At 41.3% G+C, this 72,089-nt stretch overlaps 1 protein-coding gene across 1 annotated transcript; it reads right to left on the bottom strand.

Annotated features, from left to right (window-relative positions):
- Positions 1-39,295: 39,295 nt before the first annotated feature.
- On the bottom strand, positions 39,296-71,795 carry PLEK (pleckstrin). Its single transcript, XM_012475606.3, has 9 exons — positions 71,575-71,795; positions 56,435-56,590; positions 56,014-56,195; positions 53,869-53,960; positions 50,041-50,225; positions 48,272-48,376; positions 43,541-43,624; positions 42,600-42,669; positions 39,296-41,137 (listed from the first exon to the last, which is right to left on the bottom strand). The coding sequence occupies exons 1-9, from the start codon at positions 71,614-71,616 to the stop codon at positions 41,001-41,003; spliced, it is 1,053 nt and encodes a 350-aa protein (XP_012331029.1). The 5' UTR covers positions 71,617-71,795; the 3' UTR covers positions 39,296-41,000.
- Positions 71,796-72,089: the final 294 nt, after the last annotated feature.

Below are 72,089 nucleotides of genomic sequence, written 5' to 3'. Positions count from 1 at the left end.
AGAAATTACACTAATTAACGAGACTCACCCATCTCACTTCCAACTGCCCACTACACTTGTGGGCTTTTTTTTTTTTTTTTTTAACATTATCCTGTCTTTCGCAGCCTCTATGTTTAGTCTCAGGATGGAAACATCCAATCTACCCTTTCCATAAGTTGGAAGAAAGAAGCCCTTTCCTCTTTGCTGATGAAACTGTTCCCTGCCATGCAAAGAAAATGGATCTTAGGTAAGAGAATATGGAGCCACCAAGAGAGAGAACAGTTGCAGGGAAAGAGGCCTCATTATATTCCAGACCCTGGTTCCAGCCATTCCTCATCTGCTTACCTAAACTAATTCAAACTGAGTTTTGGCATCATACTGAGAGCCCTACCTGATATGATTTCTTTGCCTATTTTTAAAATGTAGTATTTGTGGCTTACATTAGTATCTTAGATTTTACTCTGACTTCCTCACCAGTCATTCATTTATCAACCTGCTGTCGTATGGCCATCACTCCACATGGTTGAAACTGTTGTTATCCAAATTACAAGTAACTTAATGGCTAAATCCATTGGATGCATTTTAGTCATTAATATATTTGACACACATAAACACTCACATTGACACACATAAGTACTGGTTTGGGACTACAGTCTCTTGGACTTTTCTTTCCCTTCTCTAACCAGACTTTGCAGTTTCCTCCAAAGGCTCACTTTTGTTCATCTACTCATTACACGTTAGTGTTCCCCAAGGTTCTGACTGTTGTCCTCTCGTCTCTATATTCTAACATCTTTGGTGATCCCATCTACTACTCCTTTGTCAGCTACCATTGTTGGTGCTGATGATGTCCATGTTCGTGTCCCAACATCAGATCTCCTGGAGATGCTCCAGAAATACATATGCTACTATCTTTTGGATTTTTAGCAAAGTTATAAATACCTGAATCAAAACTTGTCATCTTATAAAAGTAGTTCTTCCTCCAGTTCCTATCTCAGTGAATGATAGGTCCTGTTAAAAAAACAACATATTTTACTTTTCTCCATCATTCTCCATGTCCAGTCAAGTCAATTCTTACTGATTTTATCATCTAAATATCTAAGTAATTCACCCCTTCTCCATCTTTGTCTCTGCCTCATTACTTAATTCTTGTCATTATTCGAAATTGGGATTTCCAAAATAACCTCTTAACTGGTGTTCCTGCCTCCAGCTCCTTCCTTTTACTGTTAGCAGTATAATCTTTGTTAAACCCCAAATTAGCATGTCACCCCTAACACCTGACTACATTCAGGTAGACATCAAAATTCTGTAGTAAAGCCTGTGGGGCCTTTAATGATGTGGTCTGACTTACCTCTCAAGCCTCTTCTCTTACAACTCTCCCACCCTATATCTTTCAGTTCAGTCTTACAAAACTATTTCATAAAAAATTATCACTTCTCTGCCTTTGCACAGGCTGTTTTACCTACCTAGAGTAATCCCCATTGTTGATTCTTTTCTTCACAAGATCTATTGTAAAACTTATCATCTTGGCTTGGAAATGATCTATAACTACTACTGTTCTGGATTAAGTGACTTATTAAATGTTCCTGTGGTTCTTTGTATAGACCTCTCTCAAAGCTGTCATATTACATTAAATTGTCTATTTTATTTGTGTGTCTGCCCCTTTACACTGTGACTTTCTTAATGGCAGGGACCATTTTTTATTTATTTTTGTGTCTTAAAAACCTGGCACACAGTAGGTGTTTTATAAACATTTGTTAAATTATTTCTATTGTTATTTATTTTAATCCTACCCAGAATGTATAAAAATAATTTACTGTATTGTTAGTGAACAAGATAGTATCAAAATACAGTGTACAATCCTTAAGGTATATGGGATTCTTGATAGTAATACAAATATATGAATAATTGTTCCAGTCTTCTCCAAACTTGTAAGAGGGAAATAGGAAAATGAAAATGTTTTGTTTTATTTTTTTGAACACTTGAAAATAAACTTAACCTCAAAAATATTACTTATTATTTTGAATTATTGAATCACTCCCATCAGTTTTAAGTATTACATTTGCAAGTTGTATGAATGAGCATTAGCTTTGATTTTTAAGTACTATTGAACTAAAATAATTCTTTATTTAATAAATTATGTGCTATGATCACAGTCTACGCTGAAAGGAAACCTTTGGAACTTACTGATAAATTTTATGGTATAGGCTTAGAATGAACCATGCCTTTATCAGGCCAAGCCATTAGCATCTGAAGACATGAGTGGATAGAGCAGCATGGAAGGAAGGAGGGTCCTTACTCACAGATAAAATAACATGTTAAATGTGCACCCTGTGTACAAGAAGCAAGATTCCTGGGGAAGAGTCTTAAGGAACTTCCAGTGTTTTTAATCAGTTTAAGATCTAGTATTTAGAAAAATAAATTTAGAAATCTTTTTTTAGTTTCTTATATTTTATAACCCAATCTTAGACCAGAACATAATCATCAATAAAATCTCTGTGAATATATACTTTTGACCTAAGGATACTTGCATATATACAAACCTAATTTTAAAAATATGGCTGGGAGCAATAGCTTATACCTGAAATCCCAACATTTTGGGAGGCTGAGACAGATGAATTGCTTGAGCTCAGAAGTTGAAGACCAACCTGGGCAACATAGTGAGACCTTGTCTGCACTAAAAATTTAAAAAATCAGCCAGGTTTGGTGGTGCATGCCTGTAGTCCAAGCTACTGGGGAGGCTAAGGTGGGAGGATTGCTTGAACTCAGGAGACTGAGGCTGCGATGAGTTGTGATCACACCACTGCACTCTAGCCTGGGTGACGGAGTGAGACCCTGTCTCAAGAGAAACAAAAAGAAAAATGTAACATACCCCTGATCACTTTAACTTCACCTTTGCTTTGACTTCATATCATGTATTCTCTCCAAGACTTCAAATGCCCTAATAATATTAACAAAAGTAAGATGAGTAGTAACTTCAGGAAATGGATTGGGAAGAATACATAAGATGGAAGATCATACATTTTTATTTAGTTTAAGACCGAAAACATCGAATTAATGAAATCAGATCAACAATGGACAAAGTTGATTAATTATAACAGTGAACATTCATTGAACGCCTTCTTGTGCTTATACGGTGTATTCTTACTCTGTATCTATTTCATGGATAAGGGAAACTGAAAGAGAATGATCTATTTCATCACCACTTCCCAGCACCTACAAAAAATAGTCATCCATAGTAGGTATTCAATAAATGTTTATTGTATGAATTCACAAACTTAGAATAACTTAGGTGGAACAGCCAAGAATGTTCCTCCAAGTTTTTCATTGGAAAAATTTCAACCCACAGAAAAGTAAAAACATTTGACAAACCACTATTTTGTACACCTTCTACCCAGAAATACAAGTTGTTAACATGTTTGTATGGTTTGTTTTATTTGTTATTTATTTTTGCTGAAACACTGAAAACAAGTTGCAGACATGATGATACTTCCTCCCTAAATACTTCAGCATGTATCTCCTAAGAATAGACTCCCATATGCCATATCGTTATCACATCTAAAATTTCTTATATTAATGCAATAATATCATGTAATTTAAAATCCGTATTTAAATTCCCCAGCGGGCCCCAGATATCTTGTATGTATTCTTTTTTTGAATACAGGCTGCAAAAAAAAGATTTATACATGCATCTGAGTTTTTCTCGTCTCTTTAATTTCTTTTATCCAGACATGTCCCCTGGCTTTGGTTTTATTTTTTAGGATATTGACTATATTTTTAAGGATTGAGACTGGTTATCTTATAGAATATTCTATAGTTGATTTATCTGATTCTGTCCTCATAATTTGATTCAGAGGGCAAGGCACACTGGCTCACACTGGTAATCCCAATACTTTAGGAGGTCAGTGTGGGATCACTTGAGCTCACGAGTTTAAGACCAGCCCAGGCAATGTAGCAAGATCCCGTTTCTATGAAAAATTTTTTAAAATAAATTGGCTGGGCATGGTGGTGGGTGCCTGTAGTACCAGCTACCTAGGAGGCTGAGGTGGGAGGATTGCTTGAGCCCAGGAGGTCAAGGCTACAGTGAGCTGTGATCACAACACTGCATTCCAGCCTGCATGACAGAGTGAGACCATCTCAAAAAAAAAAAAAAAAAAAGATTCAGGTAAAATATATTTAGCAATTATACTACATAGCATTTATACTGCAAGTGATGAAATACACTTCTCATTGCATCACATAAGAAGCACATAATGTCCGATTGTTCTACTGTACAAGATGGTTAAGTCTGACCTTTTGGTTGAGGTGGTAATCACCAAATCTCTTCACTGAGAGAGACATTTTTCAATATAGCCAATGTTTGTTTCTTTCAACAACCCATTTCTGGCATACTCCCCTATTGCCAACACTATGCTAAGTGCTTTACAGACATTATCTGACATATGGCTGGTTTTCTCCTCAAGACATTTACCAAATTCTGAAGCTCTGAGGGATTGGTGGGTAAGAGCTAAGCCAGAGCCTCTTAGAAGCAAAGGAGTTTTTGCCCAGTCTCAAACTACTGAGGACACACTGATTACAGTTGATGATCCAGCAGAGGGAAGGAACTTGGTAAACAACTCAGGCTCTCAGTTGAAACCTTTGGTGGGCTCCATATGAAGGGCTCCAGCCTCAATTCTGGCAAATCCCCAATTTGATTAAGGTGATCAAACCCCACTGCCTAACAGAGGATAAAGTGAATTCACTCTAGAGGAAGATGACATCATCTGGAGCCTCTACAGTTTTTCATATACAATGTCTGCACTCAAAACATTATCAGGTATCCTCAAGGACAGAACCAAATGACTGGAATTCACAGGTTGGGTGGCTTCCCACACTATCGGAAGTCACAGTGCTGGGGGCCAAAGATTTCAGAACAGAGGGGCCGTGCCAGACCATTGCCCTCCTCTCCCAGCAGCCTGACCTCCTTGACACTTCTGGGTCATCTGGCACAGGGCATGCTCTTGTTAATAGTCTGCTTTGAAAGTCTTGGTTTTAGGAAAAGTTCAGGTTGGCCTCGTTGGTATCTTCACTTAGGATAGGGTTGGCAAAATGGCCTGTGTCTGAGTCCTGTCCACTGCCTGATATATGACCTGTGAATGATTTTTACATTTAAAAGTGGTTGAAAACAAATTAAAAATATATTTCGTGACATGAAAATCATGAAATTCAAATTTCAATGTCTATGAATAAACTTTTATTGAGATAGTCAAAAAAAGAAATAAATCAAAAAATGAATAAAAAACCACACACACTTTTGTTGAGCTGTTGTATTTGTAAGTAGGTTTGTGGACTTCATGACATTTTGCCCCTAAATATCATAGCATGTATTTCTTAAGGACATGTATACATGCCTGCATAACCATAGTCACACCCAAGAAATTTAACTTTCATACAATAATGAAATCATCTAATACCCAGTTCAGATTGCAATTTCCCTCAGCTGATCACAGAAAAATGTGTTTTCAAGCTTCAGAATGTGTACCAACCTGAAAATGAGAAATATATTAATTTTTTTCTCAGTTATTTATTATGAGCTTTTCCAGACATACACTAAAGTTGAAAACAACTTCCTCATTGTAAATTTAATTTGAATTTCTCTGCCATAAACATGAAGTTCATATGTTTAAGGGCACCTGTGGGTTTTGGTGTGTCTGAATCTGTTTCTCAATTTTTGAGTGTTTTGTAAATTGGGGAGTTTAGTTCTTTATGACATGTGTTGCAATTATATTTCTCCCAATTTGTCACCTGTCTTTTGACTTTGCTTGTAATGCATATATATATGTTCCTTATATTTTATTTTATTTATATTTTTAGAGCTGGGGTCTTGTTCTGTTGCCCATGCTGAAGTGCAGTGGTACAATCATGGCTCCCTGCAGCTTTGACCCCCCTAGGCTCAAGTGATCCTCCCACCTCAGCTTCCCAAGTAGCTGGGACTACGGACAGTGCACCACCATACCCAAATAATAATTTTGTGTGTGTGTGTGTGTGTAGAGACAGTCTCCCCATGTTGCCCAGACTGGTCTCAAACTTCTGGGCTCAAGCAATCCTCCTGTCAGCCTCCCAACGTGCTGGGACCACATTCGATAACATAACAATAGTTTCTTAAATTGATACAATATATGTATATTTTCTCATCTCCAGAGAACCAATAACATTGAATATCATATTTTAGAACCATGAAAAAACTTGATAAACAGGCTGGCTTTCTTCTCCAAAACTGTCTAATAATAGTATCTTTCAATGATTAAGTACCTTTCACATAGCCATTTATGTACTCATCAAAGGGTCTTGAAAGGTAATTTCTAACATTAATATTTTTAAGACACAAAAATGCAGACTTATAGAAGTAATATTACTTCAGCAAGGCAAAACAGCTTGCATATGGAGGAGAACTTGACTCCAGGACTGGCTCTAAAATGCTTTGTCACATCGCCCTTGAGAGCTGGTCAATGCTAATCCTCTGCCAGCAGAGGGCGCAATATTTCTAGCAAAACCCAGTCAAAGCGCTTGAGTGGGAGCAGCTAGTTCCTCTTTGCAGCCCTGTTTGCCGATTGCAAAACCTCAAAAGTCAGAATTTGTCTGAACCCTTTCGGCTGCAAATGAAAGAACTGAAACTTGTCCTGCCCAAAACAAATGGGAGGGTTGGACTGAAAGTGGAGTAGGGTGTTTCCCCAAAGAGAACATAGAGTATAGCCCCAAAATGACAAAAAGCCTCTGCAGCTAGAAATACAAGGTATCAGGGAACATAATACTCCAGTGAATAGACTTCTCACCCCACTCCACCCTTTAGACCTGGCCTGGCCAACAGGCAACCCCACAGGTTTCTATCTCAACCTCTAAAGGCCCAATTAAGAACATTTAAATTCCGCTTTTGCATATTTTATCCACAAAGATCCAAGTCATTATTCTGTGTGAATGTTTTGCCACAGGGATATTATTTCATATGGATTTGTTTTCCAAAGCTTCCCTGGCATTTCCACTGACTCTGTAGCTCTGTGAAGCCAGGCTGCAGGTGTGAGCATATTCTGCTGACATAGCAGATATGAGCTCTGAGTTTGGGTTCCCCTTTTACTAATATTGTGAATAAATTCTAGTCTCTTATATGAAAAGACTAGAAAAGGAGTTGTTCACCTGGGGATGAAACATTTCTAAGATTATGTTTTTATTCTTTCCCTCTGAAAACTCACATAGGCAGAAAGAATAAGCCAGAGGCCTTGGGGAGTTAAGCAAAGTAATCAAAATTCACATCCAAGATTCGATTTCATTTAAAAATAAACCTATCACATGGAAATTTTGAAATTCATCTCCTGGATTATGTGCTTTAGTACACAAAGACACACACACACACAAAAAAAAATCCACACCTCAAAATGGAAAGTAAAATGTATCTAAATATGGTGTATAATTTTATCTCAATATGACTTACTCTTGGATTCTACTTTCCTGACCCTGCCCAAAGTACGGTGTATTGTTGATTCAAAAGTCAACACTCAAGATTAATATCCATAGATAACAATAATAGTTGAGTGCTTACTGCACAGAAGCTATCTTGCCAACAACCCTTGGAGGAATTCCTTTCCTGCCAACTGCACCTTATTATCTGTGCCTCGGACTTTTACCTTTAAAATGAAGATTATGAAAGTATCCACCTTATGGAACTCGTAGGAAGGTTAGCAGTCACATCCCATGTGCATATCCCCTAACTCAGCGGTCCTCAATCCCTGGGCTGTGGACTGGTACTGGTTGGTGGCCTGTTAGGAACCAGACCACACAGCAGGAGGTTAGCGGCAGGGAAGCAAGCATTTCTACCTGAGCTCCACCTGCTGTCAGATCAGTGGTGGCATTAGATTCTCATAGGAGTGCGACCCCTATTGTGAACTGTGTGTGTGAGAGATCTGAGTTGTGCACTCCTGTGAGAATTTGATGCCTGATGATCTGAAGTGGAACAGCTTCATCCTGAAACCACCCCCACCCTGCCCCTCACTCCTGCAGTCTGTGGAAAAATTATCTTCCACAAAACTGGTCCCTGGTCCAAAATGTTTGGGGACCACTACCCTACCTTGCCGCCACCTCAGCCACTACTAACCTACTTCCTGTCTATAGATTTGCTCAGCCTGGACATTTCATTTTGGGTTAATTTTTACACATAGTATGAGAAAGAGAGCTTCATTTTCTTATCCATGGCTCTCCAGTTGTCTCAGCCCCCTTTGTTGAAAAACTATTCTTCCCCCACTGAATGGTGGTGTTGACCATCAATTGGCCTAGATGAATGGGTTCATTTTGGGGCTCTCAATTCTATTCCAAGTCTTCAACTTGGTTCTTTTTAATGATTGTTTTAACTATTCTGAGTCCCAGGAAGAAAGTCTTTATAATTTTACCTTAGCTAGAGGAATGTTTCATAAGGAGGAGAGAGAAAAACTGCCCCAGAAGAAGAGACTTCTGAGTGATTGGGCTGTCTTCCCTGCCAATCTCAGCCTAGAATATTCTTCTTTTGTCATTAAAGTTGCAGAAGGAATGTACAGTACATTCACACTCAAGGACTATTGTCACTCTGGCATTTTCTGTATTGCACAGTTTTGTGCAGTAACAAACAGGAACAGAGATACAGCAGAAACACTGTTGGCTTGAGCTAGCAGCAATGTCCCAGGCTGAGTACCTGCTGTTGGCATTAAAGAGGCACTTGAGGGTCACACACTGATATGCTTGGGCTCTGTATCCCCACCCAAATCTCATCTTGTAGCTTCTATAATTCCCACATCTTGTCGGAGGGACCCAGTAAGAGATGACTGAATTATAGGGGCAGATCTTTCCCGTGCTGTTCTCTTGATAGTGAATGGGTCTCATGAGAGCTAATGGTTTTAAAAATGGGAGTTGACCTGCAGAAGCTCTCTTTTTACCTGCTGCCATCCACATAAGATGTGACTTTCTCCTCTTTGCCTTACACCATGTTTGTGAGGCCTCCCCAGCCATGTGGAACTATAAATCCATGAAATGCTTTTTCCTGAATAAATGACCCAGTCTCAGGTATGTCTTTATCAGCAGCATGAGAACACACTAATTCACATTCAGGCCTTCTGCAATTCAGGCCTTCTGCACTGCCCTTAAGAAGCCGGACTGCAGCCCCCAACCTATGAGGTTTGCGTCAGCTCAGAGGCTGCTCTTAGTAACTCGTGTGGCTTGTCAGCTTTGTTTCTTTTTAAGTAATGGGACCTTATTTTTCCAGACCTTTATTCCATAAATGCTTGGGGATTTAGAGTCAAATTTTAGCAAGTTTTAATATTTGGATTGTATGCAATTCCTCCTTTAGGCTTTGCCACCTGTCTATTTTTGTTCTCTCTGTTTATCCTTCAGCTTATTTTAACTTTGTCATGATTTTACCTTTCTAAATCGTAGGGGTCTGGCATTTTTGCTTTTCACCCTTTCTATTCTTGACTTCACAATGTATATTTCATCCTTTTAATCTTTTTTTACTTAGTCGTAATTTTTTACCTTAATCTTTTACTTTAACTTTTTAGTTATCTCTCTTTTGATATTTCCTTCATTTATTTTTAACCGAATCTATTACTTTAATTTCTGAATCATTCTTGGCTCAATCATTTCACTTATGGTTCCATTTTTATTCTTTTAACTTAAATTTTTGTTCGCATGCTTTTCTTTTTAAATGTGTTCTCTTTTGTTCATAGTATTTTAAAAATATTTTATTCTTTTTTTTTTTTTTAACTCTCAAGCTAGTGCTGGGTGGAGTTTATGACCTAGTAGTAACACAGCTGTGGTGAATGCACACACGTGGAACATTGGATACTTTTTTTTTCCTTCTAGCCATCTCTGCATTTATCTTTCTGACTGCTTAGCAAATCGTTCATTATCTTCAGTGTTTTTCTCCAAAAATAAGTAACTGGGCTAAGACAGAGAAGAAGGAACGACAACCCCTTCCCAGGGCCCTAAGCTTCCTGCTTATGCAGGCACCATATTTGAAATACTAGAATGAATGTCTCTTTGTAAAGAGTTACATCTTCTAAAAACTTACGGTCTCTGACGTATAACTCATCTATAGAAAGGGTGGAGATCGGGCAGAAAATGCCTCTTCTTCCTCCAGTTTTCTCCATTGCTTGAAACCATGAATCCCATTGCTTGAAACCATGAATCCCATTGCTTGAACCAGAAACCCATGAGACATCCATGCAAGTTTTGTGCATTCCACCTCCAAACTATGGCCCATATTTTTCCTCTTCTCATCAATTTCACTTCTCACCTGGGCTATTCCCACATCATCCCAACTTTGCTTCTAATCTTGATTCCTTCTATTTACTCTCCATGTAGCACCCAATGGGATCACATCACTCCCTACATGAAACCTGTCAATGATTTCTCAATGCATCTCAAATAAAACCAGAGCTACTTATTGAAGCCTCCACCATGTGGCATGGTCCTCACCTGTCTCTTCCACCTCAGCTTGCTCCCTCAGCCTCCTCCCTCACACCGATCCTTCGGTTCCTTGGCCATGCCAAGTTCTCTCTCATGCCCAAACCTTCGTACATGTGAGTCCTTCTTTCTGGGGTACTTGCTCCCCTACTCTGTGCAATGCTGGTTCTTTCTCATCTTTCAAGTAGGGTGACCAACCATCCTGGTTTGCCTGGGACTAAAGAGACTCCGGGGATGCAGGATTTTTAATTTTAAAACCAAGAAAGTCCTGATCAAACTGGGTCAAGTTGATCACCTACGTTCAAGTCTCAGCTACTGTATGACTTCCTCAGTAAGACTTTCCTTGCCTGCCGTAGCCAAAGCAGACTGCTCCCCTGACCATCCTCCCAAGATCCCGTTATTTCTCTTTTCAACATCCTGTTTCCCTTGTAAGGAGGACTTAGTGCACTTGGAAATTATTTTACTTTATGTATGTCTTTACTGGCTTTTCTCTTTCTCCTTCCCTGCTGACTAAAACTGTGGGGTGCCATCACACCTGTCCCGTTCCTTGTGAGATCTCAGTGCCTAGCACTGAACCCAGATAGAAAATAAGAGAAAGGAAAGGTAAAGGAGCTCCCCTAGTGTAGTGCAGGCTTACTTTTATGAGGAACTATGTAGTGTTTGTCTGTCCTACAAACTGCCATAGAATGCAGCAGCGCATTCTTTACAACCCTACTTCTATGCATTTTTTTTTTCCTGGATTCATGTCCACTTTCTATGAAATTACTAACAAATCCTTTTGTTAGTGAGTTTTGTGTGTGAATTTTCTTTGCTGTCCTCCCTTTGTATTCCTTTCACAGTGTCAAGGAGTTCCTGAAGAGGTATTTGATTTCTTTTAATGCAGAAATGCATAAACCCCAAAATGGCTCTAGGGGCCAAGGCAGTGACATACAGGAATACAACAGGCTCAATGAAAGAAAAATCACCTGATGGAAGTCATAACCAGACTTGCCTTATTTTTACGGAACTATGGCAAAAGCACAAAATCCACACACATTTGTATAACATTGCAAATTTTATTTTGCAAATGAAATGGATCACAGATAGAAAAATTAAATATTTAGTTATCCTGAATGCTGCTAGAGGTTTTTTTTTTTTTTTTTGAGACAGAGTTTTGCTCTTGTTGCCCAGGCTGGAGTGCAATGGCATGGTCTCGGCTCACTGCTACCTCCACCTCCTGGGTTCAAGTGATTGTCCTGCCTCAACTTCCCAAGTAGTTGGGATTATAGGTATGCACCACCACACCGGGCTAATCTTATTTATTTATTTATTTTTTAGTAGAGATGGGTTTCACCATGTTGGTCAGGCTGGTCTCGAACTCCTGACCTCAGGTGATCTGCCTGCCTCGGCCTCACGTAATGCTGGGATTACAGGCGTGAGCCACTGCGCCTGGCCGAGAGGTTTTTTTTTTACACAATCTATGTACATATAGAAAAGTATTGTTTCTTTTTTTAACTGATATAAGAGAGCAGGTGTTCCTCCCAAGACCCCAACCTTTGGGTTTCAGCAGGGGAAAAAGATTTAACATTCAATCCATTTAAATCCTTAGGCCAATGCAATAACAATGATTAAATATCAGATTTTTGAAGAAAATGCTCATTGTCCTGTTTAGCTGCCACCTTCTATGCTATTCCTATTCATAGTGGCACCTGGAGACAGAAGGATTCATGTGATTTTGTGCCAGGAGAAGTCATGTAACATCTATTCTTCCATCATTGCTATCCCAAGCAGCCCAGTATTGAGGGAATGTGTTCTCTTTCCGGGTCCACCAGGGGTGAATTGTTTCAAGTCCTCCTGCTGGGAATTCTTGCCCCCCTCCCATCTCTCTCCATCCAGGAAATTTAACAGTCTCTGTTTTAATTTTCGAGGGCGCGGGAAGAATCGAAAAGTCAATCACTCCAGTGGAAGTTCTAAGGAACTCCTTTCATTGGCCAGAGGTCCTGGAGAAGGTAGGGGTTCCTCCCAGGTTAAAAGTCCCCTTCTTCCACACCCCTTTGGATTCCATGTTTGGATCCCCTTCCACACTTTTTTTTTTTTTTTTTTTTTTTTTTTTTTTGAGACGGAGTTTCGCTCTTGTTACCCAGGCTGGAGTGCAATGGCGCGATCTCGGCTCACCGCAATCTCCGCCTCCTGGGTTCAGGCAATTCTCCACACACTTTTTCTCTCTTGTGTGGAAGTTTTCTTTCTTCTCCTGTCTCTCTCTAAATAAATAAATAAATAAATAACTTTTCTGCAACAGTTTTTGGGTCCAGTATTTACTTTACAAGCTTACCGCGCAGCTGCCGTGGTCCCCTCTTTCCTTGAGAGGGCGAGAGACCAAGAACTTACAACATTCTCTCGGGGGAGTTATGTCTCCCATGCACCCCAAAACCTGATTACAGTATCTGATGTTAGGTCTGCTGGAGTATAACTGGCTGATAGTGTCCCTGGGCTTTCTGCTGGCATCTACTCCTGCCTTATAGGTGATGCATGCGTGGCCTCTTCTCTATGAAACAGTAAGTGGAGGGGGAGGGGAGAGGGGGGCGTGGGAGGGACTGGCATCTCATGTTAATCAGGCCTACCCTTAGCTATTGCCTGGCTATAGACCCAAATCTCTTCCAAGTCCACGTAGACCCACACAGCCAGTCAGTCTCCCTCCAACATCTGCTGTGGGGCAACCCGACCCTCCCAATGGCAGGGGTGATGACAAACCCCCTGCCTTTCCATCTGAAACAGAGTGGCTTGGAGTTTAAATCGGAGCTACTCTCTTCCTGGTCACACCCAGCAACGTCTTGGCTGTGCTGGTTCACCCTACTTTGGCATGGAGCCTCGTCTCCTCCAAAATCTCAATCTGTAAGCAGGGAAAGCTACTCTGTCTCCAAGTTATCTAACCTCCCACTCTCCATGGCTCAGAGGCTTGAGCACGACATATTGTTATTGGATTGACCTAAGATTTTTTTTGTCCCTCCTGATTCTCTCTCCCTGACTTTGTCACAGCACCAGAACTGGGAGGGTCAGGTTTCTATCACCACCACCCCTTTCTGGCCCCATCATCTGGCAACCCAGCTGAAGCATCTTCTTTCCGTAACCTCCACCATCTGAATTACCAGGTCTCAAAACAGGAAGCCCCTTCCCTCTCACCAATGACTGGATTGTAAGCCTTGCTGTCAAGCTCAAAGAATGTCAGAGTTGGAATGTTACCTTATTCTCTCTCACATGGCTTCTGTAATAGATCTGAATCTCCCCCAAGGCTAAGGGAGATTGTCGTGTACCTGGAAAGGCACAGAAATGCTTCCTGTTAGATGACATTTTCTTTTTAAGATTTCTTATTTCTTCAATTTGAAGCTAAAACCTCACACATTTTCTTCCTCACCAACCCATCAGTGTTAGGTCTCGTGTTTCTTATTCAGTTTACAACACAGAATTTAGCCTTAAGTCCTTTATGTAGGAGAGAGATTTATTTTTATACATAGTGAAAACAGCTGATAACAAGTATAGGTACTTCCAAATATGGATACAATCTTTGCACAGTGATTTTCATATCTAGGCTAACCACTCTTAAGATATTTATAAAATTCTGCTCTTCTAAAATAACTGTTTCTTTTTTATGATCTCATTTAACAACTGTTTAGTAACTTCTGCTTTTTTAGTAGCAATTTTTCCACACTGTCAATATTAAGTTAGATGATAAAAAGAATAGTCTTAACTACTTTTCATAAAGTTTGAAATCAGGCAGTTTTTTTGAAATTTAGTCCACAGCTTCGCAAATATACTTCATACCATGATTTTTATTTTTGGAAACTGACTTCGGTGTAGCAAAGTGGGTCAAATTATTTGCCGGTTGATTTCCCTCAAGACACAATTTCACTAGGAATGAGTGGATTACACAATGTGTTTATATAACCACCTACGAATACCCATGAAGGAGTATAGTCAAAATGTGATGTGTTAAAATGTCAATCAAAAAGCCAAGTCTGATCCCATCTTCCTGGTTATCTAAGGGAGGTTTAAAAAATTAATTTTTTTAAATTAACATTTCAAGAAATCTCTTTAACATTTGGCAGAACTAAGTCAATTGCTTCGACCACTTGTGCAGCCAATTTATTAAGCAGTGCATAAAACTGTGCAGGGACTGAGCAATGTGGCCATATTTAGTTTATAGTGATACATTCATAGTGTTCTCCATTTTTTTATTTTAAGGAGAGATCACTCCTGGTCACTGTAACAAACATGCATTATATTCTTGCAAAATATTTTGGTTTTGAATTTAAGTTTTATAACAAGTCCAGCATTGACACCAATCACTGCAGGAGAATCATCATTTTCATTGATTTATATTAAAAAGCTTGAGACTTTTTGAAACACAGTATTAAGTAGATTAAAAAGAGGTCCAAGGATTGAGCCCTGGGTCACTCTGTCTCCAGAGATGAAGCCAGCAAAGAGACTGACAAGCGAGGTGGAGGGAAACTGGGAAGTAAAGTGAAACGCTGTCAGGAGGAAGCGGGGGACTGATGACGTCAAGTGTTGCTCATAGGTCAAAGGATGGAGCCATTATGCCAACTGGCTCCGATGGCTCACTACTCCACCACACCACTGCTGCTTCCATCTCACCATCAGGCCCTTTTCCTTCACGTCTCCCACACACACTTTGCTTTTGCCGTACTGATCTTGATGCTCCTCGAGCAGACTCCTGCTTCAGGGCCTTGTGCTTGCTGTTCCCGCTCTCTAGAATGCTTTTTCCCCAGATGTCAACATGGCTCACTCTCTTCCTTTAGGTTTCTGCTCCAGTGTCATTTTATTAGCAAGGACTTCCCTGACTAGCCTTGCTAAAAGAACACCACTAGCCACTGACCCGTGACTCTATTTCTATTATCTCACATATTAATGTCATAACTATCACCACATTATAGATTTATGTATTTATAATGTGATGGGCATTATCATTATTATCACAGTTGTGGGAGGGACACACAGAGCTGCCCTGGAGTGTCGTGTTCATTTGTGCAGGGGTTGGCTGGGGCTGCTGTGTCACCTGCACCTCATCCACTGCTGCTACAGGGAAAATGCAGAAAGGAGGCGTGGCCGGGGGTGTACTCCATGGAGCCCACAGAAGTGGGGCAACAAGCAAGAGCCCTGCCCTTTTCGAGCTGGCAGGGCAGAGAGCTCTCCAGAGGCAATTGCAGTCACCCAAGCTGCAGCTGCCACCAGGGCACTCCTGTGCTCTTGGGAGTCGGGAGCAGGCAGGAACCCCACCATCCCAGGCACAGCTACAGCTACCCAAGCTGCGGCTGCAGATCCAGGCATCTCTGAATTCTTGGAGGCCTGAGAAGCCACCCCCTCCTTCCCCTGCAGGCTAAGAAGTGCCTGCTTCCACTGCCTGGCTTCTCCCAGCTGTCAGCATCTGCTCCAATCTCAGATCAAAGGTGGGACCAAGCCCAGGTGCTGTCACAGCCCAGCCAGGTGTGCACACACGCGGGGAAGCATCGACACACCAGCCCCATGCTGCCTTGGCCCCCTCTGGATTTTGGGCATTGACAAACACAGGAGGGAGGCTGAGTAGGGGGCTGAAGAAAGCCCAATGCCAGCCTGCAGATACTCCTTGGCATGAACAGCGTGAGTGCCATGAACAGTGGCAGGAGGCACACAGAATCCTGGGTAGGAGGGGGCGGGTCTCTGGTGAAGCCCCACTTTCAAGCCAGAGATGGCCTGAAGCCTGGAGGTCAGGCCGCCAGGGACCTAAGGGGGAATTTGTGGTGTTTTTCCCTGGGCCCGCCAATGGCTGCCCATGGACCAATCAGCAGACACTTCATCCCCTCTGAGACCCATAAAAACTCCAGACTCAGCCAGAGTCAAAGAGAGGACAGAGAGAATGGAAAGACAATGGGGAGATGACAAGAGGACAAAGAGATGACCTGCCTGCACAGAGGATCTACCCACTCCAGGGCCTTCTCTGTGCTGAGAGCCCCGGAGATGACAGAACAACCTGCCAGCAGAGAGGTGCTATCTGTGTGCTGAATGCTAAATATATGACAGGGTGACCTGCCTGCAGAGAGGAGCTACCCTCTCTACTGAGAGCTGAACTCTCGTGGGACTGACCTGCCTGCAGAGGGGAGCTACCCTGTCTGCTGAGAGCTGAACACTCATTGGGTTACCTGGCTATGGAGAGGAGCTACCCACTGTGGGTCTCCTCTGAGCTGTTCTATTGCTTAATAAAACTCCTCTTCATCTCACTCACCCTCTACTTATCTGTATATCTCATTCTTCCTGAACATAGGACAAGAACTTGGGACCCGCCAAATGGTGGGGCTAAAAGAGCTGTAACACAAATAGGGCTGGAACATGCCCCTGCTCACCACAGCAGGCAAAAAGAAGGAGAGAAGGGCTGCAGCCCTTCAGGGATCCCAGACCTGGGAGTTCCCTGAGCCAGGGCTGTGATTCCCTCTTTGGAGCCCTGCAGCTCCTGGAGTCTCCAAGCTTCTAGGCCCCACCGAGTTCTCCAGTGCCAGCTGTGGAAGCAGCTTGTGATGCACCTAGTCCAGATGCAACCTTGCAGGGAGCCAGCACCCACCCCAGCACCTGAAGCTGCCCACCCCACAGCAGTAGCTGGCATGCCTGGCTATGTGTGGTGACTGGACTCCATGCTCACTCACACACCCCTCATTACTCCATGCCTGGTTCTCCCTTGGCAGGCATGAGATCCAGGCCAGTAGCATGAGCTAAGTGCAGTCTGCCAGGCCAACTGGGTGGAACAAGCCCAGCGGGCCAGAGCAAAACTCAGGCAAAGGCGCCATTGGCCACAGAGTTTTCCAGCTGGTGAAGTGACACCCCAAGGATCCCGTAATACAATGAGCATTTGTAGCCATCACCCCAGTGTGCAGATTGAGTGGAAAAGAGAAATAGCATGCCCTCACTAGCGCTTCTATATGCACAGAGACCATAGACTTTGGAACAGCATCACTGGCTTATTTGTTTCAGAATGACATTAAAACACTGAACCAAGTCAAATAAGGGGACATTTGCAACTTTGCTGACTCATTTGTCAAGAATAAAAAAGTATACAGGCAAATTTGAATGAAGGCTGGTCACAGTGGCTCACATCTGTAATCTCAACAATTTTGGAAGACGAAATGGGAGAATCACTTGAACCCAGGAGTTCAAGACCAGTCTGGGCAATATATCAAGATGCCTGTAGTCCCAGATACTTGGGAGGCTGAGGTTGGAGAATTGCTTGAGCCCCAGGAGGTTGAGGGTGCAGTGAGACTTGATCACACCACTGAATTCCAGACTGGGTAACATTGTAAGACCCTGTCTCAAAAAATATATTAAAAAAGCAAATGGAGAGAATGTGAGGAGAATCATCTGTGAAGGGAATTGGAAGGACTTTTACAATTTCTAACAAGACAGAGGGCCCTGAGAAAACATCTTTACAGAGAGAGAATGATTAGAACATCCTCCCTAATAATAGTAATAGTCACAGGAATGTGTGTAAATGTACAGGCAACAAGATAGTATCAATAAGTTGAATATACCTGTAACAAGTTGAATGTGCCTTATTCTTAAGCCTTCCTGAAAATAAAAGCCTAACGTAGTCATCTACCTGCATGGGGAGAATAGGGTGGAATTAGAAGCGTGGATAGGTTGTAATTAGAGGCTTTTAGTGGCTGACAATCACTAAGCATCTGTTGAAAGATTAAATGAATGGTAAAATTAGAAAATTACAGCCTCCATCAAGGAATGCAGCCCTGCCAAGATCTTGAGACCCATTTCAGACTTATAATCTCCAGAACTGTGAGCTAATAAATGTTTGTTGTTTTAAGCTGCTAAATATGTGGTTATTTGTTACCACAATAGGAAACATACAATAATTTTTATTAGAAAGAATATACAATTAAGTGCAAAAAGTACACTCATCTTAAGTGTACAGCTTGAAGAGTTGTCTTCCACATGTCCCAAACTGTGACCTGTCCATCTGGCTAACTAGCTAGACATTGGGGGTTGCCGTGACCTCCTCCTTAAGTTTGATAATTTGCCAGAATGGCTCACAGAACTCAAGAAAGGGCTTTACTTACAATTACCAGTTTATTTTAAAGGATACCACTTAAGACCAACCACATGAAGACATACACAGGACAAAGTATGAGGGTGGAGCTCAGAAGTTCCGTCCTGCTCCAGGCGCTCTGCCCTCCCAGCACACCCATGTGTCCACCAACCCAGAAGTCCTCCAAGTCCTGTCAGTTAGGGATTTTATGGAGAGTCTATCAGGTAGGCATGATTGACTAATCAGTGGTCCCCATCCTTTTTGGCACCAGGGACTGTTTCGTGGAAGACAGTCTTTCCACAGATGGGGCATATGGTTTCAGGATGATTCAAGTCCTTATATTTATCATTCGGCTCTTATAAGGATGACACAACCTAGATCCCTTGTATGCTTGGTTCACAATAGGGTTCACACTCCTGTGAGAATCTAATGCTACTGATGATCTGACAGGAGGCGGAGCTCAGGAGGGAGTGCTTGCTCTCCCGCAGCTCACCTCCTGCTTTGCAGCCCACTTCCTAACAGGCCACAGACTGGTACTGGTCCACAGCCCAGGGATTGGACTAAATCATGGGCCATTGGTGACCGAACTCCATCTCCAGCCCTTTTTTCCTCTCCAGAGGTTGAGAGAGGAAGGGAGCACTGAAAGTTCCAACCCTGTAATCAGCCACGTGATTCCTCTGGTAACCACCAGCCTCTGAGAGTCACCTCATGAAAACAAATTCAGATATGATTAAATAACATACAATCATTAATATAAATAACAAAAGACATTTCTCCAGCCTTTATCATCCAGGATTTTACAAGGTTTTAGGAGCTATGTGCCAGGAACTGGAGATGAAGATCTAATACATGTTTCTTCTATTCTTGATGTGTCACAATATCACAGCATCAAAAAATAATCTCTATTCTGACTTTTATAAATGTTGATTAATTTTGCCTTACTTTACACTTCACATAAGTAAAATAATATGCTAATTTCTGCAAGGTAGTAATTTGAAATAAGTCAGAAGTACTTTTTATTCCTGGCAATCTTTCTTACTCCCTTAGCCCCTTCAGAGAAGAGTGAAGAACCCAGCTGTAAAAAAATTGATGTCTACTTTAGAGATAATAATTATGAAAGTCAATGTTTTTGTTATCAAGTGCCAGGTTTTATTGGGAGAAGAGAGGAATGTTGAGTTTAGCTGAGCCAAAGCTAGAGGAGTATGACAAGCTTGTCTGACCCATGGCCTCTGGGCTGCATACAGCCCAGGACAGCTTTGAATGCCACCCAACACAAATTAATGAACTTCCTTAGAACATTGAGAGTTTTTTGTGATTTTTTAAAGTTCATCAGCTATCCTTAGTGTTATTATATTTTATTTGTGGCCCAAGACAATTCTTCATCTTCCATTATGGCCCAGGGAAGCCAAAAGATTAGAATATAGCTTAGAGTTCATTTTAAAAGTTAACTAGACTTCCTGTCTCTGAACTTCTGATCTTTTCCTTACAGGCCCCTGAATAGCTGCACAGACCATTCGTCACTGTGTATGAGTCCATACACATATTATCACCAGGTGTCCTACTCAAACTCTGTCTATAGGAAAGACTGCTCTTTGCCACTGTCTTTCAAGACCAATTCTGGTTTCAGATTTGCATTGCATTCCAAAGGCTTTTCCTACCCAAATTCTGCTTCCTTCCTCCTCTATCTCTCATGGGATTACTACTTCCCCTTCTCATCAAACCTCTTCCACTCTTACTTCTGTCTCAGCACCTGCTTTCCAGAGAAGCCGGCTGACCTCTTTATACCTTTGGAGGAGTCATGTTTAGAGGAACAGAAAAAGAGCTATGTGCATGTGCAGGGTGAGGCTGTATGGAGAGAATTACAGTAACTGCTTTACGTCATGGGGTAGGTGATGAGAACTAATACAAGAGGAAGAATTCAGAATGAGAACGGATAAAACAATGTAAGTCTTCTCCTCTACTCTCAAGAATTTGGGGGAAAACTGGTAAGGCCAGCAGCTTTTCCACAGAAAGTTGTACAAGACTGGAGTTACTTTATTTGATTGCCAAAGCAAAGGGCAACCCAGAAGGCTGGAGAATTCCTGATACAGCGCATGCCAAATGCAGCAATAAGTTAGAATGATACATCTGGGAAGAGTATGAGTAGGAAGGAAAGAAAACAGCATGGATTAGAAGTGCAAACTCTGGGTTTGAATCCCATCTCTGCTATCCTACTTGGTTGTGCCACCCTGGCTAATTTACTTCACCTTTTTGAGCCTCAGTGTCTTCATCTGTAAAGTGGTGATAAAAAAAAGAACTATCTCATAGGGTTAGGGTAAGGTTGAAATAAAAGAATTCTTGAAAAGTACTTAACCAAGTTCCTGGCGTAGACTACATATTCTGTAAATGCTTGTTATTTTATTAAATTCTAGGAAACTCACGTGTGTCACTTCCCCAGGAATAATGATAGTGGGCATTTTCACAGAAGAATTGAGAGCAGGTGGTTAAAAACTATGCCCACCCAAACTGTACCCTCTTGCCCCTTACAAACAAATTTACAAGTCTACAAAATACTCCAATATGCTATTCATCTGTCAGGGAAGGCAGATGGTATTGAAGAAGCAAGACCAGGGTTTTTTTATTCTCTCACACATAGATGTAGTGTTGCTATAGTTCAAGCAGAGCTTGCAGTTACAAGAACTTTCAAAAAGGGGTTAGTTACTAAATGCATTAGAAATAATGTACTATTTCTACCCTACCGGCACCATGTGGCATATTAAACAATTTATATAACCTTACTCATGGTTATACTGAACTCTTAACATAGTGTTTCATCAATGGTTATTTAGACTTGTGGATATGCTGCAATCAGAAATGGGGACTTCCAAATTGCTTAACCCCTATTCAAGGACAGTTGGGGGAAGCTCAGATTTTTTTTCTGGGTTTTTATGGTTTTTTATTTGCAGCTGTGCTATTGCAACAGCAATCGTATTGGTGCTGTGAACTTACGTAACTAAGAGAAAAGGTATAACACCAAGCGAAATGTATGGGAGGCCCCTGAGAACCTGCGTTCCATTCCAATACCCCGGCTTCTGCTCTGTTTCTTCTCATCTCAAATCAAAGTCTCCACATCGTGTTCCCCTTTGCCTAGACCTCGGCTTCCATTCCCTGATGAGCAACTTCAGATAAGGGGTGTATCTTGTTTCCTCAGTCCTCCAGGGTTCTCCTCCTGAGCTGTCATGAATGGTGAGTACCTTGAAGACAATAGTCCTATACCTGAAGTGGGTCAAAGACCTCCAAGCAGGAGCAACCCTTACACTGTGTTAACAGTTTGCTTAACTTAGTGATTTCTCACCCTGGTACGGTCCTGATATACAAGTGTAACTTTTTCTGAGGTTTCATTATGAACCAGGAACTGTCCTAAGGTATTTCCATAATTAAAATATGTAAAATTTCACATAGGATTTTGAATATGCAAATTTTCATCATGATTGAATGTAATGTGATCCTTATATTAACCCTATGTACTATATTATTCACATGCCCATTTTACTGATAAAGAAATGGAGGCTATGCTAAGTAACTAGCTGAAGGTCATCTAACCAGGAAGGAGTCACTCTGCAGCTAACCTGCCTCTCAGTGATAACTCCCTGGAAGAGATGAAACTTCTGGGAGACACCCACAGCCATTATTCTGCTCCTTCTAGTATCATAAGAGACCCTAAGAATATGGCTGAATGTTGGTCTCTTTTTCATACAAGTCCTTAGTTTGTACTTCTGAAACAAGTGTGCAGTCTTTTTTAAAATGAAAGAAAAATAAATATATATTAAAAAGTAAAATATATCAAATTAATCTACAAGTAAGATCTTCTGGTCAGTTTTTTTATTCCCAAAAGCACTTAAGGCCAGATGTGGTGGCTCATGCCTGCAATCCGAGCACTTTGGGAGGCTGAGGCAGGAGGATAGCTTGAGCTCAGGAGTCTGAGACCAGCCTGGCAAACATGGTGAAACTCAACACTCACAGTGTACCAGCTGAATCTAAACCACATTTATTCCTTGAATGAATTGTCAGCATCTTCCCTTTTTTTTTTTTTAGAGACAGGGTTTCACCATGTTGGCCAGGCTGGTTTTGAACTCCTGACCTCAGGTGATCCACCCGCCTCGGCCTCCCAAAGTGCTGGGATTACAGGCGTGAGCCACCGCGCCCAGCCTCAACTCTTGCCCTTTACAGTCCACTCTTCACAAAGCAGCCTAAGAGAATTTAAAAGTTGTAAATCTAACCATGTTACTTCTCTGTTTATAATCTACTGATAGCGTCCCCTTGCACTTAGAGTAAAACACAGACTCTTTCTCTGCCTCTGTGATGTCTTCTGCCACTTTCCCCATAGTTTATCAAGCACCAGACATACTGTGCTCAATCTATGCACTTTCTCTTTGTATAAACTGGAATATGCTTATTTTGTGTCTTGTTTCATTTTCATCACAGCACTTTTAATATTTGCAGTTGTGTTCATCATTTACAGACTATCTCTCTCACACTAGAATGCAAACTCCATAATAGTGGGGATCTTACCTGCCTTACTCACCTAGCAGTGAACAAACACCTAGTGGGATCTAACAAATACAGGCCTCTTGAACCAGTAAATGAATGAGTTAACCTATTACTCCTGGAAGCTACAAGCCAGTTCTCTACTATATAATTCACTATAACAAACTTCCGGAATGAATAATCTATGACGATTGCTTTCCTTTTTTCACCATTCTTCCTCATTTTCTCTGTAGTGTAATTTCTCCCTTCACCATTCTTTTGAAACTGCTGCCCTGAAGGTCACCATGGCGCTTTAATGACCAAACAAAACCATCTTTTTAAAGATCTCAGCTACCTTAACCTTTGTGCATTTGACATTGCTGACTACTTCCCTTTTCTTGCAGAATCTCTCGTCTCTCTAGGATTCTGAGTCACTTATTCTGCAAACCAAATCTTTATCAACTCTTTTGCTGGCTCCTCTTTCTATTCCGGATCTCCATTCACAAGTCTTCCCTGACACAAAGCTGTATCAATTTATCAATTCTCCATATTCGTTTTTGGTGAACACATCCCCTAGGACTTCAGCTGTTACTTCTTTGCTTATGAGTCTAAATCAATCTCTGCATCGTCACTCTCTCCCCTTACCTTCAAACTCATGTTCCAAACCCATCCTCATGCTATGACTTTCCTTTTTGTGTTAAGAAACTGCTCTTCCCAAAGAATGAAGAACACCTCTTAACTCTCACCATCTTATTGCAATCTGTAGATTCTTCCTTTGAAATGGTTCTGTTCATCCTTCTTTCTACTGCTGACACTCTTGTTACCTCCTGTAGAGATCTACTACAGAAGTCTACTAATTAATTTCCCCATCTCTTGAGTCACCTTTTGATATGGTTTGGCTGTGTCCCCACACAAATCTCATCTTGCATTGCAGTTCCCATAATCCTCACTTGTCATAGGAGGGACCCAGTGAGAGGTAATTGAATCATAGGGGCAGTTTCCCCCATGCTACTGCCATAATAGTAAGTTCTCACAAAATCTGATGGTTTTATAAGGGACATCCCCCTTTGCTTGGTTCTCATTCTTCTTCCTGCAGAAATGTGAAGGAGGACATGCTTGCCTCCCCTTCTGCCAAGACTGTAAGTTTTCTGAGGTCTCTCTATCCTTGCAGAACTTTTAAGCCTTTTTTCTTTGTAAATTACCAGCCTTGGGAAGTTCTTTTGTTTGTTTGTTTTTGCTTTTTATTATGCAAATTTTCAAATAGAGAAAAGTGAAAAGAATAGTACCATGAACAATCATATCTACCTAGGTTCAACAATTGTTAATAGTTTGCTTTTTCTCTTTTTCTATTTTGCAGAGCCATCTTAAAGTAAATTATGGACATTTAAACCTTTCACTCTTAAACATATCCCCAATTATCACAACTAAAAAAATTAGCAATAAAACCTGAAGACCACTCCTACCTGGTTCTTTCAGTTAAGGCCTGGCGGGAAGCAGGTGGTGCGCTGGAGCCAGGTCACCAGGGAGAGATGAGTAAAGAACAATTGACAAGGATGGACAATTAGGGAAACAGCTGTCACCAGCTATTGGCTTGCAGGACAGAAGAAAAAGTTGGCCAGAATTCACAGAAGCAGCTGGATGGAGCTTGCTGGCCTCCTGCCTGGAGCAGTGACTTGTGGTGGAGGCACAAAATCCACCTGAGCACTTGCAAGTATAAGAGAAATAAACCCCCAAACTCTCCCTCTCCCAGGGGCTGCCTTCCTCCAGATGCACCCATCAGCCAACCCACTGGAAATAAGGCTTCTGCTAACTAAGGTTGAACAATGGTGCCAATACCTCAGAGTCCAATGTTTAAGAGCAGGAAGCATCCAGCATAGAAGAAAGATGTAGGCTCACATTTCATGTTTTTCTGTCTGCTTTATATCTGCTGGCAGATGATTAGAGGGTGCCCATTCAGCTTGAGGGTAGGTCTGCCTTCTGTAGCCCACTGACTCAAATGTTAGTCTTCTGTGGTAACACCCTCACAGACACACCCAGGATTGATACTTTACGTCCTTCAATCCAATCAAGTTGACACTCAGTATTAACCATCACAAGTCCACCCTTCATAAACTTGAACCCATACACATCTCCTGAGTTCATACATAATCTTCAAATAAAGACAATAATAAAGTCATAATTATACCTAACATAATACAACTGTCCTTTGTACAACTGGAAATGCACCAGTCCCCAACCCAAATAATTACATGAAGTTAACAGTACTTAAATGTTGATGTGAAGTCAATAAGCCTTATGTCACATGATAAAGGAAAAGGAAATAAAATGAAGATATTTTCTTACTACAAGTGTACACATACACAAACATGTTTTAACAAAAGAAGGAGGAAATACTCATGACAGTTATACAGTCCTCGTTTTTGCAGCTGGTCACATGGTCGTAGCTGGTATTGATGACTACCTTCTTTTACTACCCATTCTGTATCCTCTTTGCCTTCAGCAAGCACCTCAGCAGGCCATGGTGTTTTTCCTGGTGGAGTGACCCAAACCCTCATTCCTGAAGAGTCAGGGCTATTTGTAGCCCTGCCTGGATTGGGCTGTTGTAGTTTCCCATTGACCTTAATCACAGGCTGTGATAATACTCAGAGATGCCCTATTGGAGCTCCTGTGTTCCATGCACACTCTTCCTTACTTTTGTTGTGAAGTAGTAGACTGATTTCATCTTGATAGTCTGGGTCAATCACCCCAGGCAACACTAAACTGGAAGTTAAGATTGCCACCTGGAAACTTTGAGATCCCCCTACCTTTAAGTCAGCAACAGGCTAAGAAGGGGAGTTCTTTATAGCAGCATGAGAACGGACTAATACACCTTCCTCCAAGCTAGCTACACCCAGGCCTCTTTTAATAAATGGCTCCTCATTGCCTACAAAGAAAAAAGGCAAAGCTCAGGTCCTTTAGTTATTTTTTCAGCAGAAATAGTGCCTAAAGCCAGTTTTCTAGACTTTCCTCAACATTTTCACTTTCTTACTTTTTACGGTATTTTCTAGAAGTGAAGGTATAATTCCATAACAGTGATCATCTATGTGGTTCAGTGGCATTAATCTTTATAAACAGATGCTAAGCCCCACAAGGCAGGATTGGGTCTTCACTTTTCTGCACCTGTGTAACACAGCCAGCTCAGGAGATGTTCAATTAACATTTGTTTTATCAATTTCTTTTGACACATAAATCTTCTACATCCATTATTTGCGGAGAAGAATCAGAAAATAGAAGTGAACAATTACATTAATAAATATGATGAAATCACTTCAAATTCTAACAATATTAACAGTTATGTGTATGATCAACTGAAAATATTTATTTTTTCTCTTGCTGATGAAAAGTTTTTTTCAAGTGTAGATTAAAAATTCAACTAAATTTTCAACTGCAGAATGTTTCTTTTATCCTTAAGTACTCCCTTGGTTTCCTGTTTCATCTAATTATTACCTATTTGTTTCTTTCTCCACACAATCAGATTTTTTGAAAGAAGAGTCTACACTCCTGTTTGCCTTTAAGGAATACACGCTACAGGTTGCTCTCACATTTCTTCAATCACCACACAGTGGACTCTCAATGTATACTGAATACATGAGAGAATGGATGCATGGGCTCTTGTTTCCCTGGGAATTCTCACCCGTTCTTACCACTTCACACCCACAGGCATGACTCTTCAGTCTAAAATTCCGTTGTGACCTTTCTCCTTTGCTCCAGCCCTGTAGATCTCTAACTGCTACTGTGCATTCACTCCTGGATTCCTAACTGGAACTTTCAATTCAGTGTTTCCCTATCTAAATGCATCATCCTTTCCCCTAACAAAGTTGTTCATTTTGTATTTGCTACACTCATCAATGAAATGACCACCATCCAGGTCACTAAGTCCTAAACTGGCAGTCTTAGAATCTTTCCTCTCTTGCTGGCTTTTCCTGTTAAGTGGCTTTTGAATCCCTCTTACCTTTTTCATGCTATTCATTCTTTAAAGCTGTGCTCTGTTACCATCATTTCCAGGAAGCCCTCTCTGAACAGTCCATTTGTCCTCACTCATCTGCCCATCAAGCACTTAGCAACCAGGGGATGCTGAAATCATTAATTTAGGAGGTCTCTTCTCCCCAAGAAGGACGGGTTCTTGAGGGCAGAGAGTAAGTCTTGGTTACCTTCCATCTTAGCACAGTTCTGACAGGGTGAAGTTCTAAACATTTGTGGAGCTGTCAATCGAATTTAACTCCCACCTGCCTTACCTTCCCTGCTGTGATTCAAACCTAATCATCTCTCACCTGAATTATGACAACAGGTGTGACTGCTGTTATTCTCCCAGGAATGCCTAGCTCCAAGCCACCTCCACAATGTGGAGGTCAGAATGAGCTTAGAAAACTCTAATGTGAATATATCATGGAGAGGCCCAAAGAGCAAGAGACTCACCAAGAGCACACAGCTGATTAATAACAATAGGAAACTCTACTGATTGCCTATCACCAAGCCTTAAATGCAACCAAGGACTCCAATCCAGCCAAGTCTATCCATAACTATCCATCAAAGATTTTTCAGAGTCAGAAGATTGCAAAAATGACTGTTTATACTAAATTCCTTAAGCAGCAAAATAAAAGTTAGATGCTGCCATCCCTAGTATCTTCAAATGTGCATTGTTTCCCTATTAAAACACTGTTCACTTAAGAATCAAAGGAGAACTCCCTATGAATGTTCTCAAAGAAAATGTGAACAAGTTCAAATCTCCTCAAGTGAAGTTACACCTGCTGTGGCAATCCCGGCACCTTACAACTTTGCAGGAAACGGGAAAGGAAGCACAACAGAAAGCATGTGGTATTTATCCAACTGCATCACTCACTAACAGGAAACACATGGCCAAACTAAGGCAGTGAGTCTTCTGGCCTTACGATGGCCTCGGTAACCCAAAGACAAGACAAGCAGAAAGTTATTTCCCTTGTGTGTCCGGACATTGATGATAAAGGAAAACCCACTCAAAGATATTAGATTTGCTAATCTCCTGAATTACTACTCAACCAGAGTCCAATGCAGAGGATGTGGAAAATTCTAAAAAGATTCTGACATTTCCAGTTGTTGGGCATGGAGATGAGGGGTCTAAAGAAGAAAGGTAGACATTCATGAAGATTTCAGAGGATAGGATTGTGAATGAGCTCACTTCTGCTGCCTTTCTCCGCCCTGCTAAGTCAACTGGGTATGCATCATGCAATAACAAGCAACCTCGAGCCCCAGTGCTTTATAATAGCAAAAACTTACTCTTGCTCCATTATGCATCCATTGTCTGTTGTCTGTAATATCTACTCCATGCTTTTGACAGCCTCAGTTTAGGAACCAGGCAGACTGAAAAAGGAACAACTGTCAGGAACCACATTGTCCACTAAAAACATAATGCAAGCCACAAATGTGAGCCACCTGTGTGAGTCTGAATTTCTCATAGCCATATTTTAAACAGCAAAAACAAGCACATAAAATTAATTTCAATAATATTTTTAATTTAACCTACTAGATTCAAAATAGTATCTTTTCAACAAGTAATAACATACAAAAATTATTGATATTTTACATGCAATTTTTGTACTAAGTCTTGGAAATCCAATATATCTTTTTTCACTTATGGCACATCTCAATTTGCACTAGCCACTTTCAAGTGCCCAGTGGCTACATGTGGCTACACGGTGGCTATAGGGTGGGTCTGTATGTTTATAGAGAAAAGAGAGCTCTGGAGGATCTTACACCACAATGAAATGCTCAACACCGAACTGATTGTACTTCCCAAAACCAAGGGCTGGGAAGTACAGCCCTACCATGTCCCTGGAAGACAGAGAGCTTGGGAATATGCAGTGAGCAAAACTTCAAGACGGCCACATTTGTCTTTGTGAATAATATCTCCCTATAACAACAGCTACTATAACAATTATGTTGAATAAGCCAGGCTCCTAGGAGGACATCAGTATAAGCCTTTAATTTTTTTCCTCCCATAACCCATTCAAATCAGTTCTTTCCCCACCCCAGCATGGACTCTCAGGCAGCTTCTATCATATTCCCTGTCTCTCTTAGAGAATAAAAAGACTTCCAGCCACTTCAAGTCACAAAACCATCTCGACTCAGTAATTAAAATATAACATTCCATCCAATACTCTGAATCTCATTTAGGGTTAAGGAGTCTGCCTTTTTCAAGTTGGGACTGCAAGTCTGGAGAAGCCTGTAGTGGGCAGGGTGGCTAATGAGGTGAGGTCCTCTCTATTTCCCTGTCCTGTGCCTGTCCCTGCTTCCTTCAGCTCTTCTAGAAATGAGGTAGGATGGGGGCAAATGGGAGCCAAGGGCAGGAAAGGTCATACTTTCTTGGTGCCAACCTAACCTAGTATTGGTCTCCTGTCAGTTTGTGGATGTTCAAAGCTGCCTTTCAGAGGAGGGTTTAGAAACAGCCCTTCCACCCCCGCCCCACCTCCACCCTCACCCCAGAAGCATTCAAATGCACTTCCCATGACGCAGGCCACTTGTGTTCCTGTGGCTGGCTGCCTACGTTTTCTCCTTCAGCCTCTGAGGACAGGGTGGTCATCCCCTTTGTTGATATCATACCGCTGCTGTTCAGGCAGTCCTCTTTTGCAGTATTTCCACAAGCCCCACAGGGCCTTATCCTGCTTGTCTGCGATCGGAAGCACTCACTTGGGCATCCTTTGCCCTGGCAAGACAGGAGCACAGACAGATTCCAGCGCAGTCATCTCCTCGGCCACCAGGGCACCAGTCAGCCACAGCCTCTGGCCTTTAGGCTGTTTCCAGGCATGATCTGCCACCAGCCTCTGGGCTACACAGATTCCAGCTGATGCAGGTCAAGGTCAGAGTCCTTTTGAAGCACCTCACAGTCTGCTTGGGGTAAAGGGAAGCACCCTCCCACCACTCCCATGGAGGGGAAAGAAAAATTCCATTGCACTGCAACTCTTTTCCCCAAAGAAACTCTCTAATTTTCAAGTAGCCTCTCACGGTTCTTCAGTCTTTTTAGATTTTCCAGATGGGAGAAGAGCTAAGAGTTGTAGAACTGGCTTTTGGCCATCCCTTTGCAAGTCCCACATTGCTTTGATGTGGGAGTACTTGCCACCTACTATTTGGTTCCTGTTCTTTTGAGAGCTTCAGCTGAATAGAGACAAAAAGAATCTCATTTTAACATCTTGTTAAACTACCATGTATTGGACATCCACATTAGCGTCATTTTATTTACATTATCTTATTTAATCCTCACATGAACAGTGCAAGCTAGGTATCAATATCCTCATATCACAGACGCGTATGCAAGGCTCAGAGAGTTTAGATAGGAACTGATGAAGCAGGTCTGGTATTTAACCTGTCTATAGATTATGAGATATTAAACCCTTCTGTAGAAGTGGTAGAAAAATCCAGAATCATTTAAAATTATTCAACTCCAGCAGATGATCATCCGTTAGTGTCTTCTACAGGCTCCCTGTCTGAACACAAAGCAAATAGCGCTTCTGTCTTAGGGTTAGCGCTCCACTTCTGGGCTCACCACCTCTGTGTCACTCTGGCCATGTTTGGGAAGCTGCTTGGCTTTAAGGGTTTGCACACATCAGAAACTCTATTTCCTTTCAACTAAACAAAACCCACTGATCAGAACTCCAAAATAACAGAAATTGTCTTCTACATTTCACTTTTAAAAGAAAGAGGCAAGTTACAACAAAGGAGGTCAATGTGAGAGATTTGAAGGTAGGGGGTGTTTAGGAAAACAATTTCCTGGTCACGTCCTGACTCTGCTCAGACGTGCCTCACTCCCTTCCACATTCCCCCATTTCCTCCTCATTTCCTGCACAAGTGAAATTTGGATATGCCAGAATGCTTTGGGGATGTAAAGTTCAGGCTGAGATTTCTCACTCTTTGAGTATTAATCAGGCACTCTCATAATATTAAGTCTTTAGCTTGACAACATTCCAAAAGCTGTAAGGACAGGCTCCTGCCATCATAAGAACTGGAGGAAAGCTTCCTGAAATTCCCTCTGCTGACTGGGGATCTTGCTGCGCTCGGATGCCACTCCCCTCACCAGAAATGAGGGGTGGTGCGTTAAATCATGCTGACTTCTCCTGGGCCAGCCCTTGAAGAGTTCTGAGAGCAGGAAAACTCAGCCAAGAAAGTCATGGGCAGCTACTCACAGTACAGGGCGCTGTGTCTGCCAAACCCCAGATTCACAGCCTTCTATGTGCAAAGCATGGCTTTATTGGGATAAAACTGACAAACAGTAAACTACATATATTTAAATTGTACACTTTGGCAAGTTTTGATGTACTTATCTACCTGTTAAAACCGTTACCACAGTCAAGATATATGGACAAATCTATTCCTCTCAAAAATTTTCTTTTCCCTTTTTAATTACTTCCACCAATTATTCCTCTCTTCCCTCCCCTCATCCTCATGAAAGCAACAGGAGACAGACAAATTCCTAGGTAAACAGGGACAGTTCCCCAGTAAAACCCAACCTTCGAGCCAGCAAAGACTGCCTGAAACATGAAAAACTGAGCTGCCTGTTCCAGATAGAGTCCATGACCAGAGTGAGAACTGCTATCCCCATCTTACCCTATATCTCTTGACTGGTTCCTTCTGGATGATGCTTTTAACCAATCAAATGGTGCTTTTTCCACCCGTGGACCAATCAGCATGGATTCTCCCATTCTAAGGCCATAAAAACCCCAAACTCAGCCAAACAGGCAGCTACCCACTCAGGATCGAACTTTCCTTATGTTGCTCAATAAAATTCTTCTTTGCTTTACTCACTCTCCAGTGTCCATGTACCTCATTCCTCTTGGTTGTGGGATGAGAACCCAGAACCTGCTGAATGGCAGGAGTGAAAAGAGCTACTGGTCCTGCACCCTCCCATTAACCTAACTGCAGGCAGCAGGAACAAATGGGCTCTAACCCTCCTGTTCACCAAGCTGCAGGTGATAGGAATGAATGAGCTGTAACCCTCCTTTCTGCCCACTGAGCTGCAGGCAGCGGAAATAAAAGGGTTTGTAACACACACTCCTGCTAGCCAGACTACAGGAGAAAGAGAGCTATGACATGCTCCCGGTTACCGAGCTAGGGGAGTGAAGATCTGCAACATCTCTTAGGGGCTCAGACCTTGGGACTCCTCCAGTAAGAGCTGTAACACCCCTTGGGGCTCCGCGATTGCTGGCATCTCCAAGTGTTCAGGCATCGCCACATTCCCCTTGTCTAGACACTGATGCCCAAGGCAGAAGCCACTTGCAGCACACCCTATTCAGCCATGGGCTGAGTGTGGAGCCACAGTGGGCAGAGGATCCCAGCCAGGGCAGGAGCTGAGCCCAGCCTGCTGGGTTGAGCAGGCAGAGCAAGCCCAGAGGTCCCCAAGCAAGGCCTGGGGAGAGGCAAAAGCAGCCACAGAGATTTCTGGTTGGCAAAGCAGCACCAGAGGAATCCTGTAACACCCAGGCAACCACTGATCTGTTTTCTGTCATTATAGACTAGTTTGCATTTTCTAGAAATTTTTATCAAAGACACACAGCATGTACTCTTTTTTATCTGGCCTTTTTTACTCAGCATACTTATTTTGCAATTCATCCATGTTGCACATAGCAGTAGTTCATTCCTTTTTATTGCTGAGAAGTATACCATTGCATGAATATACAGAATTTATCTGTTAACCTTTTGCTTGACATCTAGGTTGTTTCAATTACAAAGAAAGCTGCAATGAACATTAATGTATACATTTTGTATGGACATAGGCTTTCATTTCTCTTGGATATGTATCTAGGAGTAGAGTGAATCATGTGTGTTTAGCTTTTTAAGAAACTGTCAAGCTGTTCTCCAAAGTGGTTGTACCATTTTACTTTCCCACCAGCACCATATGAGAGTTTCAATTCTTTCACACTCTTTTCAACACTTGGAATTGTCAGTCCTTATAATTTTGGACATCCTAATAAGTACACAGTAGTATCTCATTATAGTTTTAATTTGCATTTCCCTGAAGACTAATGGCAATGAGCATATTTTCATGTGTTTATTTGCCATTCACATATATTTGGTAAAGCATCCCTCCTTTTTATTATTTTCATATTATTGACAAAACATGACTTTTGATCATACATCAGTTTTTTTCTCTTGGATATATATCTATGAGTAGAGTGAATGGTGTGTGTTTGGCTTTTAAAGAAACTGTCAAGCTGTTCTTCAAAGTGCTTATCATCAATAGACTTAGACTTAAAAAGTTTTAAGTACATACCCACATGTTCAAGTATTTATATATAAATAGACACACACATGCTAATCAGGAAAATGTTTTGTGACATGATATTAGAGAATAAAATCCCCAGAAGCCTCAAAACCAGTATCAGCAGGGCAGAGCTACTTGTGTAGCTGTATCTGAACATAGGGGTTTTCCTTTAAACTAAGAAAAGCCTAGAACCCAATGTCATGGCTGGCTGTGGCCTAAGGGGAAATGTTGCTGCAGCTGATAGGACTTGAGTGGTGGGCACAATAAGCCAGGGGTTCCTATGGCAACAAGATAGCTAGCCAAAAAGTGGTATGAACCAAATAGACCCATGACAGAGCCAAGAGCTTAAGTGCACAGATTCAGAAGCCAGGTAGACCTGGATTTGAATCTCTTTCCACTACTGGCCTAGGGCTTTTGAGCAAGCTTATCAACCTCATTTTCTTCATTTGTAAAATGGGAATGAAGCTGCCTCACCTTGAAGCTACACTTGGTTGTTGTGCAAATTAAGTGAGAAATTTGTGTGGTGTATAGCAAAGACCCTGGCACTCATAGTGAGCTCTAACTAAATGCTAGCTGATATAATGAAGGGGAATTTTAACATGAGAATGAACAGCATGACCTCTGGGACCAGCCAGAATGGACTAGAACACTGACTCTGTCTATTCCTAGCTGTGTGACCTGGGACAAGTATCTTCACCTCTCTGTGCCACAATAACCTCATCTGTAAAATGGGAATAATATGGTAAAACCTGAGGTTGTTATGAAAGTTAACTGAGGTAGCATAAAGTATATAGGATGGCGGTAGCAGACAGGATGGATTTGCTATTACAGCTGCAGTGATCTTGCTAAGCTCACATCAATACACAGGCATACCTTGGAGATAGTACAGGTTCAGTTCCAAGCACTGAAATATCACAATAAAGGGAGTCGTCACACAATTTTTTTGGTTTCCCAGTGCATATAAAAGTTGTTTACCCTACACTGTAGTCTATGAAGTCTGTAATAGCATTATGTCTAGGAAAACAATGTACATACCTTCATTTAAAAATACTTTATTGCGAAAAATACAATCATTTGAGCCTTCAGTGAGTCATAATTTCTTTGCTGGTGGAGAGTCTTACCTCGATGTTGAGGGCCTTGGTCTGGATTAGGCTTTAGCTTGAGGGAATATCGTGACTGGTTTGATTTTCTTTTTTGAGACAGGGTCTCACTCTCTCACCCAGGCTGGAGTGCAGTGGCACAATCATGGCTCACCGCAGCTTCGACCTCCTGGGCTGAAGCAATCCTCCCACCTCAGCCTTCCAAGTAGCCTGGACCACAGACACATGCCACCACGTCTGGCTAATTTTTTTGTATTTTTGGTAGGGACGGGGTTTTGCCTTGTTGTTCAGGTTGGTCCCACACTCCTGAGCTCAGGCCATAAGCCCACCTTGGCTTCCCAAAATGCTGGGATTACAGGCATGAGCCACTGATCCCGGCCTGATTTCCTATCCAGACCACTAAAACTTTCTCCATATCAGCAAAAAGCCTGCTTCACTTTCTTATCATTAATGTGTAAACTAGAGCTACACTTTTAATTTTCCCAGAACTTCTCCTCTGAATTCACAACTTGGCTAACTATCTGGCACGAGAATCCTAGCTTTCAGCCTGTCTCGGCTGTCAGCACACCTTCTTCACTAAGAGTAATCACCTCTAGCGTTTGATTTTAGGTGACAGATGTGTGACTCTTCCTTTCACTTGAACACTTAGAGGCCATTGTAGGGTTATTAGAATAGTGAGGTCCGAGGAAAGGGAGAGAGACAGGGAAACAGCCAGTCAGTGGAACAGTCACTGTTTATTAAGTTTGCACACTTAAATGGGCATGGTTCCTAGTGTCCCAAAACAATAACAATAATAACTTCAAAGATTACTGGTCACAGATGACTGTAACAGACATAACAAGCATGAAAAAGTTTGAAATATTGCAAGAATTACCCAAATGTGCCACAGAGACATGAAGTGAGCATATGCTGTTGGAAAAATGGCACCAATAGACTTACTCCGTGTAGGATTGCCAGAAACTTTTAATTGGTAAAAAATGCAATCTCTGAGGAGCACAATAAAGCAACATGCAGTAAAACACGGGATGCCAGTATAAGGAGCCTCCTCACGCTGACAGTAATTACTTCATTCCAATAGCTGTTGACAGTGCACTGCTATGCACAAGCACCAAACTAAGCATTAGAAAGGATTGAAGAAATGGTGAAGCACGAACACTTTTCTGACCCCAAAAAACACAAACCCTAAAACAGACAACATGTTATGTGACTGTTTGTAAATGCCTGGTGCGAATAGATAGTAGAGCAATTCTGTAGCAGTGGGTCTATCATGGAAGTGGGGAAAAGTACAGTGAATAACAGGGAGGGCTAAGCCTTCAAGAAAAAAGAAGAATGAAAGAAACAGAGAGCTGGAGCAGAGAATGTTCTAGGCCATGGGGTTGCATAGGCAAGACAAGGTTGCAAAAGCTGATAATCCTCCAAGGACCATCGAGAGGCCAGTATGTCTGGAGTGAAAGGAGAGCAGAGGGGATATCCTTCTGGAAAGGGAAGTCAGGGCCAGTTTGTGGAGGGCCTTAAATGCTAGGCTGTTGCATCAGTGTCTGAACTGTAAGCAGTGGAGAGTCAAGCAATTTATTGGTAGTTTTTAACTTTAATTTTAGTAAAATTACCGATGTGTGTTTTTTTTTTTAAAGCAGCAGTACAAGTATATAGACCCAACCTCACGCATGGGAAATCAGAATCCCTGAAGTTGGGCCTCAGGCATATGTTCCATGAAAAAATTCCCCTGGCAATTGTGACATAAACCAAAAGTTGCAAGCCACTGCTAGAGTGTAGATTGCCACTACTGCCTTCTACAGCAGAGGGGGCAGAGGAAAGGAAACGAGAACTTGCTGAGTGACTTACAAGTGACTTACAGGTATTATTTCACTGACTTACAGGTATTATTTCACTTAGTCCTAACAACAACACTATCAGAAGAATATTATTTTTATTTTAGAGACAAAGAAGCTGATACTCAAAAGATGTCACAAATGCAGTAAAACCAGGGATTCGATCTGAGGCTCCAGGCTCCAAGACCACTGCCTTTCCCACCCTCACTTGGCCTCCCATGAACAGCCCAGTGCATCCCCTTGAAACTTACTGAAGCTCAAATTAAGTCGCAAATGTGGTGTTATAAAACTCTCCTCTCCTCGCATCCTCTTTTCTCTCCCTTGGTGACAGCTAAATTTTACCTTCCCTTTACCCTGAAACTGAGCCAAAACCACTGAGGGCTGTAATGTCACACTAAGTTTATTTTTTTAAAGCAGCTAAATAAACTTCCTCATAATTTTGTTTCTCTTTCTTCTACCCTTTCCTCTATGACATTTCCCAATACACCCTGCAGTTCTGAAATTCCTTATTCAGAACGGAACACACAATGAAATCTGAAATATTAAGGAATTACTTTGGTGATTTTCTTTTTACCCTCAGGCTTTACATGACATCCAAAAGAAATGATGTTGACACGCTATTTAGCTAGAAACAAACACGAAGAGACTGGGGTTTTGTTTGTCTGTTCGTTTTTTAGTGATAGGGTCTAACTATCTTGTACAAGCTAGAGTGCAGTGTCTATTCATAGGCATGATGGTTGCATACTACAGCCTCGAACTTCTGGTCTCAAGGGATCCATCTATCTCAGCCTCTCAAGTAGCTGACAAGCATATACCACCTCATCTGGCTCACTGTTGCTATTTTAACCCAAGCAAGTTCCTCATTCTGCTTTTCTAAACCATTCTCTGTGGGTAGAATTTTAGCCACTGTATGTGTGTATGTTTCTGTGTGTATCTACAAGAGACACTTAATATCTCTCCTTAACTCAGTACTGTATTTCCAACCATGTGTAAGATTCTCACCTTACATTCCTACTTCTATTTTTCCCAAAGGATGTTAAATTTTTCAGATTGAATTCTTTATTTTTCTGACTGTGGGCAGTAGAAAAGTTCCTCTTCAAAGTTTTCTTTCTTGTTAAAGAATAAAAATAAATGTTAGAAATAATAGTCTCTTTTAAAGGCTAACTTTCTTCAAAGCCTTCTTGCTTTTCACTAGTGACTCTTTGTTAAGCCTTATCCTATGTAGCTGTTAGATATAAAGGAATAAGTACATTCCATGTCCTTGTGCTTTAAACAAGACACTTGTGTTAGACATGCTCACAGGCATGGAGCACATTCTGTGTCCTTGTACTTTAACCAAGATATCTGTGCTAGATGTGCTCACAGACCTGTCCCAGCTCACAGCCTATGCCCCTTCCTTATTTGGACTTCCTTTTTGTTCTCCATTGCTTTTACCTGTTTAGAAAAGTTTTAAGTTGTTAGCCAATCAGGTTTTAGTTTGGATTGTGAGTTCTGGCTCCAACCAATGGAGATCAGACACAGCAGTAAGGACAACCAAAAAGGATAAAGGATATGTATGTCAGCTTTTCCTTTTTTCATTGTACTCTTGTAATCAAGATCTTGTAAATTAAAAATCAGTGATACAGACTGTCCATATATTTTGGCAAGATGACTAACAGGAGCACCTTTTCTGCAGAAAGTAAAATTGCCTTGCTGAGAGATTCTTTGTCTCAGTGCTGATTATTCTTTGTGGCACCAAGCATCTGTTCCAAAGGTGACTTATTATCAGTCACACGATACAAAAGACATTTTCCTCTCTTACACATACTTTATTAAGTGCTCCACAGTTGATTATAATTTGTTTTCTTCCTTCTTTAAACTGGAATCCAGAGTAAATGCTAACCACCCTTTCTTTTCTTTCTTTTTTTGTTTTGAGATGGCATCTTGCTCTGTCATCCAGGCTGGAGTACAATGGCACACTTTCGGTTTACTGCAACTTCTGACTCCCAGGTTCAAGCCTCAGCCTCCTGAGTAGCTGGGATTAGAGGCACGCAACACTACACCCAGATAATTTTGCATTTTTAGTAGAGACAGGATTTAACCATGTTGGTCAGGCTGGTCTCGAACTCCTGACCTTGTGATCCTCCCACCTAGGCTTCCCAAAGTGTTGGGATTACAGGCATGAGCCACTGGGGCCAGCCTCTAACCACCCTTTCTTTTCGGTTTCAAGTGTTCTTCAAATGCAATTGGCAGTTTGTGTACACCTTCCTCCACATCACTGGGGGTAAAGTCTGTCACTCTGAGGTTCAGACCCATGTGGATTATCCTAGTACTATGTCTGAGAGGGTCTAAGCTTGATTTCTTAGCCAAAGAGGTTCAGACATAAACATCTATACCTATCATTTAAATATCCACTTTGACAAGTGACACTTTCATTCTACCAGGAAGAGTCAATTGTCCATATTATGAAGCCTTGATGATGCTCTGAATACTCATCAGGTCACTGTGTATAAACGTACAAACTGTGTAATGCAAGCCCCAGGGGACAACAGTTACCTAGACTACAAAGTGAATATTGCCCTCTGAACTTCTGCAGTGCACAGTCTGCTCAACCGCACCTGACAGCCCTTCAGTAGGAATCTTCTTTTCCTCTAATGTTAATAGTTTTTATCTCTTTAGTGGATTCTTTTTCTTGTCTAACCACTGTAATCAAGATCTTGTAAATTAAAAATCAGTGATACAGACTGTCCATATATTTTCCTATTTCTTAAGCCTACTTTCTTAAGAAAGTAAAGACATGCTTTTCCTATATTTTTATTATCCCTTAGAATATATTTTATTTAAAAAAAATAAAGTTATTGAGATGATGAAAAATAAAAGATAGTGTTATCCTCAGAAAATACAAGTGAGCTATAAGAAAGGAGACTTATTTCTTTGTTTTGTTTTGTTTTAGTAGAGACGGGGTTTCACCATGTTGGCCAGGCTGATCTCAAACTCCTGACCTCAAGTGATCCACCCGCCTCAGCCTCTCAAAGTGCTGGGATTACAGGCGTGAGCCACCGTGCCCAGCCAGAAGGGAGAGTTATCAGTGGGAGGCAAAACAGAGTCATCACACCAAAAATGCATTAAACACAGTCGTATATTTATTTCAAAACATTAAGTTCACTTCCTTTTAATAAATATTTTAACACTGAGTGTAGAAAAACTTGTACATATTCTATAAAGACAATTTATTAAAAAATCAGAGAAAAACTTCTTTACCTCTAGGCTATTGACAAAAAAAATCTGGGAGTAGGAACAGATTTTTTCTCTGTTGAAGGAGGAGAGAAGAGTTGAAAAAATCAGGAAAAGTATTCTACTCTCCTCTCCTTCTTGGGGCCTTAAAATTAAAACTCTGAAGGAGGGCAAGAGAAGAATTGAAAAAATCAGGAAAAGTATTCTACTCTCCTCTCCTTCCTGGGGCCTTAAAATTAAAACTCTGGAATGGAAAAATATGTTTTCACATACATATCTGGTTCAAGGGGTGCTGTCTTTCTCAATTTTGGAAAAGAATCACTAATTAGTGGTCAGGGTCAAAAATTGCAAACAAGTTCCCAATTTCAGTCTAGGTTAGCTCACTCTGGTTACTCAAAAGGTCATGACACCCTCAGAACTCAAGCAGGAGCTGCTATTGCTTGTGCTTAAAGCTCAGGCACAAACACAATATCATTAACTGGAGAACTGAAGGTGCTGCGCAATGTTAACAGCTCCTCTCAGAAGTTCTGTGTGGCTCTGAGTCCTTTCAGTGCAGTTGTGATATTAATCCCTCCCAGCAAGTGGAAGGGCCGGTAGTTTAGCACCTCCACTTCCTGCAGCTGTAGCGAGACACACTCACCAAACAGTTGCCCAGGACACTCACCCATGGGGGGGAACCCATCTGGCCACTTTTTTTTTTCTGTAAACCTCAAATGAAACAGAATCTCACAGATGTGGAGGTCCCCTCCTAATTGTAATAAATGTTAGAGAAATGCTCCAGAAAGGAACAAAAGGAGACCCTCTCAGATCAGCCTCAAACCAGAGTGGAACAGGGCTCCTCTGGGTGGCTTCAGAGCACAGAAAGGACCCTCAGCTACTCCTGGCGTCCCCGGGTCTCTTTCCCAGAAGGCACAACTTTCCAGGCTGTGAAAAGTAGTAGAAGGCAAAACCCTCAAAGCCACCACTGCTCTCGGGACATTTTTGAGTAGGATAAGGAAGACAGAGAGCTCTCCTTCATTTGGTTACAGGATCTTAAGGCCAAGAGCAAGCAGAAGATGACTGAAGAGAACAAAAGAGGTTTCTTGCTGGTACTATACTACAGATCAGCAACAGTTTCAAACAGTGTCAAGGGGAAGTGCCGTCTCAGGTTCTGGTACATTTGAAGACAGCTGAAGGCCAAGACTTAGCCAAGGAAGGACACCAGCAGAACAACTAGATACGTTTTCACTTCTGCAAGTGTTAGAATCACAGGGAAGTTTTTTTCAATTTTTTTTTTAAGCTAGCGGGGACCTCCAGAATCTCCTAGTTGAATTTCTTCATTTTCCAGAAGCGGCCCTGAGGCCTAGGAGAGGGCAAGCAGCCTACTGAGGCTGCACAGCTTGTTCTATCTGCATGGGGGCTACAGAGAGGGACAGAGGGGCTACCGGGGAACCTTGTACATCGTGCGGCGAGTTACATTCAGAATCCCCTGCAGACGAAAACTTCCCACCCCTGGGCCCTTTCCTGTTGATTTGTCGCAGAAATGGACAGGTCCTGGGCTGAGCTTGTCCATGGGCTTCCCTCAGGAGGGGATGAGGAGTGCAGGTGCGTCTTTACTTCCCAGTTCGGGAGGCCACCTGAATGGCTTTGATCCACTCTGTACGCTCCTTGGGGGTGGCTGCTTGCAAGAAATAGTGCACTTCATCTGCTGTGATGATCTCAAAAAGGTTCTCTTCCTCACTCTTCCTGCCTGGGGAAAAAGAAGAGAAATGGCAGCACGCACAGGAAAGACCACTTGGTCTACCCTCCTGTGCAAGCCATGAAATCTCTTTTATTAGTGTTCTAAGGAAATTATGTGGCTTGCAAACATACAAACAATGTATGATTACAGAATAATTCATTGCATAATTCTCTATATAGTATTGATATAGTAGATACATAGTATGGTTGTGTGTGTGTATATATATTTAAAAAAATAGGTAAAACACTCGAGGAGAAACATTTTCTTTCATAGTTTACAGGTAAACTAAATTTTTCACCTTTGGATAGCAACACTATTTAATGAGTAACCTCTAATAGTTTCTAATGGGTACCATTCCTCTGCTTATAATCAAAACCAAGGGTTGCTCTTGATATCTATCTATCTACCTGTCTTTCTATCAATATAGATTTATGTTTATAATATATGTGTATATGTATATGTTTAAATACATACACAAAGCCAGACCTACCACCATTACCACAAGTATAGTCTGAACTGTTTTTTAACCAGGGCTAAGTCAGAGCTCTGCTAAAGACTAAAAGGCAATAACCTGGCCAACACTGTGACAAGACTTAAAACACCACAAACCAAATAAAGAATGAACCATGCGTCCTGCCCTAAAACCAAAGTACAATTCTAGGTGGTGGGGGTGGAGGTGGGCAAAATCAGGCATAGTAAAACTCTAGGCATTTGCAGTTCATATGTTTTCCTGTCAGCCTTGATCATACTACAAACCAAAAATGGCAGGACAAAACCAGGGTTTGGGATGTCAAAACCACATCTCCCCAGTGACGCCATTTGTCCTCAGCACCTGAGAAGTTGAACTACACCCACGTGGTTATTCTATGTCCTAATCACAGCCTTGTGGTCTGGGGTCCTGTAGTGCAACCCCCTCATTGCTCTTCTTCTAAGCCATTGTGAAGTGGAATTTTCCCAGCATTGCTCATGGACTTGCTCAAGGCATCCACAAAAGTCATCCAACTCCCCAAGGCCTGGAAAGCCTGGAGAGCAGTTGGGGGACAAAAAATAACTCTTGGTTTCTCCAAGGTTTTCAGACAGTAAATTCATTCCTGCTTTTTTTTTTTTTTTTTTTTTTGAGATAGAGTATTGTTCTGTCACTCAGGCTGGAGTGCAGTGGCACAATCTTGGCTCGCTGCAACCTGCCAAATTCAAGCAATTCACAGGCACGTGGCACCATGCCCAGTTAATTTTTGTATTTTTAGTAGAGACGGGGTTTCACCATGTTGGCCAGGCTACTCTCGAACTCCTGACCACAAGTGATCTGCCCACCTTGGCCTCTCAACATGCTGAGATTACAGACGTGAGCCACCATGCCTGACCTATTCCTGCTTATCCTGATAAATTGATTGATTAATGTTGACCCAGGAGGTCCAGGTATGGGAGGGGAGTCTGAGCAGACACACCTCTCTCACACAGAAATTCATCTTACCATCTGAGTTGCTCTCTACTGAAGTCACCACACAGCCTCTCAAGTGAATTGCTCCCAGGGGATCTTCTCCCTAAAGAAGAAAGGAGTTGTTCATTATATTTCCAAAATACAGCGTATACATAGACCTTATCCTGTTGGCAAAACAGCCAGACTCACTCTTGCATAGATCAGGGCCCTCAAAATAAGTAAGAGCAGAAGGAGATTAAAGAAAACTCTTTACAGATCTAGGGTTCTTCCAGATCCTCCACACCCGGCTTCAGTGGGGCCAGGAGGCTGGATGAGAAAATGCAAGTCAATCTGGACTTCAGTCTGAAGAAAAGCAGCAGGGGAGGTGGAGAGGCTCAGGTCACCATATCCCACTAGAGAAGAGCTACATGTTTCCAGAGCTCTTTGGTCCTATGCACTTGATGCAGCAATATAACCATCAAGGGGGAGTCAAAGAGCCCACTGCTGCAAGCAGAGGCTGAGCACTCAACCCAGAGTTGTCTTCACACTTTAAGGGTGGTTCATTTTACGGCGGAAAAAGCCCTCTTTGACAATTAACAGCCCGAATTGCTGGACTTAAACAATGCCCTCATCCAAGTTGACCTAGATGAGGAATTATTACCTTTATGTATATTAAGCCACGGACTGATTGAATTTCCCTGAAAATATCAGTTTGGGGAAAACAAAAAACAATTATGCTGAGTTGACCAAATAAATTATAATATAGTGAGATTTTGTTCCATCCCTAAGCTTATGCTGACCTCAGAGGCCCAAGATCTCAGAGCTTTTAATTGAATGGGGATAGAGAAAGGTAGAGGAGAATGGGAGAAAAAAGAAGTGGCCCAGTAAAGAGAAAAAGGGGATATCAACAGAGCAGAGAAGAGGAATGGGAAGCCCAGATTATAAATGCAGTGGTTTTATTTATTTGAATGGATTTATCAACCACAGGATCTCACCCCAGCAGGGTCATAGTAGTGCAGGTAGGCAGGGTCTTCTCTCAGGATGAACTTCCTCACTTTCCAGTTTTTCCTCCTGTGCCCCTGTATCCAGGATCGACATTAAAAGAAAGGAATGATGAGTTTTCAGCATCACTCAGTACATACAATACCTACAGAATAAGTCTTTGCTGAATTGAGAAAAGAAAGAAAAATTGAAATACTAACTCCAGGATAACAATATCCCAGTCTAGGTCTTTGTCAGGGAGATAGCGCTAAAGCCAATTAATAATTTGGATGTTATTAGATGAAACAGGTGGATTAAATTATTTCTAATTATTGTTTTCCAGCTTTAGTGTGATATAAGGCAGTACTAAGTAGGATGTACTACACTAGGTAATGTAGGGGGAATAAGGAGGCTTAAGACGCCCCGATCTTTAAAGAGTTTATGACCTATGTTGAAATATAAAGTAGCAAATGCCTAAGTCAAATACTTGGTTTAGATAATGGATTTCAAAGGCATTAAATGAGGAATATGTAATTGTCGACTTTGGATATCAAAGAAAGCCCCATAAAGACCTGCACTTATCCATACAGGACACAGGATTTAGATGGGCAAGACAAAGGTGGGTGGGAGGACAATTGACAACATAAGAGCAGAAGTGGGAATGCAAGAGACATAGTCAGGTGTTGACGAATAAGACCAGTCTGGTTAGAATGCAGGGTTTGTGAAGAGTAGCAGAGGCAAGGTGGGAAAGTGGACAGGGATTTAATAGAAATAAAAGGCAGGATTTGTTGTTGATGGCTTTTGAGTAGGAAGTGAAAGGATTACAATTACATTTTAAGAAGATTAATATGGTGACAAAGTGCAGGATGGACCAGCCAGCTAGATTAAAGGAAAGTCAGGGAAAAGATGATGAGTAAAAAGGAATTTATTAGGGAAGGATTACAACAATCCAGGCATAAAATTATTAGAAACTAAATCTTAGATAGCAGCAGTGGGAATGAAATTGTGTGTTGCTGTTACAGACATGAGAAAGAAGGAAGAAGAGGAAGGAGGAGGAGGAGGAGGAGGAGGAAAGGAAGAAAGAAAGAGGAAGGAAGAAGAAGAAAGAAGGTGATGACTTGGTCTTTCCCAATAGAAGTAAACACTGACATTGTCTAGACATTTTTGGTCTAGACGTTGCCTAGTTTTAAGGGTGGGATTTGTGTCTTGCTTATCTTTGTTCCCCAGCGCCACAGTGCCTGGCACATAGCAGCTGCTTCATATCTGTACTTGCCATGAGTTACCAAGTTATTTCCATTAGTGTATAGCAGATTTTAAAACGTCATGGTAAACCCGACTCTATGATTTCCCACAGGGAATTCAAATGACTTAACTCCAGAAGCCAAAAATAATATTAGATTAAAAGATACGTAGTTTCTATCTTGCCAATACAAGAAATATTATTTGTAATTTCTAAAGCACCACATATTGGCAAGCATGTATACAAATTTTCCAACATTTTTCATTGTACTTGTGCTGAAAGCAATAAAACATGTGTGGTTTTAGCAAACAGTGCCTCCTTCATAAATCCAGAGGAGTTTCAAGAAAGCTTTCAGAAATGGACCTAAGTTTTTTGGCTAAACATTTGGTGAAGAAACTTATTTCCAAAGAACTTTCTATTTCCTGAAGGATGGAGCTGGAACCCCTGTAGAGTCATATGCAAGGACAGAAAATATTTCTACCTGCTGTATCATGTCCAAAATGGCTTTTGCAAAGCATAGACTTCCAAAAGTGTACATTCCTGATCTTCGCCTTAACTGATGTTGCCCTTCAAAATAACGACACTCAAGTTGCCCCCCTACACCATTTCCTCTTCACTGACAGAACCACATTTCATGCTGTCTTACGCAATTGCTGGGCAATCACCAACTTATTATGAGTCAATGGAAGAGGAAGGTAACAAGAGGATGTGAAATCAACCAATGCTGCTCAACCATCATATTCCCTTTAAGCTCTCCATGACATCACAATGTGGCATGTTGACACATTGAATGTTAGTAGATACATACCTGGTCATTTTTCACTTAATGCATATTTTCTAAGGAATATTAAGAAATACATGCATGCCTCAGGTTTCCAAGAATTGCTGCTGAACTGTCAAAGCCATCTACTTATATTTGACTTAATTAGCTCCACAAGTGTTCATTGCCTATTATAGATCAAGAAGGATGCTGAACTCTGCAGCAGATACAAGAGAAACATTTATAACACATTGTCCCTCTCCCTCAAGAAATCTACATGTGGTTGAGAATTATACAAGCACATACTTTATTCATCGCCATAACAGAAAGAATTATATAAAAAGGGATCATAATGAATATAATCCAAGATCGTTCATTCTAAAACTTGCTGCCAAGTAGGATTATTTCTCCTGGGATGAGAAAAGTGGAAATAATAGGGTAGGGGTGATGGCCTCCAATTGGCCACAGCTACTTCTCATCTGTGAGGTGTGGAGCACAGGTGTCCTTCTTCATTATAATTAGCCTTCTATGAGATTAATCCTGGCTATCTCCCAGCAGCGGACACAAGGGAGGTTTACTTTTAGAATTTTAAGAAAAAGTTTTAAAAATTCTTAAAATTCCCTTGGGTGATTTTGATGTAAACCACAGTTACTAACCACTGAGGTAAGATATTAGAAACATTAAGGGGAAGTGTCAATTTAAATTAAAAAGGTTTTTGCTCCCCACCCCCTGAAAAAAAAAAGTTCAGAGGAAAGAATATTATAAAAGAACAAAATTCCTGAATGCACATAGATTTCTGTTTTCTTCACATAAAAAGGAAGCTTCTAAGAAAGGCTATTTAACTTGTATATTGATAATAGAATAAATTAGCTCTTAAGAAAAAGTCTGGCTCAGTGGTTCTTAGCCTTGGCTGCAAGTCAGAATCACTTGGGAACTGTAAAAATTCAGAGACTCTGACTTAATTGGCCTGGCGTGCAGTTTTAACAGTTCCCTGGGAGATTCAAATGTGCACCAACTGAGCTAGCTAAGGCTAAATTGTACCTATCAAAGGCCAGGCAAAGGAAAACACATAAGTAAGTTCAATTCTTCTCCCTACTGTATTCAAAATACACCCAGGCACCCATTACCACACACAATTTTTGGCCATCCCAGGTCTCCTACTGGGCTGCTTCACTGAGACATGACTCCAGTCCAGTCCCAACTTTACCCTTTGTTAACCTTCATCCTTGGCTTTCCAAGAGCTCCATTCTAGACTAGGGCTTGTCCAATCAACTAATTCAAGAAATAGCTAATAAACAGATAGGATTATGGAAAAAACCAACAAAATAAGAAAATTCCTTCCCAAGTTACTCTTCTTGTCTTAACGGCCACATTCCAGCACCTGCAACTGAAGAGCCATGAACACAGGAATGTTTGGCAGAACAAACAAGAAAGTAACAGCGGGAAAACTCTGTCCATTGGCAAATGCCTGAGCCTCCCCTGGATAAGGCTGGCCCTGCCCTATGCCTTTCCTTTAAACTAACCAGTTGGTCACCCTATATAAAAAGATATTATAATAGTCCATGAATTCTTTATAAATCCTTGCCATATATTTCTTAGGACAGTGTTCTCTTAAAACCTGATGTGAAGATAAGTTTTCCATTCTAATGTCCCACTTCCCCCACTGAAACTCAAGATCCATACCTATACCTACTCTCAGCCAGCACAGCCCAAAGTCCCTCTTTGTAAATGTAAATATAGGCTCTTCTCTGGTTCTTCCCTCCTTGCCCATTCCATTAATCACTAAGATGTATACTCAGGGTCCTAACATGAAGTAAGTCAAATCCCCCAGTCCCATGGAGCCTAGAGACAGTACATGAAAATCTTCTGATGGCAACCGATTCTCTCCATTATATACTGAGCAGACAATTCACAGTGCAGCCAGGAAGGCAAGACGTTGGCCCTGTAAAGCAGCCTTGGCCTCTGTGATGCCTTGTGCTAGTATCAACTAGCTTCCCTCTGAATGTTCTCATGTCTTCCTGCGACTTCCTCCACCCAGTGCTGGCCCTGGCTTCCTCAGTCACCTCAGCCCCTGTCCATCTCTTACCTGTTGGCATCATATGCCTTGGCACCTGGTAACCGACTAGAGCTCTTCAGCACTCCTCAGCCCTTGCCTCCAAGACTGATGGTGGCCTGTACCTGTGGACACCTGGACAACCCTCCAGGACTCTGTCTACGCCCTCAGTCTGTATTTGACTTTCATCTGCTGTTCCTGTGAACTGGCCTCCACATGCCCGGGTTTTGGTCTTGCCATGCCCTACCCACAGACTGGAACGACACTTCTTTGCTCTCAGTGGTATACTATGTTCCTCTTCTTGGTGGCCTGTTCCTGTTTACCTGGTTACTTTGAAAGGAGAAGGGACAGGTAAAATGGAAGTAGTTTTGCCATGAGACATCTTTGTCTTTTAGATAGCATCTCTTAGACAATTCATCTCTTCTGGCCATATTTTTCCTGAAACATCTTTTTTTTTTTCTGTGCTATTGATAAAAGAGGCATTTTCCTACTTCTAGGGGCATCTTCTGCCTTGTCTGACTCAATCTTTCTGACCTAAAGCCACTTTGATATCTACATAGCTATTCATCTATCTTCCACTTTGTGGGTTTCATTTTCTGCTTGACTATTAACAAAACAAACCAAATGTCATTGGATAACTTAGAAATTAAAAAAAGGGATAAGGCAAGACGGAAGCAGTGGTGGCCACTTACCTGCTTCAGCAAACATCCCTGCTTGATAATGACCCCTCTGAATTCTTCTTTCAGAATCACGTCATCATCACTGGAATTCTCTTCACAGAAGAACCCACTGTCTGGCTGTTGGGAAATCAAACAGCAAGCTGACATCACCAGTCTTAGGCACTTTGCAACTTGTACCATCTCCATCTCCCCCTCCCTTCCAGCCACTAGGGCAGCCTCCTCCTTTTCCTTCCATTCCTGTGTATGTCCCAATCTGAACTTCAAAGGTCACCCTTGGTGAGCGAGTTTCTCCTCCTCCTTTTACTTCCTTCGGGACTGTTCCTTTCTTGTCTCCTCCACTCAAGTGTGCTCTTGTCCATATCCTTTTATTCTGGAGGGTCTCCCAAGCTGTATTCTAACTTCAGCTCCGTCTTCCTAACCAGGCACATGTGTGCCTTCAAAGCCTTCCTTCTCTTGGGATGTCATGGTCACATCCTTGAAAGCAGGGCACTATCACCAGCTCAACATCTGCCAATGAGCCCCCTCTTGGAGAAAACTGAGAGCATGTGTCCAGCCTCTTCCCCTGAGGTTATGAGGTAATTGGGACTTGCTCAGCAAAAGTGGATGATGAATCAAACCAAGGAAGAGAAGCCACGGTCTTGGGTATTTTTAGACTCCTGCACTGAAATGGCTATAAGCAACCAGATCAAAGGACTGAAGGAAAAAAAAAAAAAAACGGACTGTGGAACTTCCCCCAAAATGAAATGAAACTCTCTAGGGTGTTAACTTCATGTTTATAAGAAGAATGCTTCTCTTAAGTAACTTCCTAACTTCTGTGCTCTGATCCAAAATAGAAATAAAACTACCAAAATCCCCCAAGAAATCCACCATTCCTGGATTTCTCACATGGCCTAAGAATAGGTTCACATTGTGTAATATAGTGTTTCCCAATCCTAGGTAAGCATACCACAGGAGTTACACAAGATGACTGCAGGAAGTGACATCGATGGACACATTGTATATTGAGAGTCACGTATTTTAATGTACATTTGGAACAATGCGCCTAACATATCACACCTGTGATTTATGGATTCCCCTCTGGAAAGGAAGTTCCAGGAGGGTGGGATTTTTGCCTGTTCCTCCAGCATGCTTGTCTAGGTGGCTGTATCTCCTTGTCTAAGAGAGTGCTTGCCATAGACTAGGGCCTAAGACATTTTTACAAATGAATTACTGCTTAGAATAAGATAGTTGGGAAGCCAAGGCAGGTGGATCACTTGAGGTCAGAGGCTCAAGACCAGCCTGGCATGGTGAAACACGATCTCTACTAAAAATACGAAAATTAGGTGGGCATGGTGGCGAATCGCTCGAACCTGGGAAGTGGAGGTTGCAGTGAGCTGAGATGGCACCACTGCACTCCAGCTTGGATGACAGAGCAAGACTCTTGTCTAAAAAAATAAAAATAAAATAAAATAAAGGAAACAATACATTTTTTAAAGTCCATTAAAAAATTTTTTTCAAGTAAACAGTAGTATCCTTTTATAATGAATTTATTTGGACAGGGCAAGTGTTGTGGAGAGGGCAGCTGTTGAGCTGGGAAACACTGGTATAACAGAAGCTCTAAATGGGCCTGGAAGCTTCAGGTATTCCCTTGTTCTTCCCAGCTGACCTCCCTACCCCCTGCCTAACAGCCCCTGTAGGGCTGGGGCCTTTATTTTACATATGTGGCTATGAACTGAAATCAACCTAGAATCTGCTCAGGGCAGTCTTTCTTACAGGAGGAAGAGATGGGGAGCTTTTCTTACAAAGTAGTAGAAGGCATCAGGGTTGTCCAGGAAAGGGTTTTCAGCGGTTCCATCCACTGCACTCTTGGACATATCTCCAGCAGGCTGCAGATACCCTTCATTGAGCAGTGATGAAGCAATCATAAGGCCTTCCTGGCGATTCCTAACAGACTGATTGGATACCAGCCAATCAATGACGCAGTTACCTAGATGGGATCAGCACAGGGAAGGTTAACTCTCCTTACTAAAGAACAAGCCCCTGACAATCACCCCTGAACTGACTCCAGAGCACCCACAGGTCTGACTTGTCTTGTCTCCCCTGTTATTTCAAACAAAATCAATGGGATAGAAACCCAGTTTAAAAAAAAAAAAAAAAAAAAAAAAGCTATGCAAAGGGTTTTTAAGACCAACCACATGCTGCTTAAGAAGCAACACATGGCCAGGTATGGTTGCACACCTCTTGTCCCAGCTACTCTGGAAGCTGAGGCAGGAGGATCACTTGAGCCCGGGAGTTCAAGACCAGCCTGAGTAACATAGCAAGATTCCATCTCAAAAAATAATAACTTTAAAAATTAAAAAATAAAGTTGTTGTCTTAAAAAATGAAAAAAAGCAATACATGCATCAAAGAAATGGGTTTTACTAAGCCATTCACTTATCTCATTAATGAACAAACATTTACTGAGCACCTACTAGATGCTGGGTGCTCTACTGGGTGTTGGAGAAATTCCCTCAGGGACTGTAAAAGGGCACGATGGGTGTAATAAGTAAGTCTTGTAACAAGTGCTCTGCTATATAAGTCAATTTCGAGACTACTGGGTCAAATCTGAAGGTGTGAAAGAGGTGGAGGAGGTGAGAGAAGGGGGCTGTGCGTGCACCATCAAGAAAAAATTCATAGAGGAAGTGACACTGGGCAGAGGCTTAAAACATGAGTAGGTGTTTGCCAAGCATGTGAGGCAGGATGCCGAGGAACCAGCACAGGCTGAGGGGGCAGCAGTGTGAACAGATGCACGCAGGCATAAAGCAACCCCATGGGGCAGGGAAGGAGTTGGTGGAAAGAAGGCAAAAGGAAATAAGAGGAGGAGGAAGGTGAAGGGTGGGTGGGGAGAACTTTGATGGCACAGTAAGAAATTTGGCAATGGGAAATCATTGCAAGTTTTTAAACAGGAAGTAACGTGATGAATATATGTCCTAAATTAAAATTTGATGACGTCACCTGCACTGATTGTCATGCCTTTGCAGAGTCTAGCGGGGACCTTGAGAAGTCATTTAAGCATGCTTCTGCCTCAAGAGATGATTGCAAAGAGAAGAAAATGAAATTGACCCATACATTGGATTATTAGCAGGTTACAAGGAAGTTTTGTATTAAAAACAGCATGTTTGTTCTTAAAACAAAAAAATAATAAATGTTTGAGGTGATGGGATACCCTAATTACCATGATTTGATCATTGCACAATGTATATGTATATCAGAACATTAACTGTGCCCCATAACTATGTACCATTATGTGTCAATTTTAAAAAATAATAAAAATAAAAAGCAGTGTGTTCCTTACATATGTAGCCAACAAGGGAGTCGACACAACAGCCTGCCTGTCCTGTGTCATTCAAGCAAAAGCAGTAGGGATGCCACCCTCAAAACAGGAGTGACAGAAATTGAGTAGCGAGCCTTCCGTGAATTTCATATATGAAAGGCTTAGTGCTCACGTTTCTTTCTCCACAAGGATAAACTAATCAACACTGCATTTCTTCTTTTTGTCCTCATAGCAACCTTGTCAAAGAGGTAGGGCAGTAATTGTAGTCCTCATTTTAAAGATGAAAAAAATAAGGCTAAGGGAATTTGAGTGACCTTAAGCCAAAGTTACAACTACTCTGGGCTGTCACTTTTAAGTGTTCTAACCCTTGCATCCATGCTCACTCAGCGAGGCATACTGAAGCTTGAAAGACAAGTTTGGTCTAATCTCCCAGTCATTGGACATTTAAGGTCCTCCATCATGTGTCAGCACTGCTGGGTCCCAGTCTCTGCTGCAGCCTTCATCTCCCAGCTGAGGCTACCTGACTCCTCCATGAAGTCTCCACCATAGAAATCTCTAGAATCTACCATGACCTTCAGCAAGAAGGATTTAAGAGGTACTAGCCCTGGGATTACAGGACACGCTGAGAGGCCAAGGTAGGCAGATCACCTGGGTTCAAGAGTTTGAGACCAGCCTGGCCAACATGGTGAAACCCCATCTCTACTAAAACTACAAAAATTAGCCAGGGGTGGTGGCACACGTCTGTGATCCCAGCTACTCAGAAGGCTGAGGCACAGGAATTGCTTGAACCCAGGTGGCGGAGGTTGCAGTGAGCCAAGATTGCGCCACTGCACTACAGCATGAGCAACAAAAGCGAAACTTCGTCTCAAAAAAAAAAAAAAAAAGGAAGAAGTACCACCCCAATACTCTGGAACTCAGTAACACATTACAGAGAAATCAGTCTGACCTAGATCTTGTGCCCAAGTCTACCTTGAAACCCCCTCCTCTTCCCTTTGCCCGAGGCTGTTGCAGTGCCCCCAGTCCTGCTAGAGTTAGGTTGTCAGTTTCTCATACCACCACCCACAGCCTAGTGTCTTGATCCCAAATCTCACCCCTGCCTTGTCTGATGCTCATGGGCGGCTGCCTTGACTCTCTGAGGCTCATTCCCACAGGGGACTACCTCATTGCCACTGATCATAGCCTTTTCCCCTTAGCCTTGCCGATCCTGACCTAGACTGATTTCATGGATTATCTGTTGACAGCACAATGTCTTAAATTCCACATCTGTTGTATTATCTCAGAGTTTTCTTCCTTTGTTCTCTCTTGTCACCGTAAGAAAGCCATGGCTTGCATCTGACAAACTTAGTACTAAATTGTACATCCCATTTTGTTCCTCCTGATGAACCATCTGCCCCACCAGGCTGGTCAGTTTCTTTTTCTAGATGCATATTCTGTGCATGTCTGCCCCATAACTTTGTCCTCACCATCTTCTGCCCATCCTCTGTCCTACCTCCTTATCAAAAATCCTCCCCATAAATACTCAATGAAATTCTACCCGTCTTTCAGGGTCAAATCTAGGTACCACCTCCTATTCACCCCATCAACCCCTGAGCTCTTTCTCTTTTCTGGACCCCTGGAATTGGTTGTACAGACATGTGACCCCTTAAAACACAATAATCACTTCAGCTTGCACCATATGTGTGCCAGGCACTGCTCTACACACATAATGGCAAGCCTGTGAAGTAGGTGCAGTGTGATTATCCCACTTTATAGACAGAGCAAGTAAAGCATAGAGAGGCTAAGTTATTGACCCAAGGTTTTAAAGATAGTTAAGTTGCAGAGCCAGGATTTGAACCAAGGTAGTATGGCTCTAAAGAACATGTTTTTAACCACTACACCATACTACCTAAACTCATAACTCTCAATACCTGACCCTGTGCGGCTCTGATATCCCTAATATTGTCATTTAAATCTTACATTATATGCCTTGATGCCTGTTTATCGTATTAAGGGTTGCACCTTATCCAATATTCTGTGTCTATTTCTAGCAACTCTCAACATAATGCCATTTATTGAGAAAAAAAAATCCTTTGATTGGAAAGTTAATTTGAACCAATGTTAACTTGAACAAACAGGGCTTGAACAAAAACGTTAGCTTGAACAACAAAGTTCTTTCTATTTTCACTCCACAGAAACTCCATTCTCAGGCTCACCAGACTGCATTCTGGGACCCTTTCCAACCTCCACACTTTACACCCCCACTTCACACATGAAGCTGAAGGAGGACTCCATATCGCCTTCCCAGTTGCCCTATTTCAGGCCCTCAAGTGTTTTTACCTGTGAAGCAGTGATTAAAAATCTTCTTGTCCTTCTCTAGGTTCAGTTCTTTTATTCCTTTTTCAGTGTCTTTCATGGACAAATATAAGGCACTGCACAGAAATTTAAAAAAACACACAGTTGGATGAGTGGGGAACATTTCAGAATGGTAAGTTATCTCTGGGAGTTGTCACCTTGAAGAGGTCGGGTACCACCTCCTATTCACCCCATCATCCCCTGAGCTCTTTCTCTTTTCCGAAACCCTGGAATTGGTTGCACAGAAATGTGATCCCTTAAAACACAATAACCACTTGAGCTTGCACCATATAGCACTTAGTGTGTGTCAGGCACTGCTCTACACACATGATGGCAAGCCTGTGAAGTAGGTGCACTGTGATTGTCCCCATTTTATAGACAGAGAAAGTGAAGCACAGAGAGGCTAAGTTATTGACCCAAGATTTTATAGCTAGCAAGTTGCAGAGCCAGGATGGTGCCTGGGATAGAAATATTCAGGAAGGAAGAAACTTCATTCCCAACCTCTGTCAGGAGTTAGATTTACCTGTTGGCCTCTGACCAACTTTAGGCTACAACTATCACCTGAAATTTTAAGCAGCCAATATCAGAGGCCATTAAACTGCGTTAGGGCATAAGTGAACACAAGCTCCCCCACCCCAGGTATCCCCTGAGCTTAATCTTCCTCCATCAGGTCATAGGTAGTGAAGGGGCAGCACTCATATCTACATAACTCTGTAGCCTGCACAGCGTTTAGCAATGCAGGAAGGTACTTAAAGTCTCCTAAATTAGCTTAAATTCATTCAGCTTTTCATTGATTTAATTATTGGTGCCTGGGATGCAAAGTTGCCCCACTTTAGAGGTCAAAGATGAAAGGTTCTCAGGGTCCATTTTCTACACATTCTAGATCTTTCATATCCCTCAATCTTCATATCCCAATTCTTTAATGCTCTTCAAGGGACCATCCATGGTAGACATCGTCCTTTAAGGAAGTGAATGCTTCCACTAAGCATATGTCTTATCTTTAAAATGATGAGATATAAGGCAAAATAGTGAGAAGTTCTCATTTTTGTCCTTGAAGAATGCACCAAAGATAGCCTTACAAGAGAAGTTTTAAGCAACAAAACAGAAGGCCCCTTCCATGTAACCTGTGGCTCCCTCTAGTCCGAGCATCCTTCCCACTTAGTTCTGACAGCCCTGGCCAAGGCTGTGGTCACTCAATGGCCCCCGTCAGCAGCTGCGGCTACACTGGGTTCCTCCTCAGAGCTCTTTGGTGAGGGGGACTGCTAAGTCTCACTCAGCTCAGTTCACAAACTTTGTCAAACTCCTGTGCCATGCCAAATCATGTGTTCGTCATGCAGAAGTGCAGAAGGGGTGTCTTTAGGCTCCTCTCAGTGTCTCTCCCCACCCCACCCTCCATAAAAATAAAATTCTTGTTGGACATTTTAAGCAGCCAGCATGGGATTCTTCTCGACAGGACTGCTGTTTCAGGGAATGCTCAACAAAAAAGCAAAACTACTAAGAAGGAAGGGACTCTTAGAAAGGGGTTCATATGACCAAAGATGTGAAATATTTGGGAAGGAAGAAGCCCCATTCCCAACCTCTGTCAGGAGCTAGATTTACCTGTTGACCTCTGACCACCTTTAGGCTACAACTGTCATCTGCAATTCCAAGCAGCCAACATGAGAGGCCATTAAACCAGGTCAGGGCATAAACGGTTTCCACCAGGATGGGTGTTTACCCTGGCTGGCTCTTCCTGATGGTGTGATGCATGAAACTGAACTTCAAACCTTGCTTGTTTGGATGCATAGCCCCTGCCTTTTCCTTTCTCCCTAAAGATCCTCAAGATTTATTTCAAGACTGACTTATTATGGCTACTTTTTAAATGCAATGATGAGGTTTCTCTCTCTCTCTCTCTCTCTCTCTGGACCCCTTATGAGGGAATTTGTACTCCATTGGCCTCCTCTCCTCAGCTGGAAGGCCTTGGATCACTCCTTCAGATCCAGGTAAACATCTTAGTACACTAAGTGCCAAGATTGACCTCATAGAGTGGATACAACATCAGAGGTGGCCAAAGCAAGCCTTAGAGCAGGATCTGCTGTGTTTGTGTCTATCAGAAGGAAGGGGTAAAGAGAAGTAAACACAGAAAATCACCCTAAGTCAATGGTTTCTGGCAGTCGAATGGACCTCCTGGTAGATTTCCTGGCAAACTTCTGGCCTCCTTCAATGCATTTAATGGCCTTCTTGATATCCCGAACCCAGGCATCTCTCTCTTCCAGGAAGGCTGCCTGGAAGAAGTGGTCCTGCTGTTTGGTTGTAGTGATCTTAAACACAAACTGAAAATCAAGACACATCCCATTAGGAATGACTTATTTCAAGGGGCTGGGGCCCCTCATGAAGCAGAGGCCATTGGCCTAAACCTGTTCTGGCCAAGAGACACCAAAATGCCAGGGTTGGCTGTGGGTGGTGGTGAGAGGGACAAGCCCAAGGAGCACCACCCACATTGAGGGTGATGCTTGCACCAAAAGGTGAGTGTCTGACCAGGGATTCACAGCAGCTCATGATGTCAACTCACCATCCTTTTGCCAAAGTCCTGACAAGGGCTAGTCAGAGTGCTCCCTTTCAGTGGGATCATTCCTTTGGGGCTGTTGTCACTTTTCTTCTTGTAGAATTCAATTCCATCTTCTAACAATACAACCCACATGGGTTTCCAGGTATTGAACATGCTCCCCTGTAATGACAACCAAAAGAGCTGAGATGGGCAGGGCTCTTCGCAAACTGTGTTTTCTTTCTGATAGGAAAGATCCTATATTTACTTACAGTTGGCTTTAAAAATGTTTTGTGACATCATCTTTGTTCCTTCAACCTAAGTCCTCTCAAATCAGTGACTTCTTGGGGAGTCATTCTCATTTCTACCCCCGGCTCTTTACTCAAGCTGACCCCACTCTCTGGAACACTCTTTCCCAACTCTGCCCTCTCCTCTTTCTCCCTTTGCCTAACCTCTCCGCATCCTTCAAGGCTCAGCTTGCCGACCTCATGGATGAGGCTTCCCAAACTGCACAGACCCACCCTGATCTCAGAGGCCCCTCCCGCTTTTCTCACTGATTATGCCACACATCCTGGAACTTTGCCATATATTTCCTCATATAGTTCTTTAATTGTCTTCATTATGGTTATCTTTCCTTCTCCATGGCAATTACATCATCAGGTACTTTCCTTGGCTCATGATACTGAGCACACAGGGGATGTTCATTAAAATAATAGAAAAGAAGATCACTTCTCAAACTGCCAAGTGCTAGCAGCTGTCACACCTCATTGAGAAGAGCAACCAATCCTTCTTACTGTCTACTTTATCCCCACCCAAACCCTTTCCTGCTATAATTTCCCCTGCACCTCCTTTTTTATGCCTGGTTCACATCACCAAGAACCACAAAGGAGCCACCTCACAGAAACATTCTCACCCTCACTATGTGTAAGAACTGCCGGAAGATCTTGCTTCTGAAAATACATCTTACACATGATCTTACAATTCTTTTTTTTTTTTTTTTTGAGGTCTTCATTTATTTTTACATGTTTAACTGACTATTTTGAGGAGAAAAAATATAAAAATGATAATTATTGGTGTTTGGTTGGAAGGGTTTTTATTTTTAAGGGTTTTAGAACATTTTAATTCTTGGAGGGTTAGTTAGAATTGGAGAAAGAATTAAATATCCTAAAGTCAAAATGTAGAAAGTTCTTTTCCTAGTGCCTTCCAAAATATGGTCTGCAAACCAATTAATCTGACTCACTGAAGATGGGTGTAAATAAAAGCTGGTTTTACCCCAAATTTGCCTTCACTTATAAGCTCTAGTAACACTGCCGAGATGGCTGGCTGAATCTTAGATGATATAGCTCAAGTGTTCTCTCTCTCTTTTTTTTTAGACAGGGCCTCTCTCTGTCACCCTGGCTGGAGTGCAATGGCATGATCTCGGCTCACTGCAACCTCCGCCTCTTGGGTTCAAGCAATTCTCCCACCTCAGCCTCCCAGGTAGCTGGGATTACAGGTACACATAACCATACCCAGCTAATTTTTGTGCTTTTTTTTCCAGTAGAGACAGGGTTTCACAATGTTGGCCAGGCTGTTAAACTCCTGACCGCAAGTGCCTTGGCCTCCCAGACTGCTGGGATTACAGGTGCGAGCCACCATGCCCAGCCAGCTCTATTGCTTCCTTAGTTCCCACACTTGGGCAAGCCACTTACCCTCTCTAAGGCTCAGTTCCCGGCACTCAAATGATAAGAATGACTACCGTAGCGATTCCTGGTATGTATAAAGTGAAATAATTTGGATAAGGCTTTATAAGTTTGAATGTGCTCTACAAACGAGAGGTTATATTATTAAATATCTTGAGAGATGGTCATGTATGAATGTCTTCCATGTTTTGAGTTTCCAACACAATAAACAGCTGCTCCTTCATCCTCTCTATTCTTGGAAAATGATAATGAACTGGTATCACTATCGTCCCAATGAGGGAAGAGTCAAAAGTATTTAGCCAGTTGCCATTTGGAGTAATGAATGGGAAAGCTGAGGCTCTGAGGCTCTGTATGAATGTATTTGTGAGGAACCACACCTCCCTTTGGTTTCTCTTCAGGTAGAATGAGGTTTGGAGTTGGAAAGAATCTGGCCTGCCTCACACTTGCAGGCCTCCTCCATTGTTGGATGACATGTCATACAATGATGCTTGAAGTATTTAGGATGCCTGAGTGTACGCCATGATTTGGGGTCAAACCTTGAACCTACATTTGAGCCTCATGTCAACCACTTATTAGTTGTACATGTCTTTGGGTAAAATGTTTAATTTCCTGAGGCACAGTTTTTTATTCTATTTTATTTTATTTTATTTTATTTTTTATGAGACGAAGTCTTGCTCTGTCACCCAGGCTGGAGTACAATGGCACGATCTCTGCTCACTACAACCTCTGCCTCCTAGGTTCAAGTGATTCTCCTGCCTCAGCCTCCTGAGTAGCTGGGATTACAGGCATGTGTCACCACATCTGGCTAAATTTTTGTATTTTTAGAGAGATGGGGTTTCACCCTGTTGGCCAGGCTGGTCTCGAACTTCTGACTTTGTGATCCACCTGCCTCGGCCTCCCAAAGTGCTAGGATTACAGGCATGAGCCACTGTGCCTGGTCTTTTTTTTTTTTTCTAAGAGAGAGATAATAATTCCATCTTAAAGCATAATAAGTATTAATGAGATTTAGATCACGTATAAAATACATATATATAAGTGCATAATGCATGCAATATGCTTATATGTGAACAATGTACATATGCATTATACAATGTATATATATTTTTAAAAATATATGTATGCATATGTTTTATATGTAAAGTGTGTAAAGACACTCTGTCAACTATTGCCACCCAACTATATGTTCCAGGGGGGCAAGAACTTACTTCACCATAATATTGCCAGGTGTTCAATCAATAATTCATGGAATGAATGGTTGTAATTAAAATGACATTATGACTATAAGAAAATAGTGGAGAAAATCTCCAGGACATTGGTCTGACCACAGATTTCTTGAGCAATACCTTACAAGCACAGACTACCAAAGCAAAAATTAGCAAATGGGATCACATCAAGGTAAAAAGCTTTTGCACAGCAAAGGAAACAGTCAACTAAGTGAAGAGACAACCCACGGAATGACAGAAAATATTTGCAAACTACCCATATGACAAAGGATTGGTAGCCAGAATATATCAGGAGATCAAACAACTCTAGAGGAAAAAAGTCTAATAATCCATTCAAAAAATGGGCAAAAGATTTGAATAGACATTTCACAAAAGCAGATATACAAATGGCAAGTGGGCATGTGAAAAGGTGCTCAAAATCACTGATCATCAGAGAAATGCAAATCAAAACTACAATGAGATATCAGCTCATCTCAGTTAAAATGGCTTTTCACCAAAAGGCAGGCAATAAGAAATGTTGATGAAGATGTGAAGAAAAGGCAATACTTGTGCACTATTGATGGGAATGTAAATTAGTACAACCACTATGGAAAACAGTTTGGAGGTTCCTCAAAAAATTAAAAACAGAACTACTGTTTGATCCAGCAATCTCACTGCTGGGTATATACTGAAAAGAAAGGAAATCAGTAGATGGAAGAGATATCTCCACTCCCATGTTTGTTGCAGAACTGTTCACAATAGATAAGATTTGGAAGCAGCCTAAGTGTCCCTTGACAGATGAATGGGTAAAGAAAGTGTGATACATATACACAATAGAGTGCTATCCAGCCATAAGAAAGAATGAGATCTTGTGATTTGCAATAACATGGATGGACCTGAAGATTATTATGTTAAGTGAAATAAGCCAGGCACAGAAAGACATCACATGTTCTCACTTATCCTTGGGATCTAAAATTCAAAACAACTGAACTCATGGGCACAGAGAATAGAAGGATGGTTACCAGAGGCCAGGAAGGGAAGTAGGGGAGTAGGAGAAGGTGAGGATGGTTAATGGGTACCAAAAAATAGAAAACAGAAGGAATAAACAAGACCTATGATTTGATAGCACAACAGCGTGACTATTGCCAACTTAATTGTATATTTTAAAATAACTAAAAGAGGGTAACTGGATTGCTTATAACACAAAGGATTAATGCTTAGTGGGGACAGATGCCCCATTCTCCATGATGTTATTATTATGCATTGCATACCTGTTTCAAAACATCTCATGTACCCTATAAATATACATACCTACTATGCACCCACAAAAATTAAAATGTTTAAAATAAATAAAAATTAAAAATTAAATCACATTATGTATTAATGAATAGATAAGACTGAATAAAGAAGACATAATGAGATAATTAACATAAGAATAGACACAATAAGTGTGACAATATTTCCTAAAATGATTCTATGGACCTCCACAGGACAATAGGTAGCACAGCTTTGGCCGGGGTGGAGGAAGGTGGTCCACGTTTGCACAACCAGGCTGCGCAGGAAAGATGACTTCAGGGGAGAGGAGAACTGTCATTCTATAGGAATTTTTTAAAATTTAGATAAAATGTATATACATCCACAGTCAGCCCATAAGGTCCTCATGAATCTCTACTTTCCATCTGATACATTTCAGGCTGATTCTCTGTGGTTTGTTTACTGCTCCCAAACCTGCCCACTGACTTCAGTTCAAGAATGGCCAGTAGAATCTATCTCAAGTGTCAATTCAGACTGAGTAGTAGTGGATGCCTGAGGCTGGTCTCAGTGGAAAAGTGTCCCACAGCCGTGTCTCCCATGGGCAAAGCAGCCATAAGTGGTGGCATGAACCCTGAATTTGCTTCCATCCCTTGGGCTAATCAGATTTTATCTGAATATGAATGTCAAAAAGAAACTCAGGCAGCAGTCTTATGTGCAGGCATGGCTAAGTTGTATGAAAACCACTGGCAAAAGATCTATAATGCCAGAATGAGGCTATCCACATCAATGTAGCCCTTAAGAAAGTCCTTACTTAAAATGTTTTCAGTTTGGGTTCATGCCAGCTGCCCCTTTAGCAATAAATTGGCCATTCTGATTAAAACAGGGAAGTCTCTATTTCTGGTCTATATTTTGGGAGAATTTTGGCAAAGGTCTATTTTTTAACCCATGATGTCACCCCATCATGACTACCACAAAATAGAATTATCCAGTTCCCAAGAGACCCTGCTGCTTATCTCAAAATACAAAGGGCCTCTATATAAAGGTCCAGTTGCCCAAAAGGAAGACTATTTATGCAAAGATAAATACTTGTGGGACTATCACTTTGCTTGTCCAAACATTTCCTTTGTTCTAGTTACTAAAATTATTTTCTAAATTAAAACACCCTATCTCTTTTCTGCATGGGCAGAATAACTATTCCAGACTAACACTGGATTATTTCCCTTTTTAAAAATGAGCGAGATAAGACACTATGCCAACACATGAAATAATTCCAGTCAAATGCCTTTCTGTTTTACATTTGAAGGAAACATATCTAGAATACAAAGAGCTCCTGCAAATCAATAAGAAAAGTACAAACAATCCTATTTTAAAACAGGCAGAAAGTATTGAGCAGGTAAATTAGTAAAGAAAACATCCAAAAGCTTATGAAAAAGTGTTCAACATTAACATTTATCAGGAAAATGCAGATTCAAATCATAGTAAGATATCTCTACGCATCTGCTAGAGTACCTAACATTTTAAAAGACAGAGAAGAATGAGACTTGACAAGGAGAGAGAATAACTGGAACACCTGTACATAGCTGGCAGGAGTGCAGAATATCACATCCTACTCAGAAAAAAAATATCTGGAGGTTTTATGCTAAAGCTAAACACATAGGTGTCCTTTGCACCAGCAATTTCACTCCTGGGCAAAAATCCGAGAGAAATGAATGCATATCGCCACAAAGGTTACATGTAAGAATGTTCATGGCACCTTCATTCATAGTAGCCAAAAATGAATAAGTAAAGTGTATAATATAATATAATACATAAATTCATTATTAACATAGTAAATGTATACTATGGAAAACAACTTAGCAATTTGAAAAAAATGAATCGCTAGCACCTGGTACGTCATAAATAAATCTCATAGGTGTTGAGTGAAAAGCAAACAAGCAAAACATGTACTTAGAGTATGATTGCATTCATATGAAGTTCAACAACAGGCATAGCTTATGAAAAATGTTACAATAATCGTTACTGAGAATGGGAGGATAGACTAGGAAGGGAACAATGGAACTTTATGGTATACTAGAAATGTCTCCATCTTTATCTGTGTGTTGCTTACATGAGGCATAGGTGTGTAAAAATTATGACACACTTTGTGTACCTTATTGTATGTAAGTTATCCTTCAATTAAAAAACAACGTTGTTGACTACAGGTCCTGTTAGTTAACTTCATGGAGGGGTATACAGTGATTATAATAACACCACCCTTCAAGTTGCTTCTATAGAAGGAAACTATTCCACATGAGTTACTTCTCTCACTTAGTCACTGGAAAAACAGCATATTCATGCAATGAATTGTCTTTGATCAAATCGTGGATTTTAATCCGCTATGCAGAATATTATTGAGTGATCTGGCATTAGTTGAATGTAAAACGTGTATTAGATGATGGCATTTTATCAGTAATAAATTTCTTAGGTGTGATAATGGCATTTGATTATATAGAAAAATGTCCTTTTTCTTAGAAGATGTATGCTGAAGTATTTGGGAGTGAGGTAGCATGATGTCTGCAAATTACTCTCAACTAACTCAACCTAAAATGATATGTGTGTGTATTTATTAGAAATATAGAGATAGGGAGAGACGAAGTAAATATGCCCATCCATTATCAATTGATTAATCTAGGTAAAGGGTATATGAATAATGGTACTAGTTTTCCCATTTTTCTGTGGGTTTGACTTTTTAAAATAACTTGGGAAAGTTATTAAATGAGTGAATAACATATGACTCTGCTATGTATTACAATTTAGAATATACTTTTAGGGAAATACATAGACACAGCTAGTTAATAAAGAATTTTTTAAATAACTGGAAATAAGAAAAGAAATACATGTTCTCAGAGCTAGAAATGAAAAGTTGGACTAGATGATTGCCAGAATCCCTTTTAAACCTAAAATTTAGTATCCAACCTCAGCACTAGGTGAGATTATTAACTGTCATCGTCACTCAGGGCTTTCGACCTTGAAATTGGGATGCGTCGGTAGAGCTAAGCCAGCATTGCATACCTTCAGTAGACAAAGCCTCTGGAGCCAACTGTCCAAAATGAGTTTACGTTTTTCTAATTCAAGTGCAGCCTCAGGGGTCTGACTCTGAAGAGGAAGTGTCATTTGGGATTCAGGGTCATTATACACAATGAAGAGGACTGTACTTTATGAAACAAGAGAAATCTGACCACTTAGAAAGCTTAAACATTCTTCCAGGCCTGATAGTGCTGAGTAAGGTCAGGGTGATGGAATCTGGGGAGGTTTCTCTCTCCTCTTTGCCGCTACTGCAGCTACCGATTTCTCTTGGACAACCTGGCAGCACCTCTCCTCGACTATCTCTACATTTTCCCCTTTCTGGCCCCAACCCACTTGATGCTCACCCAAACCTGAAAGTGTGATTATGGAATGTCCAAATGACAGAGGAATTTAGGATCATCTACCAGCACTGTCACCATATTGATAGAAAAGTGGAGGACCAGTTAAGTGATTGGCCTAATACATCTGACCAGTTAATGTAAAACTAAGACTAGAATCCAGGTCTCCTGATTCTCAGTTTTATGCTCTTTCCCTTCCCCTCTGATGCAATCTTCATTTTGGTTCTTGCATAACATTAAGTCATTCTGGAATCTGGATCAGTTTCTTTAGACCACTTAGCTAGCTATTTCACTTTAACAGAGATATATATATTTACACATACACACACACACACACACACACACACATATATATGTATATACACCTCCATATGCTATGTTTGTGTGTGTCTGTGTGTGTATAGTATATGTGTGTTTTCATCTATTATATGCCAAAACCTGTACATGTCCACAATGGGATGCTGAGTCAGTTTTAAAGTTTTCTGGTAAATAGCTGTTCATCATCATGGGACTGGTATCATTTGGCACCTAAGAGTCTGACATTGCATGACACCAAAAGAAGAAATCATAAAGAATGGGAGATTTAACCATATTAGGAATGAACTTCTCAGCTGGGTACAGTGGCTCATGCCTGTAATCCCAGCACTTTGGGAGGCTGAGGTGGGTGGATCACTTGAGGCCAGGAGTTCGAGACCAGCCTGAACAACATGGTGAAACTCTGTTTCTACTAAAAAATATACAAAAATTAGCTGGGTGTGGTAGTGCACACCTGTAGTCCCAGCTACTTGGGAGGCTGAGGCAGGAGAATCATTTGAACCCAGGATGTGGAGGTTGCAATGAGCATAGATCATGCCATTGCGCTCCAGCCTGAGCAACAGAGTGAGACTTCATCTCAAGAAAAAAAATAAAATAAAATTCTCTATATTTAAAAAACTACCACAACTGAAAAGCAAATGAAAATGCATAGATATTTGTATCATCATATGATTAAAATTTAATATCTTTAATTTTTTAAAACTCTTTAGAATAAGAAATATATAAACTCTCACAATTTTTTACATGGGAAAACAATATAAGCAAGCAATTCTCAAAAGAATAAATACCTGGGTCCAATAAAATATAATGGATTGCTTCAACAGCAATAAAAAATGAAAATTAAAATTAAATAAAATACAGTCTTTCTCTTTAATAATATTTTTTTAAAAAACTTGTAAGGTGTGGAAAAATGAGCGTGAGGGGAAAAAGGAGCTCTATGAGTCAGCAGTGTGATGTGTGCTGTCAAAAAAACCTAAACTCAATTGTGGTCATATAAATAGAAGTGTAATATCCAAAGCAAGGAAAATGATAATTCTGTCTTTAAATAAAGCATAGCCTGCAGGTGACCATGGGCTCTGGCACTGGATGGCTCAGACTCAAAGCCCAACTCTGCCACTTTCTAGTAATATGGCCTTGAGCAAGTTTTTAAACCTCATTTTCTCCATCTAGCAAGCGGATACAATGATATCTACTTCTTAGGGTTGTTGGGCGATGAAAACAATTCATGTAAATTGCTTAAATTAATATCTGGCATATAGTAATCATTCATTAAACAGTACCTATTCCTTACAGTTCTATGCTTATCAGGTGCCCCTGGAGAACTACATTGAGTTCAAGAGACCTCAAAGCTGCAGAGAAACCAGAGTCTGTTTGAAACAGAGCACCAAGATGGTATCATCTCTCTAACTATTGGAGAAGCTGGCTAGGTTTTAGCCCATAAAGGAACAGGCAGAGCAGGTGTGAACACCTGGATTGTTTTGAAGTCCCAGCAGGTGGAGGTTTTAGGAAAACAGTTTTCTGCATAACTTAAGGGAGAAAATTTAATTGGTGAGTTCCCTAACAAGAGAAGTATTCAAGCATGCTTGTTAACAGATGAATAAAAGAAATGCAAGCCACAGATGAGAAGTTGGATTAAATCTGTAACATCTCTTTCTACCCTGAGATCCTACCCATCTATTCCAAGGAGCCCACTGTCCCTCCTTTCCCCCTTTAGTCTTCTATTTCCAGGTGTCCCTGCCAATCCTTAGCTTCCTTGAAAGCCAAAAAATATAAATTTTGAAATATATTCTACATGATCATCTAAAAATGACTACTCCCTTGAAATTACTTTGCTTAAGACTTAAAAAAGTTACTCTAATGTAGAATCCTGATTCTTTGGTCTCAATGAGTCTATTTTAGGCAAGTTTCTTTATTTGGGACACGTTCATTCATCAAATAATGATAGAATGGCTACTATGCTTCCAACAGTGGCCTGGTTGTTGGGGTATAAAAATAATCAAGTCCAGGCGCAGTGACTCATACCTGGAATCCCAGCACTTTGGGAGGCCAAGGTGGGTGGATCACTTGACTTGAGGTCAAGAGTTCAAGACCAGCCTGGCCAACATGGTGAAACCCCATCTTTACTAAAAATATAAAAATTAGCTGGGCATAGTGGCACTTGCCTGTAGTCCCAGCTTCTCGAGAGGCTGAGGTAAGAGAATCACTTGAATCCTGGAGGTACCGGTTGCAGTGAGCCAAGACTGCACCATTGCATTCCAGCCTGGACTACAGAGCAAGACTCTATCTCAAAATACATAAATAAAATAAAATAAAATAAAATAAAATAAATAAAAACAAAACCAAACAAGACTCTGTCTCTGCTCTAAAATAGTTCACAATCTCACATGGGAGAGAGTGACCTCTGGGTCAGTGTGACGAATGCACAAATTGAGGTGTGTCTTTCTGTGTACACCCAGCATCACGGAAAGAAGCCACAACCAGTGGATAAGGGTTGGGGCGATAGGATATTTGTGTTTAGAACTCCTCTCAAATACTCCCCACAAAGTGAAAACATCTCTTTTAACTTCCCCTTTCCCTCAAATTTCTCTTTTCACATACTGATGTATGTATGGCTGGAATTCAAAGGAAAATTACACTGTGATCAAAACTACGTATCTAAAGCAGAACTGTCAGCTACTATTATCTATTCTCACATGGGACATGTTATTTTAAGTTGATGTTGCATTCAATTAAGCCCTTATGTCAGCTACAGCATAAATCACATCATCTAGTTTTCCAACCTGATCCATCAAATCACTGACATAATGTTCCAAACAAATGGTTGCTTTGTGCCTATATAAACTCACTGAAGGCAAAGGAACTAGTCTGTTTAGTAGCATATCTTTTACATAAGTGAACTCTTCCAGGTTGGAAAATTTCTCAGTGAAAACATATTAAACAAGCAACACAGAAATGGCACAGAGAATGCTTAACAGCATGATTTCTGGAGGCTTAGATTTAAGTTCAGATCTCAACTTTGCCTCTTCCAGGCTCTGTAATCTTAGGCAAGTTACTTAATTTTTCCAAGCATTAGTCTCCTCACCTGTAAAATGAAAGTAACAGAGTACCTGCTCCCCATTATTGTGAAGATTAAACAAGACAATATGCATAAAGCATTCAGCACAGTGGCCAGCACGTAGCAGACATTTGAAAAATGGCGATCATAGAGACAGGTAAGAGTACGGTTTTGCAGGCAACACTGCAGAGTCATTCTGGCATAAGGTTCTCCTGGGTACCACCCATCATCGTGACAGTGCTTTGGAAAAGAAAGTCACTTCAATACAAGCCTGCGAGGGCCACATAGAAAGTGGTTAGGCTCCGTGTGATGCTGGGCTACACTGCTGGGTTCCAAACCAGCTCTGCCACTTATTAACCGTGTGATTTTGGACAATGCCCTTTGCCTCGCTGTACCTCAATTTCCTCATCTGTTAAGTAAGGATAATTTTCCCTATTTTGCAGAGTTGTCATAAGCATGCTGTATAAATGCATTAAGGCATGAAATGCTTGGAACTGTTCCTGTTTCAGAGTAAACACCACATGCGTTAGCTATTACAATGATGATGAACCAGTAGGTGCAAATCACTTGAGATTATTTCACCCCACCTAGAAGACAAGGTAGACGCAGGATATAACTCCTGGGCCAGGACCCTGACTCTCCTGCTCTTTCTTTTGCCCCTGGATTTCCGCTTCTACCACAGCTTTCTGCAGCCCTTTTCTTTCCTGTCCCTGCTGCTTGCTCTTCTTTTTCCCATTACCCTGAGTCCTACGCTTTCTCCCAGACTTACAAGACATCCAAATCCCTCAGCTGCTTTCTGAGTCAGTCCTGCTGTGCCAAGTGCTTGTGGGGTTGGTTGTCCTGGAAACGACATAAACCTCTCAGAATGAGGCTGGTTTGAGACATGGCTTAGAGGAGTCTAGGTTATGCAGAGCATATAATTTTCTCCTCTTTTTTTTTTTCCAGCTATAATTATGAATATATCTAATTCAGTATTAAGTATTCAAGGACCTTCCAAACATATTTATTGCCCAGAAAGAAACCCCCTGAACAGAGAGGAAGGGAGGCTGAGGTTATTAAACCCAATCTTGCCACAATACAATTTGTTCATGCCTCACTCTGGCTCTAGTGAGTTCATCTGACCTTTCTTTTGCAGGCTGGGTAAGCCTCCCTTTCAGAATGCTGCCTGGGATCAATGAGATGGTAGGCTTTGCTCTTAGGGAGGCCTGGATTTTAATCCTAGGTCATCCTCTTGCCAGCTGTTTGACTGTGAGCGAGTCACTTATTCTCTGTGAGCCTCAGTTTTCTTATCTATAAGATGGGGATCACCTAGGGTGGTTAGGATTAAATGAGGTCATATTTGTATAGCAGCTCACTGTTCCATGGTGGGCTAGATGTGCTCTTTTTTAAAACAAAAAAGTAAGGAGAAAGACTCTGAGGAAAAGAGACATGGGTGTTACTTGGAATAAAAAAGCTGGAAAATGACAGAATCATGTATTTTCCCTTCCCGTCTTAACCACTGTCTTTATTAAGAGATCTTAATCAGGAAGCAAAAGAGGAAATCTGGATTATGAAATGTCAACAGTTATCTTACACAGAAGAAAAGCAGAAACATTTTACACTTCACATTATTGACTCCAAGATTTCTGACTTGACAAAATTCCTGCACTAGCATTTTCTAATGCTGTATTTTTCCCACCCAAAACATCTTATCTACAATAAAATTATTCCATAAAACAAGACACAGGACAAAGATGTTCTCTGTTACTACCCAGGTATCTTGAACTGCATAAGAGAAAAAGGTGAATGGAGGGAGATTCGTTTTTTTTTTTTTTTTTTTTTTTTTTTAACGCTTTAACATCAAAAACCATAGCCAAGGCTTCTAACAGTCTTTTCAAAGATTTTTATGGCCCTTCCTTCATGATTAATTTGGCAACCAACCCGGGAACCAGTACATACTCCCATTAACATCTAGGAGAGGCCCCACTAACTACTGAAATGTATATTGATGCTGATACGAATAATTAGTGTCTTATGCAGCTAATGTGACACCAGCTATGTGACACGTTCCTGACATATACAGTTTTTAACCCATACATGAGTTACTGAAGGAAATTTGATGCCTAAAGAAGTTAAGAACTTTAATACCTTCTTGGGAAATTCTGTCTTTAGGTTTAGTTCTGCAGCTGACAAAGGGAATATTTCTGGACCAAACATTTCTCAAAAATCTCAAATGAGACACTGGGAGCTATGTGAGAGTGGAGGGTGGGAGGAGGGAGAGCTTCAGAGAAAACAACTATTGGATACTAGGCTTAGTACTTGGGTAACAAAATAATCTGTACAGCAAATGCATGTTACAGGAGTTTACCTCTGTAACACACCTGAACATATACCCCGGAACCTAAAATACAAGTTTTAGAAGAATAAAAAAATAAAAAGAGAATCTTAATGCATTATATCAGGGAGTATTCAAAAGGTCCCAGAGAAAAATGCAAAAATTATGGAAGATGTAACTTGTAAACATGAAAATTATGGAGATATAAAAAATTTCACTGTTTAATTCCAGGTACATTTTCTAGATTGGCTTTTATAATCTGAGAGAACTACTCTCACTAATTAAAAAGTATTTTTTAATTTAAATCCCAGGTGCTTGACAACCCTGACTCTATCATCCCCATTTTTTAGTGAGACAGCTTCACTTATTTGAAATTTAGTCTTCATATTTTTGTAATTTAGGGAGATTAAAATATGAGCATACAAGTTTTATAACAGCAATTTTCATTGCAATATATTTTTAATTGTTTAAAAAACAAACAAAAACTTGCAGAAATGTTTCCATTCACTTGCTCTTCTCAGGATACTAGCACAAGTGATCAGGAAAGTAATAAGTCAACATTCATTATTACTAGATCTCACCAATTATTACTGGCGCCTGTTGCAAGGAATCTTTTATGCCTCTACATATATGCGTATCTTTTCCAAAGGATGTTTCAAAGTACAGCTGGCTAGAGAGATTAGCAGCTAAGGGCCCACTTATTCTCCAGTACCAACTCAGAACTTTCACCATCACAAATACACTGCAAATCCTAACTTAGAATAAATTTTCCTTAAGAAAATGCTGGAGTAATGAACAAAGGTCAGTGCCATGAGTCAGAAACCTAGGCATCAGAGAAGGAGTTGCTGGTCCCAACTGTCACACCCATGTGACTTGGGGCAATTGCGGAGCCTTCTGGGTCTGTCTCCTCTTCTGCAAATGGAGGAATTGGGCCAGATGACCTAAGGTCCCTCCAGCCTGAAGTCAAAATGGAAGCAGGCAGCAATGTGTGCTCTTTTACCCCCCTTACAGGTAGAACGTTGCAGGCTAAAACGTGAAACCAATGAATGGCCTAAAACAAACTTACATTTGCTGTTCATTCAATTAAAAAGCTAGGCATCTGAAGGAAGCCACTACATTCAGCTCAGTTCTGAAACAATCCACTCACTAAGGTTACTGTGAGCATATCTGTGTGTACAGATGTGGCCCACAGGATGCCGAGTCACTTATGTGTGAATTCACATCCCGGGGAGCTTCCACAACAACACAGCACACACTCAGCATCTGAATAAAGACCAACAGTGCTAAGAAAATTCCTCATACCATACCAGGAAGGCTAAGCCTTTTTCAGTACACTAATCTTTAAAATAGTGCATCTACCACCTCGCTGTCACATTATGCAAATTTACTAAAAATTGTGAGTGAAGAGATGTCAGCCCAATTAAAAAAAAAGATGAGGTTTTTTTACATGTCAATTCCAAGAAGATGGCCCAAGAAATAACCTGTAATTACTGTATTATTATACCAATTCTTTAATCACTTTTTTTCCCTTCCCTCCCAAAACAAAATAACTGAGGGGAAGGGGGATTTAAATAAAAAAACGAATAGTCTCTCCACATAACCTCTATTGGAGAGGAGTATATCTTTTGACAGAACACATTTGTGTGGCTCTTAAAAAAGATATTCTAAATCTGGAGGGAGTTAGCCTAGACCCCCACCTTCCAGACCATGCCATCTGGAATTCTCAGACCATAAAATCAAACTGTAAGGAAGCCGGGGCTGGATGAGTATCTCCACTTTCCTAACCCCATTCCAACATTCTATGTGCTACCACGCTCTCCTATTTCAACCCAATGGATGAGCAGGAAACATTCCTAAGATGAGCAGGTAGCCCGTGGAGCTGGACCCAAGCCTCCCCAGCCCATGGCCAGTGACAACCTTGTAAATGGCACCTCTGCTCACCTTCTTCACAAGGTAGCCCTCTCTGATCCGCTTTGGTTCCATGCTGGCTGGACAGGCAGATGCAAAGGTCACTCTCAGTCACCTCCTCTCAGCAGCTGGGCCTCCTCTGCGCACTGAGGTGGCTGTGGGCTGCCTTTTGTACCTCGGATCGCTTTCACAATTTCCCTTCTGCTGGCGGTCGCATGATCACATCCTCTTCCCCTCACTGGAGTGGAAGATCAGAATAAGGAACTGCAGAGAAAACCACCCATTCTTTGCTAATGCTGGAGAAGACTTATTAAAACCACAGTTGGGTTGAATAGTTACCTAAGGTAAATTCTTACTACCATACAAAAAATCACTCTTTTAAAGGGAAAAAGAAGTGATTAAAGGAAGAGGAAGATGAACAAGAAAAACTTGTTGGTGGAAATTGTCTTGATTAGGGATTATTCTTGAGATCCTGGAAATGCCTAATAAAAATGCCAAGAAATTTAGAACCATCTGGTTAACGTAACATAGTTAACTCCTAATTGAGT

This window comes from Aotus nancymaae, unplaced genomic scaffold, assembly GCF_030222135.1.
Source record: "Aotus nancymaae isolate 86718 unplaced genomic scaffold, 86718_ANA_hifiasm-v0.15.2.pri h1tg000057l, whole genome shotgun sequence".
NCBI classification, from domain to species: domain Eukaryota; kingdom Metazoa; phylum Chordata; class Mammalia; order Primates; family Aotidae; genus Aotus; species Aotus nancymaae.
This window is presented reverse-complemented; position numbering and strand designations above follow the sequence as displayed.

Coding starts and splice junctions, on each gene's coding strand:
- PLEK (XM_012475606.3), bottom strand. CDS start 71,616: ATGGAACCAAAGCGGATCAGAGAGGGCTACCTTGTGAAGAAG. Junction 53,961..56,013: donor CCAGAAACCATTGACTTAGG/GTGATTTTCTGT, acceptor ATTTCTGTGCAG/TGCCTTATATTTGTCCATGA. Junction 50,226..53,868: donor TTTTAATCACTGCTTCACAG/GTAAAAACACTT, acceptor GATCCCATCTAG/GTAACTGCGTCATTGATTGG.